Genomic DNA, 72,089 nt, shown 5'->3' with positions numbered 1-72,089 from the left:
GGAGGTCTTTAGGACTCTTCAAGATAACATCAAACAGGCTCAAGATTCTCAAAAGAAATATTATGACCAGAGGAGAAGGCCATCTCCAGTATACTCTATTGGTGATTTCGTTTGGCTTTCAACAAAAAATCTACGTTTGAACATTCCTGCTAAGAAACTTGCCAGGAAGTTCATAGGTCTGTTTCCCATAACTAAATTGGTAAACGAAAATGCAGTCGCTCCTAGTTTGCACATACATTCCACATTCCATGTCTCACTGATAAAACCTGCTAGACTTATGAGGGACACCAGTGTTGTACTTCCCTCTGACCCAATTCAGGATTTACCCGATGAATTCGAAGTTGAAGAACTCATAGATTCCAGACATCATAACAGTGGCATACAGTACCTGGTTCGCTGGAAGGGCTACACCAGTCAGGACGACTCCTGGGAACCCTCGGTTAACATTCATGCACCGAGATTGGTTGCCTTGTTCCATCGGAGGCATCCTGATCGCCCCTGTCCGCAAGCCATGGGACGGCTTGCCTGAGAGTGGGATCCTGTAAGGGTTAAACTTCTGCTCACCTAGTAACTCCACCCCTTTTACCTATATCAGTACCAGCACACCTGCAGACAAGTGCTTGGTAATTTGTTTTGTTCCTGAACTGCACGCTGTGCATATGGATTAACTTTGTTTACCTTCTCTCCTAACTTGGATTATAAGTATAGGACATCCTATTTCTCAAATTACTCTGAGCCTCAGATTCTAAGGAATCCTCTTCTATAATTCCCTTTGCAAAGAGAACTTTCACAATTACCCTCTGAACAGCTTCCAACTACAGATTCAGCTGTTCCACCTTTCCCTTGCATAAACTGAACTCTGCTACAATTCTGCTGTCAGCATATCCTGTGCTGACAGGCAGATTCACACAGTCTATTCAGAGGTAGGAGCTGCGCACACAGCCATCAGCATATCCTGTGCTGACAGGCAGATTCACACAGTCTATTCAGAGGTAGGAGCTGTGCACACAGCCATCACGCTACCTAGTGCTGACAGGCAGATACACACTGGGTATTCAGAGGTAGGAGCTGCGCTGTGTATCATCACTCTCTCCAGTAACCCCTACTGTGCTGGACTGGTACTAACTTGGCATTTACACTTCTACCTATTACTTCTCTGTACTTATCTGACATCCAATCTGCTCAGACCAAAGGTGAAGTCACCAACACTTTTAGCACAACCTCAGATCTCTATACCATCTGACAAATATCAGACCTGAGTATTTACCACCTACTAATTAAATTCACTTTATTACTTGAGCATACCTGAACAATAGCTACGCTCCTAAAGAAGGTGAAACAACAACCACTTTTGTAAAACAATTCTGCAGCTGAGGTCTAGATCCCAGTTCTAATCTTACAATCATTGATAGAGGATGTAGATAACTGTGATATGTCTCAGTCAGGCAGCATTACAGACATGGATGACGCACGGTGTGATGATGATGATGATGATGATGTTGTACCCGCCGTTGCTTCCGTTGTTGAGTTGTCAGATACAAGTGAAGGGGTTGATGATGACGATGCGTCCGTGGATGTCACGTGGGCGCCCGGTAGAAGAGAAGAAGAACAGGTGGAAAGTTCAGATGGGGAGACAGAGAGGAGCAGGAGGAGGAGACGAGTTGGAAGCAGGGGGAGGTCGTCGCAAGGAGCTAGTGGCACAGTCAGACAGCATGCATCGGCACCTGAGGTCAGCCAGACAGCACGCCAATCAACGCATGCTGTTGCCACCACCAGAATGCCGTCATCGCAGAGCACAGCAGTGTGGCATTTTTTTATGTGTCTGCCTCTGACAACAGCAATGCCATTTGCAACCTGTGCCAAAATAAACTGAGTCATGGGAAGTCCAACACCCACCTAGGTACAACTGCTTTGCGAAGGCACATGATCTCACATCACAAACGCCTATGGGATGAACACATGAGGACAAGCAGCACACAAACTCAAAGCCGCCATCCTCCTCCTGGTCCAGCATCTTCAGCCACGTCAACCACTGCTGTGCTCCTTGCCCCCTCTCAACCATCCGCCAATCCGTCTCTCTTCCGGAGCAGTTTCTGCTCATCTGCCCACAGTCAGGTGTCTGTCAAGGACATGTTTGAGCATAAGAAGCCAATGTCACCAAGTCACTCCCTTGCCCGGCATCTGACTGCTGGCTTGTCTGAACTGTTAGCCTGCCAGCTTTTATCATACAAGCTGGTGGAGTCTGAGGCGTTCAAAAAATTTGTAGCTATTGGGACACCGCAGTGGAAGGTACCTGGGCGAAATTTCTTTGCACAAAAGGCAATCCCCAACCTGTACTCGATTATGCGAAAGGAAGTAATGGCATGTCTGGCACACAGTGTTGGGGCAAGGGTCCATCTTACCACTGATAGCTGGTCTGCAAAGCATGGTCAGGGCAGGTATATCACCTACACTGCGCATTGGGTAAAACTGCTGACGGCTGCCAAGCATGGAATGCCTGGCTCTGCAGAGGAGTTGGTGACACCGCCACGACTTGCAGGCAGGCCTGCTGCCACCTCCTCTACTCCTCCTACTCCATCCTCTTCCATAACCTCTTCCTCGGCTGAGTCCTCTTCTACTGCTGCGTCTTGCTCCACATCAACGGCACCCCCCCAGCTCCCCAGGTACTATTCCACATCTCGGATATGGCAGTGTCACGCCGTCTTGAGGTTGACTTGCCTGAAAGCAGAGAGTCACACCGCAGCAGCACTCCTGTCCGCCCTGAACGCACAGGTGGATCAGTGGCTGACTCCGCACCAACTGGAGATCGGCAAAGTGGTTTCTGACAATGGAAGTAATTTGATGGCGGCATTGAAATTTAGCAAGTTGACACATGTGCCGTGCATGGCACATGTGTGTAATCTGATTGTACAATGCTTTGTGCATAAGTACCCAGGCTTACAGGACATCCTGAAGCAGGCCAGGAAGGTGTGTGGCCATTTCAGGCGTTCCTACATGGCCATGGCGCACTTGTCAGATATCCAGCGGTGAAACAACCTGCCAGTGAGGCGCTTGATTTGCGACAGCCCGACACGTTGAAATTCAACACTCCTAATGTTCGTCCGCCGGCTCCAACAAGAAAAAGCTGTTAACGAGTATTTGTATGACCGGGGTGCTAGGACAGCCTCTGGGGAGCTGGGGATTTTTTTGCCACGTTACTGGACGCTCATGCGCAATGCCTGTAGGCTCATGCGTCCTTTTGAGGAGGTGACAAACCTAGTCAGTCGCACCGAAGGCACCATCAGCGACATCATACCATTTGTTTTCTTCCTGGAGCGTGCCCTGCGAAGAGTGCTGGATCAGGCCATAGATGAGCGTGAAGAGGAAGAGTTGTGGTCTCCATCACCACCAGAAACAGCCTTATCAGCATCGCTTGCTGGACCAGCGGCAACGCAGGAAGAGGATTGTGAGGAAGAGGAGTCAGAGGAGGAATGTGGCTTTGAGGAGGAGGAGGAAGACCAAGCACAACAGGCATCCCAGGGTGCTCGTTGTTGTCACCTATCTGGTACCCATAGTGTTGTACGTGGCTGGGGGGAAGAAGATACCTTCAGTGAGATCAGTGAGGATGAGGAACGGGACATGAGTAGCTCGGCATCCAACCTTGTGCTAATGGGGTCTTTCATGCTGTTGTGCCTGTTGAGGGACACTCGTATAAAAAAGCTGAAGGAGAACGAACTGTACTGGGTGTCCACGCTACTAGACCCCCGGTATAAGCATAAAGTGACTGAAATGTTACCGAATTCCCGCAAGTCGGAAAGGATGGAGCAGTTCAAAAATAAATGAAAAAGTATGCTTTACACAACGTATAAGGGTGATGTCACAGCACAACGGGAATCTAACAGGGGAAGAGATGAAAGTAATACTCCTCCTCCCACGACCCCGCTGGCAAGGACAGGACACTTTCCAGTCGTGTTGTTGATGGAGGACATGCAGACCTTTTTAACTCCTATGCATCACCACAGCCCTTCAGGATCCACCCTCAGAGAACAACTCAACCAACAGGTAGCAGACTACCTCGCATTAACTGCAGATCTTGACACTCTGAGGAGCGATGAACCCCTTGACTACTGGGTGTGCAGGCTTAACCTGTGGCCTGAGCTATCCCAATTTGCAATCAAACTTCTGGCCTGCCCCGCTTCAAGTGTCCTGTCAGAAAGGACCTTCAGTGCAGCAGGAGGTATTGTCACTGAGAAGAGAAGTCCCCTAGGTCAAAAAAGTCTTGATTATCTCACCTTTATTAAAATAAATGAGGGATGGATCCCGAAGGGACTGACATTGGGCGATACATTCGAGTAAAAAAGGCCTGATGAGATGAGCTGCCTTGGGCTAAAAATGGTCCACACGCTGCTGTATTTTATCTTCGAATGCCGGATGACTTGCGTGACTTATCCGCCAACAACTGGGGTTCAAGCCGCAATGTTTTAGGGCACTTTCTAACTGTCAAACAAACATCAATTTTTCTGGCCGCTGCTACAATACCTAATTTTTCAGGCATGTGTACATGCCTAATTTTTCTGGCCTCTGGTGCTGCACTGTGGCTTCAAAACCCAAACCAAAAAAAAGGCACATAACAGGGATTAAACTGCTAAGAATAGTACTACTTAACACACCACTCATATCTGGTGGCACAGTAGATTGCACGCGCAGTACCCCAAATTTGAAGTAGGAGGACCGACCAATCATCTTTTTCCATCTCCCGGTTCCTAAAAATTATCTCCGGGTTCCTAAAAACAATGCCATACCTGTACTCGATTGTGCAAAAGGAAGTCATGGTATATGGGGTCTTTCATGCTGTTGTTCCTGTTGAGGGTCGGGGACCCTCATAGAAAAAGGCTGAAGGAGAACGACCTGTACTGGGTGTCCAAGCATCTTTTTCCATCTCCCGGTTCCTAAAATCCATGCCATATACACGTCCCCTGATAGGGGACATAACAGGGATTAAACTGATAAGAATAGTACTAGTTAACACACCACTCCTATCTGGTGGCACAGTAGATTGCACGCGGTGCTCTGACAAAATGCAGAAGGACATTTGGCAGACGGACATTTGGCAGACGGACATTTGGCAGACGGACATTTGCCCGACAGGCAGAAAGCTAAAGAATGTTTCGATTTCGGCCGAGGGCAGATACACAGAGTGCTCTGTTCTAATCAGAGCCTCGGGCACTGCAACTGCCTCTGGGAACCTTACCATGGGCCCCAGGCCGCCCGTCTTATAATTCTCTGTCTGGGAAATTATCTATCTATCAAATCTATCTATTTATCTATCAAATCTATCTATCGTATCTATCATCAAATGTATCTATTGCATCTATTGATCTATGGGGAGTTTGCGGTTGTGCAAATGCACTGTTTGCGGTTGTTTGCGGTGCGTTAAACGGGGAGTTTGGTCTGTCACTGTGAAGCGGGCATAACCCTTACACTACATGAACGATACAACATCATACCTGATGTTTTAAAGCACGTTATTCCAAACAATTTAGGAATGCTAGGTGATTTATGCCCTTTATGGATTAAAAACAGACTCTGCATCAACTATGTAATTTTCCATGGGAGTTTTGCCATGGATCCCCCTCCGGCATGCCACAGTCCAGGTGTTAGTCCCCTTGAAACAACTTTTCCATCACTTTTGTGGCCAGAAAGAGTCCCTGTGGCTTTTAAAATTCGCCTGCCTATTGAAGTCAATGGCGGTTCACCCGGTTCGCCGGTTCGCGAACTTTTGCGGAAGTTCGCGTTCGCTGTTTGCAAACGCAAAATTTTAGGTTCGCGACATCACTATTAGTTATATTGTAGCTAGCTTAGGGTTAATTTTATTGGTAAGCATTTAGTTTTAAATATGATTAATTTATTGAATTATTTTAAATTTATTTTGTTTAATTTAAATTATATTTAAGTTAGGGGGGGTAGACTTAGGGTTAGACTTAGGTTTAGGGGTTAATAAATTTAATATAGTAGCGGCGACGCTGGGGTCGGAAGATTAGGGGTTAATAAATGTAGGTAGGTGTCGGCGATGTTAGGGATGGCAGATTAGGGGTTGATAAAATTTAACTAGTGTTTGCGAGGCGGGAGTGAGGCGGTTTAGGGTTTAATATATTTATTAAAGTGGCGGCGATGTCCGGTCGGCAGATTAGGGGTTAAACATTTTAATTAAGTGTTTCCGATGTGGGGGAGGGGCTCAGTTTATGGGTTAATAGGTAGTTTAATGATGTTAGTTTACTTTTTATCACTTTAGTTAAGAGTTTTATGTTACGACGTTAGCCCATAAAACTCCTAACTACTGACTTTTAAATGCTGTAGGAGTCTGGACAGGAGAGGGTCTACCGCTCACTTTTTCAGGCGATCGTAATACCGGCGTTAGGAAAATCCCATTAAAAAGATAGGATACGCAATTGACGTAAGGGGATTTGCGGTAAGCTAAAATCGCGGAAAAAAAGTGACCGGTAGACCCTTTCCTGCCTGATTCGTAATACCAGTGGGCGTTAAAAGGCTAACGCAAGATTTTTAATCTCGCCGCAAATGTATTAACCCCTAAACCTCTGGCCTCCCACATCACTACCACTTACTAAACCTATTAACCCCTAAACTGCCAGCTCCCCACATCACCATAAACTAAATTAACCTAATAACCCCTAAACCTAACAACCCGCTAACTTTATATTAAATATTAACTCATCCCTATCTTATAATAAATTTAAACTTACCTTTAGATTTAAATTAATCTATATTAAACTAATAATTAACCTACCCTATCATACTAAAATTACATTAAACTATATTAAACTAATAATTAATCTACCCTAACTATTATACTAAAATTACATTAAACTTTATTAAACTAATAATGAACCTACCCTAATTATTATACTAAATTTAAATTAAACTATATTAAACTAATAATTAATCTACCCTAACTTTTATACGAAAATTACATTAAACTACAAATTAAATTAACTATATTATATATTTAAAAACCTAACCCTAATCAAATAATTTAAATCTACTATTAAAAATTACAAAGTTACAAAAAACTAACAACTAAGTTACAAAAATAACAAACACTAAGTTATAAAAAAAAATAAACACTAAATTACACAAAATAAAAAATAAATGATCAAATATTTAAACTAATTACACCTAATCTAAGAGCCCTATGAAAATAAAAAAGCACCCCCCAAAATATTAAAAAAACCCTAGCCTACAATAAACTACCAATGGCCCTTAAAAGGGCTTTTTGTGGGGCATTGCCCCAAAGAAATCAGCTTTTACCTGTAAATAAAAAATACAAATACCCCCCCAACAGTAAAACCCACCATCCACACAACCAAACCCCCCAAATAAAAACCTAATCTAAAAAACCTAAGCTCCTCATTGCCCTAAAAAGGGCATTTGTATGGGCATTGCCGTTAAAAGGGCATTTAGCTCTTTTTCAAAAACCCAAACCCTAATTTAAAATTAAAACCCACCCAATAAACCCTTAAAAAAGCTTAACACTAACCCCCGAAGATTCACTTACAGTTTCTGAAGAGCCGACATCCATCCTCAACGAAGCGGCAGAAGTCTTAATCGAAGTCGGCAGAAGTCTTCATCCAAGCGGGCCGACGTCTTCATCCAACCGGGCAGAAGTCTTCATCTAGACGGCATCTTCTATCTTCATCCATCTGGCGCGGAGCAGCTCCATTTTCAAGACATCCGGCACGGAGCATCCTCTTCTTTCAACGTCTTCTTTACAATGAGGTTTGCCTTTAAATGACGTCATCCAAGATGGCGTCCCTTAGATTCCTATTGGCTGATAGAATTCTATCAGCCAATCGGAATAAAGGTAGAAAAAAATCCTATTGGCTGTTGCAATCAGCCAATAGGATGGAGCTTTCCTCCTATTGGCTGATCCAAACAGCCAATAGGATTGAGCTTGCATTCTATTGGCTGATTGAAAGAGCCAATAGAATGTGAGCTCAATTCTATCAGCCAATCGGAATCTAAGGGACGCCATCATGGATGACATCATTTAAAGGCAAACCTCATTGTAAAGAAGACGTTGAAAGAAGAGGATGCTCCGCGCCGGATGTCTTGAAGATGGAGCCACTCCGTGCCGGATGGATGAAGATAGAAGATGCCGTCTGGATGAAGACTTCTGCCCGGTTGGATGAAGACTTTGGCCCGCTTGGATGAAGACTTCTGCCGGCTTCGATGAGGACTTCTGCTGATTCGTTGAGGATGGATGTCGGCTCTTCAGAAACTGTAAGTGGATCTTCAGGGGTTAGTGTTAGGTTTTTAAAGAGTTTATTGGGTGGGTTTTAATTTGGGCACCGAAAAAAGAGCTAAATGCCCTTTTAAGGGCAATGCCCATCCAAATGCCCTTTGGCAATGGGGAGCTTAGGTTTTTTAGATTAGGTTTTTATTTGGGGGGTTTATTGTGTGGGTGGTGGGTTTTACTGTTGGGGGGTATTTGTATTTTGTTTACAGGTAAAAGAACTGATTTCTTTGGGGCAATGCCCCGCAAAAGGCTCTTTTACAGGCCAATGGTAGTTTATTGTAGGCTAGGTTTTTTTTTTTTTAATTTTGGGTTGGCTTTTTTATTTTCTTAGGGCTCTTAGAGTAGGTGTAATTAGTTTAAATATTTGATAATTTATTTTTTATTTTGTGCAATTTACGGCTAGATTACGAGTTTTGCGTTATGAGGGGTGCGGTGCTCACGAGCAGTTTATGCTCACAGCTCACTTACCTACAGCGCTGGTATTACGGGTTTTTACAAACCCCACGCTAAAAGACAAGAAGTGAGCGTAGAGCAAAATTTTGTTCCACATCTCACTCCAATATCAGCACTGCTTAAGTCAGCGATGAGCTGGGTGTAAGGTGCTTGTGCACGATTTCCCCATAGGAATCAACGGGGAGAGCCGGATGAAAAAAAGTCTTAACACCTGCAAAAAAGCAGCGTTTAACGCAGCACCATTGATTCCTATGGGGAAATAAAATTTATGTCTACACCTAACACCCTAACATGAACCCCAAGTCTAAACACCCCTAATCTTACACTTATTAACCTCTAATTGCTGACTCCTACATTATATTATTAACCCCTATTCTGCCACTCCGGACACCGCCACCAAATACATTATACTTATGAACCCCTAATCTGCTGCCCCCAACATCGCCGACACCTACATTATATTTATTAACCCCTAATCTGCCGCCCCCAATTTCGCTGACACCTACATTATATTTATTAACCCCTAATCTGTCGCCCACAACGTCGCCGCAACTATAATAAACATATTAACCCCTAAACCTAAGTCTAACCCTAACCCCCCTAACTTAAATATAATTTAAATAAATCCAAATAAAATTACTATAATTAACTAAATTATTCCTATTTAAAACTAAATAGTTACCTGTAAAATAAACCCTAAGCTAGCTACAATATAACTAATAGTTACATTGTATCTAGCTTAGGGTTTATATTTATTTTACAGGCAAGTTTGTATTTATTTTAACTAGGTAGTTATTAACTATTTAATAAACTACCTAGCTAAAATAAATACAAAAGTACCTGTAAAATAAAACCTAACCTAAGTTACACTAACACCTAACACTGCACTATAATTAAATTAATTCCCTAAATTAAATACAATTAAATGCAATTAAATAAAATTAGCTAAAGTACAAAAAAAACAAACACTAAATTACAGAAAATAATAAACAAATTACAAGATTTTTAAACTAATTACACCTAATCTAATCCCCCTAACAAAATAAAAAAGCCCCCCAAAAATAAAAAAAAGCCCTACCCTACACTAAATTACAAATAGCCCTTAAAAGGGCCTTTTGCGGGGCATTGCCTCAAAGTAATCAGCTCTTTTACCTGTAAAAAAAATTGCAAATCCCCCCCTACATTAAAACACACCACCCACACAACCAACCCTACTCTAAAACCCACCCAGTATCCCCTTAAAAAAAACACTAACCCCTTGAAGATCACCTTACCGGGAGAAGTCGTTATCCAACCGGGCCGAAGTCCTCAACGAATCCGGCAGAAGTGGTCCTCCAGACGGGCAGAAGTCTTCATCCAGACGGCATCTTCTATCTTCATCCATCCGGCGCGGAGCAGGTCCATCTTCAAGACATCCATCACGGAGCATCCTCTACTTTCCACAGTGACTGAAGAATGAAGGTACCTTTAAGTGACGTCATCCAAAATTACGTCCCTTCAATTCCGATTGGCTGATAGAATTCTATCAGCCAATCGGAATTAAGGTAGGAAAAATCCTATTGGCTGATGCTATCAGCCAATAGAATTGAAGTTCAATCCTATTGGCTGATCCAAACAGCCAATAGGATTGAGCTGGCATTCTATTGGCTGCTCCAATCAGCCAATAGAATGCCAGCTCAATCATATTGGCAGATTGCATCAGCCAATAGGATTTTTTCTACCTTAATTCCGATTGGCTGATAGAATTCTATCAGCCAATTGGAATTGAAGGGATGCCATCTTGGATGACGTCACTTAAAGGTACCTTCATTCTTCAGTCGCCGTGGAAAGAAGAGGATGCTCCACATCGATGTCTTGAAGATGGAGCTGCTACGCGCCGGATGGATGAAGATAAAAGATGCCGTCTGGATGAAGACTTCTGCTCGTCTGGAGGACCACTTCGCCCGGCTTGGATGAATACTTCTTCCAGCTTCGTTGAGGACTTTGTTCCGGTTGGATGAAGACTTCTCCCGGTAAGGTGATCTTCAAGGGGTGTGGGTGGTGGGTTTTAATGTTGGGGGGATTTGTAATTTTTTTTTACAGGTAAAAGAGCTGCTTACTTTGGGGAAATGCCCCGCAAAAGGCCCTTTTAAGGGCTATTCGTAATTTAGTGTAGGGTAGGGCTTTTTTATTTTGGGGGGCTTTTTTTATTTTGTTAGGGGGATTCGATTAGGTGTAATTAGTTTAAAAATCTTGTAATTTGTTTATTATTTTCTGTAATTTAGTGGGGGGGTTTTGTACTTTAGCTAATTTTATTTAATTGTATTTGATGTAGGGAATTAATTTAATTATAGTGTAGTGTTAGGTGTCAGTGTAACTTAGGTTAGGTTTTATTTTACAGGTACTTTTGTATTTATTTTAGCTAGGTAGTTTATTAAATAGTTAATAACTATTTAATAACTATTCTACCTAGTTAAAATAAATACAAACTTACCTGTAAAATAAAAATAAACCCTAAGCTAGATACAATGTAACTATTAGTTATATTGTAGCTAGCTTAGGGTTTATTTTACAGGTAAGTATTTAGTTTTAAATAGGAATAATTTACACCTAGATTTGGAGTTTTGTCGTTAAAGACCTGCGGTGCTAACGAGCCTTTTTTTTCCAGTGCACCCTTAAGACAATGCTGGTATTACGAGTTTTCTGAATGGCTGTGTTAGCCTCAGAAAAGTGAACGTTGAGCCAAATTTAGCTCCACTTCAACCCTCAATACCAGCGTTGCTTACGGTAGCGGTAAGATGGAAAAATGTGCTTGTGCACGATATCCCCATAGGAAACAATGGGGCTGAGCTGGCTGTAAAAAAACCTAACACCTGTAAAAAAGCTCCTAACGCAGCCCATTGTTTCCTATGGGGAAACACTTTCTAAGTCTACACCTAACACCCTAACATGAACCCCGAGTCTAAACACCCCTAACCTTACACTTATTAACCCCTAATCTGCCGCCCCCACTATCGCTGACACCTGCATTTTATTATTAACCCCTAATCTGCAGCTCCGGACACCGCCGCCACCTACATTATCCTTATGAACCCCTAATCTGCTGTCCCTAACATCGCCGACACCTACATTATATTTTTTTTTTAAATATTTTATTTTTTCAATGCCAAGTACATAGACAAACATCTAGAATTACAGAGTCATTCAGCTAAATACAGTATGATGACATGTCTATTCAATACATTAGCATCTCAGTTTTCCAGTATTTTTCCTTGGAGATCCGTTCTCCATCCCTTTTAGGGCTCCTTCTCACACCCCACCTAATTGTTATCATCACTCACTAAGTTGGATTATAACATAAATCAGTTCTTGATATGTAGGATAACATGTTGGTACCATACCTACTGGATACTTAATCTGATTCTATCTCATTCTTCTAATATCCATCCTGCCAGTTCCCCTCCCTCCTCAGAGCTTACCTTATTCCTGGACCCCCCCCCCCCCGGGTGCCACCCAGGTTCCTCTATGTGTCTGTCCCTGTACCGCCACCGGTCATGGTTGCTGATTCTGGTCTTTTAGGTAAATATGTTCCATTTCCCATGCAGTTGTGCATTCAGTATGTATTCTGTGTCTTTGAATGGATAGATTATTTGTTTTTGGTTCGCTGTGTCTAAAGTGGTAATGAAGGGTTCCCATTTGGTTATGAATTTTTTTGTTCTGCGTGTTATGTCTCCCTGAGTGTCCAGTTGCTCATAAATCATTTGTTTTCTCAGGGTGTCTTTGAGTTGTGTTAGGCTTGGTGATGCCTGTGACATCCAGTGCTGCAAGATGAGTTTTCTAGTGAGTAGAATTACATTGTTTATGAATCTTGTGTATCTCGGTATCTTCGTTTGATGGTTTAGAAATATCACTGACTCGTTTGATAAGTGAATTTTTTCCCCTGTGCATGTTTCCACCCACCTCTGCACCATGCCCCAGAATTTCGTTAGTTTCGGGCAGTTCCATATCATGTGAGTAATGTTTGGGTTAGGGTTGGAACATTTCGGGCACAGCCCTGATGTATCACTCTTCCACTTGTGGAATATTTTGGGGGTTATGTATGCATTGTGGACTAGTTTGGTGTGGGATTCTCTTATGTCATTTGAGAGCGATGCCTCCCTCACCTCGACAAAGCTCTGCACTACACATGTATCTGTGATGTCATGTCCCACCAGGTTCCCCCAGGCAGTTTGTAAATGTGCGATATTGGCTTTGTGTACTTTTGATTGGAGCGTGTTGTAGGTATGCGAGATGGAGGTCACCCCTCCCTTTGTCAACCTTAAGAGTTTATAAATGTCACAGTCTATTTCCATCATATTACCGGCTTTCAGTAGACCTTGCGCGTAGTGTTTTACCTGTAGGTAGGCGAAGTGGTGGGAGTTTGGTATGCCATAGTCGTTCTGCAGTTCTATAAATGGTCTGACTGTGGACCCGTTACCTGATAAGACATGTTTTAGGGTTGTTACCCCCCATTTCTCCCATTGTTTAAATGGTTTAGTGGTAAATCCTGCGGGGAAATCTGGGTTACCCCCCAGGGGCAAGTAGACTGTACTGCCATGTGAGACTCCGAGAGTCCCACATAACTTCCACCAAGCCTTTATTGGATTGCTAAAAAGGCCCGCCCCCCTGAGAATGGGCTCTACCTGTGCCCTGTTCATGTGTGGGAGCATTTTAAGCGACCATGGTTTGATAAATGCTGTCTCCAGCGACTTGTTAGTAAATTGTCCCCCATCCACTAGCCAATCCATCACATATTTTGAAAGGGTTGCCCAGTTGTAATATTCTATGTTGGGGAGTCCTAGCCCCCCCTGCTCTGGTTGGCATGTTAGCTTTTGGTAACTGATTCTATGTTTTTTCCCCCTCCAAATGAAATTTAAAATGTCCCTATTTAGTGTCTTGAGATCTTGCTTATGAAGTAGCTCTGGCAGCATTTGTAGGGTGTAGAGAAGTTTGGGGAACAGGGTCATCTTTATCAGCCCTATCCTTCCTGTCAGGGTCAGTGGCAATGGCGTCCAATTCAGGAGCATTTGTTTGAGGTTCTGCAATAATGGTTTGAAATTTATTGTATACCATTGAGTGGGATCTTTTGTTAGTTTAATGCCTAGATATTTAAACATGTTTGTGATTACTTTAAAGTTATCTTCCAATGGTGTGTTAGGGTCCCTATTTAGTAGCCATAATAGCTCTGATTTGTCCTTGTTTATCCGGTATCCTGATATGTCACTAAACTCAGCTATCATCGTCAATAATTTAGGTATGTTCTCTCTGGGGTTTTCTGTGTACAGCACCATGTCGTCAGCGAAGAGCGACAGGTGTATGGTGTCTCTGCCTATGGTCAATCCCTCTGCTTCCTTCCTAATCTTAATCGCCAGTGGTTCAAGCGCCAGGTCAAACAGAAGTGGTGAGAGCGGGCACCCCTGCCTTGTTCCCCTTCTAAGGGGAAATACTTTTGATGGTGACCCATTTATCAAAATCGCCGCTTGGGGGGTACTGTAAATGGTCTCGATAGCTCTCATGTAGGATCCCTTCAGTCCGAATTTTTTAAGGGTGGTAAATAAATGGTCCCATAGTATCTTATCGAAAGCTTTTTCTGCGTCTACTAGAATCAAACATGCCTCCCCCGCACTCTTCTGCCTGTTTCCTCCCTCCTGCTCCCAAAAATGTGATAATACCAGTTGTAGTTTTCTCATGTTTTTTACTGCTGACCTCCCTTTTACAAACCCAGTTTGATCTTCATGAATTAGGAGGGGAAGGACTTCTGCTAATCTATTGGCCAGTATTTTCGTGAATAATTTGTAGTCAGAGTTTAGCAGGGAGATTGGCCTATAAGATGCCGTTAACAATGGGTCTCTGTCAGGTTTGGGAAGGACCGTAATGTTTGCCTCTGCAAATCTGTTGGATAAATTTGTTTTCCCTTCTAGAATTGCATTAAATAGTAGGGCTAGGGTGTCTGCAGTTTCTGTACTGAGCATTTTATAGAATTCTCCAGGAAGGCCATCAGGCCCCGGGGATTTCTCTAGAGGGAGTGAATCGATAGCCTTGGTGATTTCTAATGGTTGGATTGGGGCATTGAGTTTTTGTACGTGGTCTTCGCTTAGCTGTGGCAGTATCAAGTCTCTCCAGAATTGTTCTTTCTTTCCTGGGTCAATGTCTTGTGAGTCATATAAGTTTGAGTAGTATGAGGTGAATGCTTGTTGTATTTCTGAGTCTTGGGTGAGTATGTTGTCTTTGTCCTTAATAGCTAAGATGTTGTTAGGTTTCCTATCTAACCTAGTGAGTCTTGCTAATAGTTTCCCAGTACGGTTTCCATACCTATAAAATTTGGCCTGTGAGCGGTTTTGGGCGGAAATCGTGGTTTGGATGAGGTAGGTGTCTCTAAGGTCTTTGGTCTTTCTATATTTGAGTCTGTTCTGTGTGGTGGGATTACGCAAGTATTTGTTTCTGGCATTAAGTAATTGCCGCAGAAGGAGTTCCCCTCTTGCTCTACATTTTTTCCTAACTTTGGCTGCATATGCTGTCACCACCCCCCTCAGGACTGCTTTTGCCGTTTCCCAGAAAAGTGAAATATTATTCACATGTTCGGCGTTGAGGTCCCTATACACCAGCCATTCTCCTATTAGGTGCCTGCGCAAGTTAAGGTCATGGTACAGATGTGTCGGGAATTTCCATCTATGTCCTCGTTTGTGTGAAATATCAGTGTCTATTTGTAAGGAGACTGGTGCATGATCTGAGATTGTTATAGGATCAATTTTAGTATCTGTTATACGGGAGCAAAAGGATTTGGTGATCAGAAAATAGTCTATACGTGATAGGGTAGTTTTTGCTGGGTGTAGGCAAGTGTAGTCTCGCGCTTCTGGGTTTCTATCTCTCCAGACGTCTGACAGTGACAAGGAACCTTTGAAGTTATGTAAGATACGTGTTTCCCTCTTAGATCCTTTGTATTCTATTCGGTGTTGTGATGTGAAGTTTGGGTTTCGGAACCTATCTGCTGGCGTGTGTGGGGCAATATTGAAGTCTCCCCCTACCACCAATGGAAGGTCTGCAAACTGTATAAGCTTGGTCTGTAACTGTGTGAGAAAAGTTTTCTTTTCAGTATGTGGACCATACACCCCACAGATAACCATTCGAAGTTCCCCTATTGTCATATTTACCATTACAAATCTGCCTTCAGTATCAACTAGAGATTGCGAGATAGTGTAGTCTAGACCTCTGCGGAAGAGGATCGCCACTCCCCTGGCCCTTTTTTTTCGTAAGTTGTGTGTAGCACTTCCCCCACCCAGCCCTGTCTGAGTTTTTGATGTTCTTTCTGCGAGAGGTGAGTTTCTTCAAGTATTGCTATGTCTGTCTTTAAGGTGTTCAAATGTCTGAGTATAGCCTTTCTCTTAATTGGGGATGTAATCCCACCCACATTCCATGTGGTCAGTCTCATTTTATATGTTCGTGTATATTTATTTATGGTGTTTTATCTTCGTGGGTGAATCTTATGCTTGTGTAGTGGTGCAGATTGATTCCAGAGTATACGTAAAGATGTGGTACTCACCGTTACTGTGCTTATTACCGATAATTCTACCCTCCCCTCCAAGGTGGCACCCAGAGGCAGGCCCGGTCAGCTCTTTTCCTAATACAGATAGTTAGTACACAAAATTAAGTGACACATATACGGTAAACAGTGCATACATTTAGAACCAAATGAACAATAACCTCCCCTCTTAACAAACCCAACAGTTCAACAATGGACTAACTTTCCTGTCCAACAATAAAGTGGGTCCCCCCCCCCTCACTTTGCAAGGATACATTTCTTCATTGCAATAATGTTGCTTATCTGTTAATGATCATTTTCTATCGACCAGGCAAAGAACCCAGTCCTAAGCATCAGAGTCATCTTCATTTTCATTTGCCCCTTGCCCTCTCTCCCCCTCTTTTTGCAGGTGAAGCTTGAGCAAGTTAGGCGAGTCAAAAAACAGTGGTCCTCTCGAGGTTTGTAATCTCAATCTTGCCGGAAACAATAAGGCTGCTGTTCTGCCCTGTTCTAACAGTTGCTTACAGTATGGTGAAAATTCTCGCCTCCTGGCAGCCACTGCCGCAGAGTAATCTTGGAAGAGGTATAGTCTTTTTCCGTTGTATTCGAGAGTGGGAGCTTTCCTATAAGCTTGTAGAATTGAGATTTTGTCCTTGAAGTTGAGATATTTCACCATGACTTGGCGTGATGGTTGATTATTTTCCTTGTGTTTGCTCTGGTCTCCCACTCTGTGCGCTCTTTCCACTGTGCAAGGGAGATAGTCTTTGGAGATATTAAGGAGTCCCGGCAAGGTGTTTTCTGCAAACTCCACCAGCTGGGAGCCTGGGATTGACTCAGGGATGCCCACTATCCTTAGGTTGTTCCGTCGCGACCTATTTTCCAGGTCGTCAATCTTTGCCCACAGCCGTTCGTTCTGTTGTTGTAAGGTATGGACTTGGGATTCAGTTTCTCTGTGACGGGTCTCCCCTTCTGCCACCTGCTGCTCCACCCGTGTCAATCTGCCATTAAAAGATTTAACTTCGGCTGTAAGAGAATCCATACCTGTTTGGAGTTGGTCTATCTTGGGTAGGAACAACGCTGAGATTTGTGAGACAATTGGATGGGCATCCATGAGACTATTGGGTCCAGCATCTTCCGCAGGCCCTGGAGCTTGGTGACTCTCCACCTGGTGCTTTCTTTTATCAGCGTTCTTTAGCCTGTTTGTCATTGTGTCCGTTTTCTTGGAGTATGAATCGTAATACTTTTGCATACAGCGTTGAGAGTTCCACAGTTGTTGCTTCAACTGTACACATATATGGTGTAATGTATTTTATAAGGATAATGGACCGCTAGAAACAGGTCTGGGTGTCTCAGGTCTTTTAGAGGATCTTGCAATATTCAGTAAACATAAAGGAAGGGTGAGCGGGGGGGCGTGAGCCCATTCAGATTAGCCCTGCATTGTGATGGGGTGCGTTATCACAGCCTTTTATATCAGATAAATGAATGAGAATGTCAGTGATGTCCTTGAGGGTGACCCTCTCTATGGGATCTGGCGAGAAGTCACTCTCAGCTGCGTATGTGATTTTGTCTAGCGCAGCCTGTATGTTGCGCCTGTGTATACTCAACTTCCACAGAGAAAAAAAGTGACCAGAGAGTTAGGCTTGATCTTGTAATCCCTCAGCTGTGGTATATGTAGAATATCTGTATAGGACTCTCCTGCCTTCTTCTGTGATATGTCTCTGCAGGTCCTGTCTTACACCTCCCCTGTTATATTGCTCAGCAAATTAGCAATCAACTATTATGCTTGACATGTGGCACCTACATTATATTTATTAACCCCTAATCTGCCCCCCCCCAACATCGCCGCCACCTACCTACACTTATTAACCCCTAATCTGTCGACCGGACATCGCCGCCACTATAATAAATGTATTAACCCCTAAACCGCTGCACTCCCGCCTTGCAAACACTATAATAAATTTTATTAACCCCTAATCTGCCCTCCCTAACATCGCCGCCACCTACCTACAATTATTAACCCCTAATCTGCCGCCCCAACGTCGCCGCTACTATAATAAAGTTATTAACCCCTAGACTTAAGTCTAACCCTAACCCTAACACCCTCCTAAGTTAAATATAATTTAAATAAAACAAAATAAATTTACTATAATTAAATAAATTATTCCTATTTAAAACTAAATACTTACCTATAAAATAAACCCTAATATAGCTACAATATAACTAATAGTTACATTGTAGCTATTTTAGGATTTATATTTATTTTACAGGCAACTTTGTATTTATTTTAACTAGGTACAATAGCTATTAAATACTCTATCAATAAATTAATTAAATAAATTACATACAATTATCGAAAATAAAATACAATTAAATAAACTAAACTATAGTACAAAAACCCCCCCACTAAATTACAAAAAATAATTCTATTCGCATTCTATTGGCTGATCCGGATTGAACTTCAATCTGATTGGCTGATTAAATCAACCAATCAGATTTTTCCTACCTTAATTCCGATTGGCTGATAGAATCCTATCAGCCAATCGGAATTCGAGGGACGCCATCTTGGATGATGTCATTTAAAGGACCAGTCAATCGTCGGGTAGTCTTCAGTAGAGGTCTTCAACATGGAGCCGCTCATCGCCGGAAGGATGAAGATAGAAGATGTGCTTGGATGAAGATGTCTGCCGGTCCGGATGTCCTCTTCTGCTCGGATAGGATGAAGACTTCTGCCCGGCTGGAGGACCACTTGTGCCCGCATCGGATGAAGAGTTTGGCCCGGTTGGGTGAAGACGGCTCAAGGTGGGGTGATCTTCAATGGGGTAGTGTTTATTTAAGGGGGGATTGGATGGGTTTTAGAGTAGGGGTGTGTGGGTGGTGGGTTGTAATGTTGGGGGGGTCTTGTATTTTATTTTACAGGTAAAAGAGCTGATTACTTTGGGGCAATGCCCCGCAAAAAGCCCTTTTAAGGGCTGGTAAAAGAGCTGATTGCTTTTGTAATTTAGTATAGGGTAGGGAATTTTATTATTTTGGGGGACTTTTTTATTTTATTTGGGGGCTTAGATTAGGTGTAATTAGATTAAAATTCTTGTAATATTTTTTTATTTTTTGTAATTTAGTGTTTGTTTTTTTTTTTTATTATAGTGTAGTTTATTTAATTGTATTTTATTTTAGATAATTGTAGGTAATTTATTTAATTAATTTATTGATAGTGTAGTGTTAGGTGTAATTGTAACTTAGGTTAGGATTTATTTTACAGGTAATTTTGTAATTATTTTAACTAGGTAGCTATTAAATAGTTATTAACTATTTAATAGCTATTGTACCTAGTTAAAATAAATACAAAGTTGCCTGTAAAATAAATATAAATCCTAAAATAGCTACAATGTAACTATTAGTTATATTGTAGCTATATTAGGGTTTATTTTATAGGTAAGTATTTAGTTTTAAATAGGAATAATTTATTTAATTATAGTAAATTTATTTTGTTTTATTTAAATTATATTTAACTTAGGGGGGTGTTAGGGTTAGACTTAGGTTTAGGGGTTAATAACTTTATTATAGTAGCGGCGACGTTGGGGGCAGCAGATTAGGGGTTAACAATTGTAGGTAGGTAGCAGCGATGTTAGGGAGGGCAGATTAGGGGTTAATAAGTGTAGGTAGGTGGCGGCGACGTTGGGGGGGCAGATTATGGGGTAATAAATATAGGTGTCAGCGATATTAGGGGCAGCAGATTAGGGGTTCATAGGGATAATGTAGGTGGCGGCGATGTCCGGTCGGAAGTTTAGGGGTTAAAATTTTTATTATAGGGTTTGTGATGTGGGGGGCCTCGGTTTAGGGTTTCATAGGTAGTTTATGGGTGTTAGTGTACTTTATAGCACTGTAGTTAAGAGCTTTATATTCCGGCGTTAGCCCATAAAACTCTTAACTACTGACTTTTATTTGCGGTTGGAGTCTTGGCGGTAGAGGCTTTACCGCTCACTTCTTCCAAGACTCGTAATACCGGCGTTGGGCAAATCCCATAGAAAAGATAGGATACGCAATTGATGTAAGGGGATTTTCGGTAACCTCGAGTCGCGGGAAAAAAGTGTGTGGTAGACCCTTTCCTGTCTGACTCTAAATACCAGCGGGCATTAAAAAGCAGTGTTAGGACCCCTTAACGCTGCTTTTTAAGGCTAACGCAGAACTCTAAATCTAGTTAATTATAGTAATTTTATTTAGATTTATTTAAATTATATTTAAGTTAGGGGGGTAGGATTAGGGTTAGACTTAGATTTAGGGGTTAATAACTTTAGTATAGTGGCGGCAATGTTAGGGACGGCAGATTAGGGGTTAATAATATTTAACTAATGTTTGCGAGGCGGGAGTGCGGCGGTTTAGGGCTTAATATATTTATTACAGTGGTGGCGATGTCTGGTTTGGCAGATTAAGGGTTAAAAATGTTCTTTTAGTGTTTGCGATGTGGGAGGGCCTTGGTTTAGGGGTGTTAGTGTACTTTTTAGCACTTTAGTTAAGAGTTTTATGCTACGGCGTTGTAGTGTAAAATTCTTAACTACTGACTTTAAAATGTGGTACCAGTCTTGACAGGAGAGGGTCTACCGCTCACTTTTTTGCAGACTCGTAATACCGGCGCTATGCAAGTTCCATTTAAAAAAGAGGATACGCAATTTACGTAAGTGGATTTGCGGTATTTCCAAGTCTGGCCAAAAAAGTGAGCGCTACACCTGTACCTGCAAGACTCGTAATACCAGTGGGCATTAAATAAAGGAGCATTGGGACCGGTCAACGCTGCTTTTTAAGCCTAATGCAAAACTCGTAATATAGCCGTTAGTGTTTATTTTTTTTGTAACTTAGTGTTTGTTATTTTGTGTAACTTAGTTGTTAGTTTTTGTAACTTTGCAATTTTTAATAGTAGATTTAAATTATTTGAGTAGGGTTAAATCTTTAAATATATAATATATTTAATTAAATTTGTAGTTTAATGTAATTTTAGTATAACAGTTAGGGTAGGTTAATTATTAGTTTAATATAGTTTATTGTAATTTTAGTTAGGGTAGATTAATTAATAGTTTAATATAGTTTAATGACATTTTAGTATAATAGTTAGGGTAGATTAATTAATAGTTTAATTTCAAAGACAGTCTATAAAAAATTCAAACTCACTGGCTCAGAAGAGGATAAAGAAAAATGGAGAACCCATCAAAAGATGACAAAGTAGTTAATCAGAAAGGCTAAAGCTGATGCAGAAGAGAAAATAGCACAATCTGTAAAAAACGGTGACAAAACCTTCTTTAGATATATCAGTGAAAAGAGAAAAACTAACAAAGGGATAGTTAGACTCAAGAATGAGGATAGAGTAGTGGAAGATGATAAACAAATAGCAAACTGTTTAAATGATTACTTTTGTTCAGTCTTTACAACAGATGATAAAGATAGTGAGATTCTATTAAGGGATGTTAATGTAAATAATAATGTGAGTAGTACTTTTCTATTTACAGAGGAAGAGGTTTCAAGGGCTTTATCAAAAATAAAAGTAAATAAGTCTGTGGGTCCAGATAATATTCATCCAAGGGTTCTAAGAGAACTTCGATCCATAATAGCTACTCCATTAGCTGATTTATTTATTTAGTCAGTCACTTCTAACAGGAGTTGTTCCAAAAGACTGGAAAATTTCCAATGTAGTCCCTCTTCATAAAAAGGGTAGTAGGGAAGATTCTGCTAACTATAGGCCAGTCAGTTTGACCTCAATTGCATGGAAATTAATGGAAATTCTTTTAAAGGAAAGACTTGTATCTTTCATTCAGACAAACAACTTAGAAGACAAAGGACAGCATGGTTTCTCTGCTGGAAGATCATGCCTGACTAATCTAATTGATTTATTTGACCATGTAACTAAAATAATAGACAAGGGAGGAGCCGTAGATGTTGCATATCTAGATTTTAGCAAAGCATTTGACCTCGTCCCACACAACAAACTTATTCACACAATGTATTGCCTTGGAATAGATGCTAAGATTGTTAAGTGGGTAGAATGCTGGCTTAAAGATAGACGACAGAGGGTTTCAATTAATGGAGTACATTCAAATGAGGTATCAGTTACTAGTGGTGTTCCCCAAGGGTCAGTTCTTGGGCCTGTTTTGTTTAACATGTTCATAAGTTATATTGGAAGTGGGCTTAAGCGGAAGGTTTGCTTGTTTGCTGATGATAAAAAAAATTGTAACAGGGTAGATATTCCAGAAGGAGTTCATCAAATTAACTGTGATATTAATAAACTAAAGGACTGGTCAAATAAATGGGATCTGAAATTTAATATTACCAAGAGCAAAATTATGCATATAGGATCCAAAAACCCAAAGGCCAATTATAGTCTCAATGGTACATTACTGACTGTAATTAAAGAAGAAAGGGACTTGGGAATTATTATTTCAGATGATTTAAAATTTGGTACACAATGCAGCAGTGCAGCCAGCAAGGCCAGTCAAATGCTTGGTTGCATTGGAAGAGGTTTTAGTAGCAGAAATAGCAAGGTTCTTATGCCACTTTACAGATCATTAGTTAGACCAAATCTGGAATACTGTGTACAGTTCTGGAGACAATATCTTCAGAAAGATATAAATAAACTAGAAGCTGTCCAAAGGAAGGCTACTAAAATGGTACATGGTCTAAAATATAAAACATACAAAGAAAGACTCTATGATCTAAATATGTATAGTTTAGAAGACAGAAGGGGAAGAGGTGACATGATAGAAACCATCAAATATATGAAGGGACTTAATAAAATAGAAGCTGAAAGCATTTTTCACAAAAAAATAAATGCCAAAACAAGGGGTCACAATCTAAAGTTAGAGGGTAGCAGATTCAGGAGAAATTTGAGGAAGCATTTTTTTACAGAAAGGGTGGTGGATTCATGGAATAAACTTTCATTTGAGGTGGTAAACACAAAGACTGTAAAATAATTTAAAAATGCCTGGGACATGCATAAGGCTACCCTAAGGAAAAAGTAACATGTAATATGGGTAGACTTGATGGGCCTTTTTGGTTCTTATCTACCGTCAAATTCTATGTTTCTATGTTTAATATAGTTAAATTTAAATCTAAAGGTAAGTTTAAATTTATTATAAGATAGTGATGTTGTAACTTTAATGTAAAGTTAGTGGGTTGTTAAGTTTAGGGGTTAATAGGTTAATTTAGTTTATGGCGATGTGGGGGGCTTGAGGTTTAGGGGTTAATAGGTTTAGTAAGTGCTAGTGATGTGGGAGGCCAGAGGTTTAGGGGTTAATACATTTATTTAGTTGCAGTGGGCTCCGGGAGCAGCGGGATAGGGGTTAATAACATTATTTTGGTGGTGACGGCGGGGTCCGGGAGCAGCGGGATAGGGGTTAATAACATTATGTAGGTGGCGGTGGGGTCTGGGAGAGGCGGAATAGGGGTTAATAACTTTATGTAGGTGGCGGCGGTGTTGGGTCGGAAGATTAGGGGTTAATAAGTATAACGTAGGTGGCGGCGGTGTCGGGGCAGCAGATTAGGGGTTAATAAGTGTAGGTAGGTGGCGGCGGTGTAGGGGTGGCAGATTAGGGGTTAATAAGTATAATGTAGGTGGCTGCAGTGTAGGGGGCAGCAGATTAGGGGTGTTTAGACTCGGGGTATATGTTAGGGTGTTAGGTGTAAACATAACTTTTATTCTCCCATAGAAATCAATGGGATATCTGGCAGCATCGAACATAAGCTTTCTCTGCTTTCAGACGCCCATTGATTCCTATGGCATCCGCGGCCTCCAGGGCGGCGGATTGAAAAGCAGGTACGCTGGGCCGGAATAGTGGCGAGCGTACCAGTTAGATATTTGTTAACTAGCAAAAGTTGTCAGATAGTGCCGAATTTGCATTCGGAACATCTGTAATGACGTAAGCATCGATCTGTGTCAGATTGAGACCGGCGGATCGTATGTTGCGTCACAGATTTCAACTTTTGCTGGTCTGTAGGGTTTGATATATAAGGGGAATCAGGCTCTCCACAACTACGCTGTGGAATTCCAGCATATTTGAGGTTGACGGCTTCATAAATAGGCCTCAGAGTGTAAGTAGGAAAGAGGCTATCGGTAGAACACGTGTTGGTGGTTGCTAAGGTTCCATTTTGTTATTAGCATAGCAAGTATGTTTGCGCTACAGTTATGGAATGGCTGTTAGTTTAGGTGAGAAAATTCAACCTCAGATCTGAGATTAGAGCACTTATAACAAAAGTTATAAGTGCTCAAAGATATGAGGTCTTAGGTGTACAGTATATATATATATATATATTATATATATATATATATTATATATATATATATATATATATATATATATATATATATATATACATACACACACACATATGTATGTATGTATTTATATGTGTATATTTGTATTCACAGACTCATAAACATTTAATTTTGACTAGACTGTCCCTTTAAGTAAATGAAAACATGTAAAATCATATTTATGCAATATTCTTGTTTAATAAAGTGTTTAACTGTGTATTTACTGTAAATATTTCACATTCCAATGTTCAGGACATGGCAGAATATGTTCTAAGTATTTCTAAATAGATATTCCTATAAATATCTGTATATATCTATTTATTTATAATAATATACTCTATATATAATATATATAAATATATGTATAGATATGCATTGTGCAAAAATATCATATATTCATATTATATGTATATATATATATATATATATATATATATATATATATATATATATATATATATATATATACAGGGAGTGCAGAATTATTAGGCAAGTTGTATTTTTGAGGATTAATTTTATTATTGAACAACAACCATGTTCTCAATGAACCCAAAAAAACTCATTAATATCAAAGCTGAATAGTTTTGGAAGTAGTTTTTAGTTTGTTTTTAGTTATAGCTATTTTAGGGGGGTATCTGTGTGTGCAGGTGACTATTACTGTGCATAATTATTAGGCAACTTAACAAAAAACAAATATATACCCATTTCAATTATTTATTTTTACCAGTGAAACCAATATAACATCTCAACATTCACAAATATACATTTCTGACATTCAAAAACAAAACAAAAACAAATCAGTGACCAATATAGCCACCTTTCTTTGCAAGGACACTCAAAAGCCTGCCATCCATGGATTCTGTCAGTGTTTTGATCTGTTCACCATCAACATTGCGTGCAGCAGCAACCACAGCCTCCCAGACACTGTTCAGAGAGGTGTACTGTTTTCCCTCCTTGTAAATCTCACATTTGATGATGGACCACAGGTTCTCAATGGGGTTCAGATCAGGTGAACAAGGAGGCCATGTCATTAGATTTTCTTCTTTTATACCCTTTCTTGCCAGCCACGCTGTGGAGTACTTGGACGCGTGTGATGGAGCATTGTCCTGCATGAAAATCATGTTTTTCTTGAAGGATGCAGACTTCTTCCTGTACCACTGCTTGAAGAAGGTGTCTTCCAGAAACTGGCAGTAGGACTGGGAGTTGAGCTTGACTCCATCCTCAACCCGAAAAGGCCCCACAAGCTCATCTTTGATGATACCAGCCCAAACCAGTACTCCACCTCCACCTTGCTGGCGTCTAAGTTGGACTGGAGCTCTCTGCCCTTTACCAATCCAGCCACGGGTCCATCCATCTGGCCCATCAAGACTCACTCTCATTTCATCAGTCCATAAAACCTTAGAAAAATCAGTCTTGAGATATTTTTTGGCCCAGTCTTGACGTTTCAGCTTGTGTGTCTTGTTCAGTGGTGGTCGTCTTTCAGCCTTTCTTACCTTGGCCATGTCTCTGAGTATTGCACACCTTGTGCTTTTGGGCACTCCGGTGATGTTGCAGCTCTGAAATATGGCCAAACTGGTGGCAAGTGGCATCTTGGCAGCTGCACGCTTGACTTTTCTCAGTTCATGGGCAGTTATTTTGCGCCTTGGTTTTTCCACACGCTTCTTGCGACCCTGTTGACTATTTTGAATGAAATGCTTGATTGTTCGATGATCACGCTTCAGAAGCTTTGCAATTTTAAGAGTGCTGCATCCCTCTGCAAGATATCTGACTATTTTTGAGTTTTCTGAGCCTGTCAAGTCCTTCTTTTGACCCATTTTGCCAAAGGAAAGGAAGTTGCCTAATAATTATGCACACCTGATATAGGGTGTTGATGTCATTAGACCACACCCCTTCTCATTACAGAGATGCACATCACCTAATATGCTTAATTGGTAGTAGGCTTTCGAGCCTATACAGCTTGGAGTAAGACAACATGCATAAAGAGGATGATGTGGTCAAAATACTAATTTGCCTAATAATTCTGCACTCCCTGTATATATATATATATATATATATATATATATATATATATATAAGTATTTTTTAATAAATATACCATATTGTTCTATGTGAAGAACATTGGAATGTGAAATATTCATCTCTTCATGTCAGGTTAGCGCGCGAGTAGGGTGTTAGTTCTTTCCCACTTTTTTTGCTCCATATGACTTATATAGGGAATCCATCACCGTGAGTGTGATAACGTTCAACTTTTCAACTTGTAATATTATTGCAAACCAAGGGGCGCAAAAAGTTTACTTCTAGCAAAATTAGCGCTCTAGCAAAACGCTAAATAGCAATCCACTCGTAATTTGGCACATTATTAGTTTCTACTGTACTAGTTTCAATAACGACTTTTCAACTTTAATAAACTTGGTACACTGACCACAAAAATGTCCATAAAACAATATTTTTGTTGAGCATAAAAAATAAAGAAAAAATAATTATGTATGCATCCCCTTTTAACAACCACTGACTGTTATAGCAGCTAGCATCACTCTGTAATATAGTATTTTTTACTGCTTTCACCGTGTAGGGGATAAAATGACTGCAATAGACTCCAGTCACTTCTGCTACTTGCTATGCATACTTTCTATTGGAACTGGAAATCTGCCTCAAGTCCTACAGTCAAGGTTAGGCTTCCAGCTCCGGCAGAAGTTTCTCAGGAACCCTTCAAGCATTATTTCTCCACATGTGCCCAGTAGTATAACCCAAAGGGTAGATGGTCATACGCTCTACTATCAGGCAATTACATATATTCACCTAATTTAATAATAATGTGTTGCTTCTGTTTGTATATCATCTGTTTTTTTCTGGATGTTTACAATTTTGTTGGTTGCACTTGGAACGTTTTCATTGTTTCAATCTAAAAATGGTTTGTGATCAATCCATACATAACAATGTGTAAGCAGCAATCCCTGGAAGTACTCATGACTCATAGATTCTGTATTACTCTGTCATTTTTGAAGCAGGAGAATTCAAAACCCAAAATGTTAGTTTCATGACCCAGATAAAAACAACATTCCAATTTACTTCTATTATCAAATCTGTTTAATTCTTTTGGTAGCCTTTGCTGAAGATATAGCAATGCACTGCTGGGAGCTAGCTGAACGCATCAAGGGCTAGATTACGAGTGGAACAGTAAATGTAGAGCATAAGCAATATTGACTTTCAGTTTTTTGTGGCAAATTATACGTTGAAAGTAAATGAGAATGCGAGAGCGCAATCACAAATTAACTTGTCAGGTTATCGCGACTTCAGAGCTTGCGTAAAGGATAGGGAAAGAAAAAAGTTGCATAAAACACAACATAAATACATATAAAAATACAGTTACACTCAAATAAACACTGATTCAAAATATATAAAAAAATTATAATAAAAAAGTTATAAGGACTCAAAGATATATAGTCTGCCGGACCTTTAATGTGAACATGCTAAAGGCATATCAGGAGAGGCAGGAGGAGGTAGCCACCATATGCGCTTCTTTCATGGAAGACTCCAAAAGCCTCCCCATGCCGGAACTACCCGGGCGGAGTAGGACGCCCACAGGGGTAAGAGACATAAAGCTGGACGAGAGGCTAGTGACTGAGCAGAAAGAGCAGGTCAGGCAGGTCTTAGAGGACTGACAAGACATATTCTCCACTGACCCTGGGTACACCACAGTAGTGGTGCACCGAGTGGGGACCCCAGAGCAGGCCGACCTCCAGCAGTCGGCGTACCAGGTTCCCAAATCAGTTAGGGAAAGTATGCACAACAAGCTCAGGGAAATGCTGGACATAGGTGTTATTGAGCTGTCCAACAGTCCCTGGGCATCCCCCGTGGTCTTGCGCCCCAACCGAGATGGAACCACCCGGTTCTGTGTAGACTATCGAAGGCTCAATGACAGAACCAGGAACGATGCCTACCCCATGCCCAGGGTGGATGCATGAATCCATTGATTTAACCAATGAGATAAAAAACTGCTATGCATTTTCTTACTAAATCAATATCTAGGCATATTTATTATTGAGGCTTGTAGGTACAATGGTCGATTGCTTAGACAAGACTGGTATAGCTATGCAAAACCTCCAACATTTGTTGAATCTAAAAATGGAGTGTATAATTTTTTTTTCCAAAAACTTTTTATTAAGAGACCATGATACAAATAGATCAACAGAACATGAAAATTACAATGATAATAATCACATAGTCAATCTTACAGGAAAAGATACAATGTGCGAATAGTGCATCGTGGAATCTTGTTTTAACCTTTTACATAATCAAAGAAAACCTAATAAGCCTATAATAACATTAATAATACCATCTCAGTGCTTATCTTGTAGTATAATCGTGTCTACCTGAAAACACCTTTCATGGGTTGCGCTCAAACATGGACAATGTCTAACTATGCATCATGTTAAGAAAACTCTAAACATTATCAAGCGGTCTGTTTTGGGGCATGTTAGATTTAATATAATTTTCCCAAGTTATTTGAAGTTCTATGAATTGATCCCTCCTACCTGTTAAGAAGGAACCGTATTCCTCCAATTCTATCAAGTCTGTGACCTTACTGCGCCACATGGCCACTGAGGGGACATCGGGGGATCTCCAATTTAATGCGATTAAGACCTTTAAGCTATTTCTCATAATTTTTAACAGGGGTTTAAAGTGGAGCTGGGGCAGTTTGATAGATTTATTTAACAACCAGACTAGGGGGTCCAGCGGGAGGCTGAATTGAAAAATGTGCTCTATCTCTGAGATTATTGAACGCCACAACCAATGAATCTGGGAGCACCACCACCACATATGACTCATTCCACTACCGACGTGTCCACACCTCCAGCAGAGGAAAGAGTTTATGGATTCTCCTGGGAGTCAGGTACCAGCCATGGAGAATCTTATAATTAATTTCTTTAATGGAAGCTGACATGGAGACAGATTTGGTATTGTGAAAGATATTAGTTGCTGTCTGTGGTGTGATAACAACTCCCAGTTCCCTCTCCCACATTTCTATGGAGCGAGAGAGGTTACCTGGAGGCAGTTGGGTAATTATGTTGTAGATATGGGAGAGACAGTGCCTGACCGGTGGGGTGGATGTGTATAGTTTCTCAATGTTGGTAAGCGGTCGTAACATGTTCAAACGCTGTGGGTGTGTTGTGATATAATGGTGCACCTTTCTGTATGAGAACCAGTTACTGGCCCAGCTGTGACCCAAGTCCAGCAATAGCTCCTGTGTATTTATCTGTTCGTTATTGGTTATGGACCAAAGTGGAATATAGAGGTTTTTGTGGAGTGTTCCTGTATCTCCCGCTAGGGATAACAGAGTGAACTCACTATTATGAAGGAGTGATGTTAAAGGGCCTGGACAAGAGGATATATATGGATTTGACCTATTAGTGGAATCCCATATTTTCAGTTTTTCTTGAGTGATCGGGTTTTTGATTAGTTTGTGTGATGTTTGGAAGCCTGGGTTCCAACATAAGGAGGAGAGATTAAGGTCCGGATTGAGATTTTCTTCCAATGAGACCCATCTTTTGTGACCCCTGTGAATCCTCCAATCAAGAACCCTCTGGAGAAATATAGACCTCCGGTATGAGTCAATGTCAGGGACTCCTAGACCTCCTTGAGTTGTGGAACGAGACATTACGAGTTTATTTATTCTAGGGGGACGTCTGTTCCTGATGAACGAGCTAAACAACTGTTGCATCTGTGGTATGTATGTGCTAGGGAGTTGAATAGGAAGGGTCTGCATAATATATAGCAGTCTCGGGAAGATATTCATTTTAATTGTGTTTATCCTCCCTAGCCAGGATAAACGGTTCCTAGTCCAGGACGAGAGGTCCCGTACTAAGGCAGTTTTTGTAGCTGAATAGTTCAGCCTGAACATTGATTCGAAATTGTCTGCTAAGTGAATCCCCAAATATTTTAGGGTATCTTTGTTCCATTTGAATGGGCATATTTTAGAGATCATGTTTACCATTAGAGGGCTGATGGCCACTCCTAGCATCTCAGATTTGTTGTGGTTAATTTTGTAATTGGAGAGGTCTTGGAATGTCTATAGCTCCGCAAGTAGGTGTGGGATTGAATCGACTGGGGCCGTTAAGGAGAACAGGACGTCATCTGCGAAGAGTGACAACTTGTATTCTTCACCCCCCACAACCAGGCCTTGGATGTTTTTGTTGGATCTAATTTTGGTCGCCAAAGTTTCAATAAGGCATGTGAAAAGTAGGGGGGATAGGGGGCAGCCCTGCCTAGTGCCATTTGTGATCTGGAGTGGGGATGATATAATTCCGTTAAGGGCAATCCTGGCACTCGGTTTGTTGTATAATGCAAGGATTCTATGTAATGTCTTCTCCCGAAGACCGAAAGCCCTCAACGTTGCTGCTAGAAAAGGCCATCCGACTCTGTCGAAGGCCTTCTCTGCGTCTGTGGAAATCCAAAGTGTGGGAGTAAGATTCGTCTTAGCATGCCACAGTAGGTGCATATTGCGCACTGTGTTGTCTCTTGCTTCTCGGTATGGTATAAAGCCAACCTGGTCTCGGTGGATGATATGGGGCAGGATTAAATTGAGTCTGTTAGCAATGATTTTGGCAAAAAGTTTGATATCCGTATTCAGAAGGGAAATCGGTCTATAGTTAGAAATGGATACGGCAGGTTTGTTTGGCTTTGGGATCAGTGCAATATTGGCCTGTAGGGCAGATGGGGGGAAGGATTTATCCTGGTCTATGCTTTGGAAGTAAGCCAGGAGGTGTGGTGTTAATACATCCCTGAAGGTTGTGTAATAGGTATTACTAAATCTGTCTGGGCCTGGGGATTTACCTGATTTCAGTGATTTTATGGCTAGTTTAATCTCTTCTGTAGAAATGGGGGCGTCTAGGTTGGTTCTCTGTTCTTCACTAATTTGGGGTAAGTTTAGTTGTGATAGGTAACCCTGAATAGCAGCACTCGTTAGGGGAGGTGAGATTGAGGACAGGTTGTAAAGTGAACTGTAATAATGTTTGAAGCTGTCTGCTATGTCGCTAGATGTGTGCCAGTCTTGTCCCTTTTCGTCTTTGATATGTAAAATGTATCTACTGAGAGCTTTCTTTCTGAGCTGCCTGGCCAGAAGCCTGCCCTGTTTGTTAGCCCCTTCATAATATGTTTTTTTCAGGAACAAGGCATTACGCTTAGCTTCCCTTCCTAGGCAGCAATTGAGCTGTTGCCGTTTGTGTTCTAAACTGTCCTGGAGGGAACGGTCTTTTGGGAACAATTTATGTATTTCTTGGAGTTTGTTTAAGTCTGTGAGTAAGGAGGTCAGATAGTATTGTTGTTGTTTTGTCCTGGCTGCCTTTAAGGCAATCAGTTCACCCCTGAGGACACACTTATGAGCGTTCCAAATATGTTGTTGGCAAATATCCGGGGTGTTGTTGATTCTGAAGTAGTCTTCAATAGACTTAGTTAAGTTAATCTGAACCAGAGGGTCCTTTAGAAGGGACTCATCTAGTCTCCATGATCGTGATTTGTTAGCATCTGTGGGGAGGTTAAATGTACAGCTGACCATAGCGTGGTCGGACCACGTTATGGGATATATTTCAGAGTGATGGGCGTGAATTAAGCTGGTAAAATCTGTCAGTATGTAGTCTATTCTAGAATAACTTTGATGTGGATGGGAGTAAAAAGTGAAATCTTTGTCGTGTGGGTGGTGGAGTCGCCAGATATCATGTATGGCCAGAGAGGTTAGCTTGGACTTAATTAATTTTAAGGTTTTGGCGGGGATAGCTGACTTGCCAGAAGAGCAGTTTAGTGTGGGATATAGGGCAGCGTTGAAGTCTCCTCCTACAACCATGCTACCTCTAGGTAACTCTAAGAGTTTGTTGCTTAGCTGGTGAAAGAAACTAGTGGCATCCGAGCTAGGGGCATAAATGTTAACTAAGGTTATGAGTTTCCTGTTCATAAGCCCTGAAACAATTAAGTATCTACCCATTTTGTCCTTATCTATTGATGTGACCTGAAGAGGAAAATTCTTATTAATCATTATACAGACACCATTACGTTTTGAGCTATCAGATGAGAAATATGCTGTACCAAATTTCTTGAAAGAGGCACGAGGTTCCCGTCCCCTTTTGAAGTGGATCTCTTGCAGCATTACAATGTCACATTTAAGTCTCTTATAATCCCTAAAAGCTATACTTCTCTTTTGTGGTATATTGAGCCCCTTAACATTGTGGGAAAGAATTTTGCATTCAGACCTATCCATCTATATTAATAAGTTTGTGGATATGAAAGATTACATACGAAATGCACAGTTTTAACAGGCATTCCAAGGTAGACTTGAAAGGTATTTCGTAAAAAGCATGAAATGTAACAAAGATGGCATGAATAAACATAAGAAAATGATATAAACAAAAACTCTTAACTAAACCAACATAAAGTGTATGTTTAGAACTGTACACCGTAATCGGGGAGTGACTGGTGTTGCATAAGGCTCTGATATACTTTACATATCTAAAGTTGGAGTGTCAGGTGGGGACCTGCATCAGGAGGGAGGGAGCAGGGGGGGGAGGAGGGGAGGAGGGAGGGAGGGGTGGGAGAGGGAGAATTGCAGACAGAAATGAAAAGTTTTAGGATTAGAGAATTAAGGCTGGGCTGGTTATAATCATGGCATCATTGTGACATAGCATAAACAATAATTGATCAAGATACATTCTATAAGAGGTATATCGTGTTATGTATCGCCCAGTGGTCATGAGGAAAGTCCAGGTACCTGTGGGAAAAAAGGAACTAAGTACAACCAAGTCCACAGTTTTTGAAACAGAAATTGAAATCTTACCCTATTACCCAGGGCCAGAGGTAGTCCAGAAACATTTAAATGGGGGCCAGGAAGGGTGCCCTAGCACAATCAATTGTGTCCATTGATTGGGAGTAGGAATCTGGCGTTTATTGCTGAAAATTATGACTGTGAGGGGTTCTGTAATCCCGAGGAACCTGCAGATGTAGTGTTAGTTTTCCTTCTCTTGGAGTGAACTTTATTCCATTGAGAACACTGCTCCTTGGGGTTGTCCCCCTCTCTATCTGACTGCTTTGATGTGGTCACAAGGACTTCCTCATCTGGAGGCTCGATGGTGATATTCAATTTCTTGGACACGTTGTCTAGGTCCTGGAAAGATTTGTATATGATTTGTGAGCCATTATGGGTGATTATCAGACTGAATGGATATCCCCATCGATATTTGATATTGTGATCCTGTAAAGCCTTTGTAAGAAATCTGACCTCCTTCCTTCTTTGGATAGTTTGTGGGCAGAGATCTTGGAAAATTTGTAAAGTGTGACCTTTGAAGGATATGGAACGCCTGGATCTCGCCGTTTGCCAGATTTCCTCTTTGGTGGTAAATCTGAGAAATCTCATAATAATGTCTCTGGGTGGAGCAGGGGGCTTGGGTGGTGGTCTTAGCGCCCTATGAATCCGTTCAATTTCATCAGTTTGTAATGGGGGTGATCTGGGATTTAAGAAGTGAAATAGATCTGTGGCATAGGATTTTAGCTGTTCTGAGGAGACTTCTTCGGGTATGCCTCTGATCCTGAGGTTATTCCGTCTCCCACGGTTGTCCAGATCCTCAAGTTTTTCCTGCAGGGCCTGTACCATGGAATCTTGTATTGAGAGTTGTTGGGTGTTAGAACTGACCATGGAATTGAGCGTCTCTTGGCCCTCTTCAATGTAGTCAAGCCTGGAGCTCATATCATTTAAGTCCTTCTTTAAATCCCTCATTTCGCCTTTTATAAAGGATTTCAACGATTCAAAGTCATATTTGGAGGGAAGATCTGCTATTTGCTATGGTAAGGTCAGTAGGGATTTATATTGCAAGGGTATTTGTTCTGACTGCATCTCTGAGGGAGGTTGATCTTGCAACAGAGAGAGTTCTGTGTGACTAATATCAGATGACTGGAAAAAGGCAGACACTGACGGTGTAGATGTAATTGGTTTATTATTTTTATCTATTTTAGGACCTTTGCGCTGAGACATCTTGAGCCGTGAAGTGTGATTACCTCAAAGTCACTAGGGTCTCCCACCACTTCTATGGAAGGGGAATAAAACAGACCTTTTCCAGCTTTTATTAACCCCTGTGCTTTGGAGTGTAAGAAGTCACTGTATGGAGCAATGTAGCTCTTAGTCACTGTTTATATCGGGAGCTTCTGGATCTCAGGTGAAAAGGCTGCCTGAGCGGAAAGGCTCAATCCTCTGTGCTAGGTAGAGAAAGTGGCTGCAGTAAGCATACGGCATAGGAGTATCCTGGGTCTTATGGGTTCATCCTCCAATGGGGCTGTAAGCTCATAGGCAGGGCATAAGCAATCAGGCTGTTATGAGAATGACCCCTTAATATTACCTATCAAAGCTTTAAAATAGCTCCTACATAGTTCCTAATAATGTAAGGCCTTTATGTGTAAAGTCTCTTAATCTGTGGCCTGTGGAATACTCCGGGAGTAATCTCACCTAAGCAGGGTCTCCAGACGTGGTGATCTTCTCTCCGGATCCTCCAGACCGCGTGTATGGTGCGTGGATGCGGCTGGGCCTAGTCATCGGCGTACGTTTGTAAGTGCCGGGAAGTGGGCCTCCTTAGCTCTCTCTGTCTGTCTCGCGGTAACAGGGATCGGAGACCAAAGCGTGTGCGCTGGTATTGGTCTTCGGCTGTGTGGAGTCCCGGGTGCTCCGGGTGCTAGATGCAAGGTGAGGCCCGGTCCAAGATGGCGACCGGGCTTCTATGGCAGATGAGGTCTCTTCTCTATGCGGGTATGGAAGGAGGGAGGAACAGGACAAGATGAGGGATCCGGGATGCTCCCTGCCTCAACAGAGTAGTTAGAGGGTCACTTGTGGGTGAATTAGGGTCCCCATGAAGGCAGCTCCTTATCTATGAGCGGCAACAGCTCTGGAGCTTCAGTGAAAAGCGGCCATGTCCCAGCACAGCTTGGCTCCGCCCCCCGGAGTGTATAATTTTTAGCAAAGAAATTCCAATCCGTTAACTTTCTGGTCAATATTTTGATTTAACACTTTATAAAACATGTATGATGAACAAATATCCAGATGCTTGTTTTTACCGATTATAGACAGTTTAAACAAGCAGCTGGAGAGCTGTCAATTACGCATGTTATAAAAAGGATTAGGTAAAAATGTTGATCAGAAACTTAATTAGTTTGAAATTGAATTGTTTGCTAAAATGGGGAATTTATTCAGGAGAGATGAAGAAGAGAGCAGTTTTAGAAGATTAAAGGAATGTGAGAAATGGAGAAATTAACTGCCACTCTCACAAAATAGAAATTAATGCAAACGTAGAGAATCCAGTTATTTCAATGGAACCAGAATGACCTCACATAATATAGCTAAACCAAATAATGGATTATTTCCAAGAATTGGTAGCAATCAGTAAAGCAGATTTGTAGCTGATCCTGATGTTTCTTCTATACCCCCAAGGATAAAAGGATTTTTTAAGCAACCTTGGAAAGGAATCTAGAAAAACAGCCCAAGCCCGTATATAAGGAAAATAAAATTTCCTGCATGGGACCTTTAGCACCTCAAACACAGTTTTCAGTGACTACAGAAATATATATTGTTTGGACTCTTACCTTTATGGTGGTTGAGCAAATAAGGTGAAGGTCTAGAGACCCTGTTGGCAGGTGTTCCTGTGTGCACTATTAATGATTGCTTTATGGTCACTAGTTGTGAACTAATATTGTGGCGTAATAATGCCCACAGCACTTTTCTACTTCTTGTCTATTTAAACCTGCATTCACTTTGGCCTGTGCTTAATTATCAGTTTAGCTTAATCTAAACATTTCTTGTACTATGGTTGTCTATAGTTGTCTTTATTTGTTTCTGACCAATTGTTTGTACAAAATAAGACTTTAACCTAATTAAGGGGATCAATAATAAAAGTATTTGCAAAGTTGGTTACTGTCTTTTGCAGTCATTAACTGGAATTTCAATAGTGTTAAGGGGAAGTTGTGACTATGATATTAATTATTTTTAATGTATATGAGATGTGTTAAGTCCATTATAGTCCAAAAAAGCATAAATTAAAAATATTTTCTATGCAAAGTATTATTTTTATTTAAATGGACACTAAACCCAAATTTTTTCTTTTGTGATTCAGATAGAGCATGCAATTTTAAGTAACTTTCTAATGTACTCCTATTATCAATTTTTCTTTGTTCTCTTGCTATCTTTATTTGAAAAAGAAGGCTAGGCTAAACAGCCAGACAATTTGTTGGTTCGGAACACTTGGTAGCACTTGTTTATTTGTGCTGTCCAATCAAAAAGGACAACCCAGGTTGTGAATCCAAAATTGGCCGGCTTTAAAACTTACATTCTTGCTTTCAAATAAAGATAGCAAGAGAATGAAGAAAAATTGATAATAGGAGTAAATTATAAAGTTGCTTAAAAATGCATGCTCTATCTGAATCATGAAAGAAAAAAATTGGGTTCAGTGTCCCTTTAACTGTTTACTTATATTCTCCATGCATATTAGTTAATAAATGTCTTTATAGCTACAACTCACAAAGGCCTAGATTTAGAGTTCTGCATTAGCCGTCAAAACCAGCGTTAGAGGCTCCTAACGCTGGTTTTTACTGCCCGCTGGTATTTGGAGTCAGTCAGGAAAGGGTCTAACGCTCACTTTGCAGCCGCGACTTTTCCATACCGCAGATCCCCCTACGCCATTTGCGTATCCTATCTTTTCAATGGGATCTTTCTAACGCCAGTATTTAGAGTCTTGGCTGGAGTGAGCGTTAGACCCTCTACCGACAAGACTCCAGCCGCAGAAAAAAGTCAGTAGTTAAGAGCTTTTTGGGCTAACGCCGGTTCATAAAGCTCTTAACTACTGTGCTTTAAAGTACACTAACACCCATAAACTACCTATGTACCCCTAAACCGAGGTCCCCCCACATCGCCGCCACTGTATTACATTTTTTTAACCCCTAATCTGCCATCCGCACACCGCCGCCACCTCTCTTCTCTATGCGGGTATGAAAGGAGGGAGGAACAGGACAAGATGAGGGATCCGGGATGCTCCCTGCCTCAACAGAGTAGTTAGAGGGTCACTTGTGGGTGAATTAGGGTCCCCATGAAGGCAGCTCCTTATCTATGAGCGGCAACAGCTCTGGAGCTTCAGTGAAAAGCGGCCATGTCCCAGCACAGCTTGGCTCCGCCCCCCGGAGTGTATAATTTTTAGCAAAGAAATTCCAATCCGTTAACTTTCTGGTCAATATTTTGATTTAACACTTTATAAAACATGTATGATGAACAAATATCCAGATGCTTGTTTTTACCGATTATAGACAGTTTAAACAAGCAGCTGGAGAGCTGTCAATTACGCATGTTATAAAAAGGATTAGGTAAAAATGTTGATCAGAAACTTAATTAGTTTGAAATTGAATTGTTTGCTAAAATGGGGAATTTATTCAGGAGAGATGAAGAAGAGAGCAGTTTTAGAAGATTAAAGGAATGTGAGAAATGGAGAAATTAACTGCCACTCTCACAAAATAGAAATTAATGCAAACGTAGAGAATCCAGTTATTTCAATGGAACCAGAATGACCTCACATAATATAGCTAAACCAAATAATGGATTATTTCCAAGAATTGGTAGCAATCAGTAAAGCAGATTTGTAGCTGATCCTGATGTTTCTTCTATACCCCCAAGGATAAAAGGATTTTTTAAGCAACCTTGGAAAGGAATCTAGAAAAACAGCCCAAGCCCGTATATAAGGAAAATAAAATTTCCTGCATGGGACCTTTAGCACCTCAAACACAGTTTTCAGTGACTACAGAAATATATATTGTTTGGACTCTTACCTTTATGGTGGTTGAGCAAATAAGGTGAAGGTCTAGAGACCCTGTTGGCAGGTGTTCCTGTGTGCACTATTAATGATTGCTTTATGGTCACTAGTTGTGAACTAATATTGTGGCGTAATAATGCCCACAGCACTTTTCTACTTCTTGTCTATTTAAACCTGCATCCACTTTGGCCTGTGCTTAATTATCAGTTTAGCTTAATCTAAACATTTCTTGTACTGTGGTTGTCTATAGTTGTCTTTATTTGTTTCTGACCAATTGTTTGTACAAAATAAGACTTTAACTTAATTAAGGGGATCAATAATAAAAGTATTTGCAAAGTTGGTTACTGTCTTTTGCAGTCATTAACTGGAATTTCAATAGTGTTAAGGGGAAGTTGTGACTATGATATTAATTATTTTTAATGTATATGAGATGTGTTAAGTCCATTATAGTCCAAAAAAGCATAAATTAAAAATATTTTCTATGCAAAGTATTATTTTTATTTAAATGGACACTAAACCCAAATTTTTTCTTTTGTGATTCAGATAGAGCATGCAATTTTAAGCAACTTTCTAATGTACTCCTATTATCAATTTTTCTTTGTTCTCTTGCTATCTTTATTTGAAAAAGAAGGCTAGGCTAAACAGCCAGACAATTTGTTGGTTCGGAACACTTGGTAGCACTTGTTTATTTGTGCTGTCCAATCAACAAGGACAACCCAGGTTGTGAATCCAAAATTGGCCGGCTTTAAAACTTACATTCTTGCTTTCAAATAAAGATAGCAAGAGAATGAAGAAAAATTGATAATAGGAGTAAATTATAAAGTTGCTTAAAATTGCATGCTCTATCTGAATCATGAAAGAAAAAAATTGGGTTCAGTGTCCCTTTAACTGTTTACTTATATTCTCCATGCATATTAGTTAATAAATGTCTTTATAGCTACAACTCACAAAGGCCTAGATTTAGAGTTCTGCGTTAGCCGTCAAAACCAGCGTTAGAGGCTCCTAACGCTGGTTTTTACTGCCCGCTGGTATTTGGAGTCAGTCAGGAAAGGGTCTAACGCTCACTTTGCAGCCGCGACTTTTCCATACCGCAGATCCCCCTACGCCATTTGCGTATCCTATCTTTTCAATGGGATCTTTCTAACGTCGGTATTTAGAGTCTTGGCTTGACCCTCTACCGACAAGACTCCAGCCGCAGAAAAAAGTCAGTAGTTAAGAGCTTTTTGGGCTAACGCCGGTTCACAAAGCTCTTAACTACTGTGCTTTAAAGTACACTAACACCCATAAACTACCTATGTACCCCTAAACCGAGGTCCCCCCACATCGCCGCCACTGTATTACATTTTTTTAACCCCTAATCTGCCATCCGCACACCGCCGCCACCTACATTATCCCTATGAACCCCTAATCTGCTGCCCCTAACACCGCCGACCCCTATATTATATTTATTAACCCCTAATCTGCCCCCCACAACGTCGCTGCCAGCTACCTACAATAATTAACCCCTAATCTGCCGACCGCACCTCACCGCTACTATAATAAAGTTATTAACCCCTAATCCGCCTCACTCCCGCCTCAATAACCCTATAAGAAATAGTATTAACCCCTAATCTGCCCTCCCTAACATCGCCGACACCTAACTTCAATTATTAACCCCTAATCTGCCGACCGGATCTCGCCACTACTCTAATAAATGGATTAACCCCTAAAGCTAAGTCTAACCCTAACACTAACACCACCCTAAGTTAAATATAATTTAAATCTAACAAAATAAATTAACTCTTATTAAATAAATTATTCCTATTTAAAGCTAAATACTTACCTGTAAAATAAACCCTAATATAGCTACAATATAACGAATAATTATATTTTAGCTATTTTAGGATTAATATTTATTTTACAGGCAACTTTGTAATTATTTTAACCAGGTACAATAGCTATTAAATAGTTAAGAACTATTTAATAGCTAAAATAGTTAAAATAATTACAAAATTACCTGTAAAATAAATCCTAACCTAAATTACATTAAACCTAATACTACACTATCAATAAATTAATTAAATACAATACCTACAAATAACTACAATTAAATAAACTAACTAAAGTACAAAAAATAAAAAAGAACTAAGTTACAAAAAATAAAAAAATATTTACAAACATTAGATAAATATTACAATTTTAAACTAATTACACCTACTCTAAGCCCCCTAATAAAATAACAAAGACCCCCAAAATAAAAAAATGCCCTACCCTATTCTAAATTAAAAAAGTTCAAAGCTCTTTTACCTTACCAGCCCTGAAAAGGGCCATTTGCGGGGCATGCCCCAAATAATTCAGCTCTTTTGCCTGTAAAAAAAAACATACAATACCCCCCCAACATTACAACCCACCACCCACATACCCCTAATCTAACCCAAACCCCCCTTAAATAAACCTAACACTAAGCCCCTGAAGATCATCCTACCTTATCTTCACCATGCCAGGTTCACCGATCCCTCCTCCAAGCCCAAGCGGGGGCTGGCGATCCATAATCCGGCTGAAGTCTTCTATCAAGCGGCGGCTGAAGAGGTCCAGAAGAGGCTCCAAAGTCTTCATCCTATCCGGGAAGAAGAGGAGATCCGGACCGGCAACCATCTTGATCCAAGAGGCATCTTCTATCTTCATCCGATGACGAACGGCTCCATCTTGAAGACCTCCAGCGCGGATCCATCCTCTTCTTTCGACGTCCAACTGAAGAATGAAGGTTCCTTTAAGGGACGTCATCCAAGATGGCGTCCCTCGAATTCCGATTGGCTGATAGGATTCTATCAGCCAATCGGAATTAAGGTAGGAAAATTCTGATTGGCTGATGGAATCAGCCAATCAGATTCAAGTTCAATCCGATTGGCTGATTGGATCAGCCAATCAGATTGAGCTCGCATTCTATTGGCTGATCGGAACAGCCAATAGAATGCGAGCTCAATCTGATTGGCTGATCCAATCAGCCAATCGGATTGAACTTGAATCTGATTGGCTGATTCTATCAGCCAATCAGAATTTTCCTACCTTAATTCCGATTGGCTGATAGAATCCTATAAGCCAATCGGAATTCGAGGGACGCCATCTTGGATGACGTCCCTTAAAGGAACCTTCATTCTTCAGTTGGACGTCGAAAGAAGAGGATGGATCCGCGCTGGAGGTCTTCAAGATGGAGCCGTTCGTCATCGGATGAAGATAGAAGAGGCCGCTTGGATCAAGATGGTTGCCGGTCCGGATCTCCTCTTCTTCCTGGATAGGATGAAGACTTTGGAGCCTCTTCTGGACCTCTTCAGCCGCAGCTTGATAGAAGACTTCAGCCGGATTATGGATCGCCAGCCCCCGCTTGGGCTTGGATGAAGACTTTGGAGGCTTGGATCAAGACTTCGGAGGACGGATCGGTGAACCTGGCATTGTGAAGATAAGGTAGGATGATCTTCAGGGGCTTAGTGTTAGGTTTATTTAAGGGGGGTTTGGGTTAGATTAGGGGTATGTGGGTGGTGGGTTGTAATGTTGGGGGGGGTATTGTATGGTTTTTTTTTACAGGCAAAAGAGCTGAATTATTTGGGGCATGCCCCGCAAATGGCCCTTTTCAGGGCTGGTAAGGTAAAAGAGCTTTGAACTTTTTTAATTTAGAATAGGGTAGGGCATTTTATTATTTTGGGGGTCTTTGTTATTTTATTAGGGGGCTTAGAGTAGGTGTAATTAGTTTAAAATTGTTGTAATATTTATTTAATGTTTGTAAATATTTTTTTATTTTTTGTAACTTAGTTCTTTTTTATTTTTTGTACTTTAGTTAGTTTATTTAATTGTAGTTATTTGTAGGTATTGTATTTAATTAATTTATTGATAGTGTAGTGTTAGGTTTAATTGTAACTTAGGTTAGGATTTATTTTACAGGTAATTTTGTAATTATTTTAACTATTTTAGCTATTAAATAGTTCTTAACTATTTAATAGCTATTGTACCTGGTTAAAATAAATACAAAGTTGCCTGTAAAATAAATATTAATCCTAAAATAGCTACAATATAATTATTCGTTATATTGTAGCTATTTTAGGGTTTATTTTATAGGTAAGTATTTAGTTTTAAATAGGAATAATTTATTTAATTATAGTAAATTTATTTTGTTTTATTTAAATTATATTTAATTTAGGGGGGTGTTAGTGTTAGGGTTAGACTTAGCTTTAGAAGTTAATCCATTTATTAGAGTAGCGGCGAGATCCGGTCGGCAGATTAGGGGTTAATAATTGAAGTTAGGTGTCGGCAATGTTAGGGAGGGCAGATTAGGGGTTAATACTATTTCTTATAGGGTTATTGAGGCGGGAGTGAGGCGGATTAGGGGTTAATAACTTTATTATAGTAGCGGTGAGGTGCGGTCGGCAGATTAGGGGTTAATAAGTGTAGGTAGGTGGAGGCGACATTGGGGGCGGCAGATTAGGGGTTAATAAATATAATATAGGGGTCGGCGGTGTTAGGGGCAGCAGATTAGGGGTACATAGGGATAACGTAGGTTGCGGCGGTGTACGGAGCGGCAGATTAGGGGTTAATAATAAAATGCAGGGGTCAGCGATAGCGGCGGCGGCAGAATAGGGGTAAATAAGTGTAAGGTTAGGGGTGTTTAGACTCGGGGTACATGTTAGGATGTTAGGTGCAGACTTAAGAAGTGTTTCCCCATAGGAAACAATGGGGCTGCGTTAGGAGCTGAACGCTGCTTTTTTGCAGGTGTTAGGTTTTTTTTCAGCTCAAACTGCCCCATTGTTTCCTATGGGGGAATCGTGCACGAGCACGTTTTTGAAGCTGGCTGCGTCCGTAAACAACGCTGGTATTGAGAGTTGCAGTTGCGGTAAATATGCTATACGCTCCTTTTTTGGAGCCTAACGCAGCCCTTCTGTGAACTCTAAATACCAGCGGTATTTAAAAGGTGCGGCCAGAAAAAAAGCATGCGTCGCTAATGCACCCCTTTGGCCGCAAAACTCTAAATCTAGGTGAAAGATTCCTTTTAAATTATTATTGTGCCTTGATAAAGTGCAGTTGAGGAAGAAAATAGGTAGGACTGTTTACCTTTGTGCTTTTAAACGCATCAATAAACATGAACTTTTAATGTTTTTCAACCTCTTTAGCTAAGACGTTTCTTGTTTTCATAGGTATTACCAGTTTATGATCAACATATTTTTCAGTCTGGAGTACAGAAAGGAAAACTGAAATATTGACATAACATGCATGATCTGAGTTCTGACAAGAGAGGCTGCTAAAGCCAACCACTTATCGGAGACTGTATAATGTGTTCCTAAATCTTACATATGTTACTTTTCAGACTCTTGCAATACAACGTGGATTCAATATCCCTGACCTATTCTCAAGTCAATTTTCCCTTGACAAACACATTAGTAGAATAAAGCTCCATTGATCTACATCTGCTATAACTTTTCAAAAGTTTAAAGGTTATATATTCTCTTTTAATAGTGAGAGCATATAACTATAAAAGCACAGGGGAATATTCTGTATCTAACCTATGCACAATTAAAAAAAATCCAAATGTAACCATTATGAATATTGGTTGATCTTTATGCTCTGATCGATTTTAATTCCAATTACATAAGCTCCTACATTTTGAAGGACTCTCCATATTGAGACTAAAGACTCACTATGATGTGCCAATCCTTGCTTTAGTTAATAATAGCAAGTTAATTAAATATATGTAAATATATATTTGTATATAATTTTAGTGTGTGCATGTGCATTTTACCAGAGACCAATTTAGACCCTTGCAATTGGAGTACAGCATGTTCTTTGGACAGCAGTTTCTCTCCTACAGTGACTATCTACCATGACATTCAGTTACCATATAGTGTCACATAAAATTAAGACGGAGGAGAAAAATAATTCAATTGTTTGCCTTATTTGAGCATAACCTCTCTGAATCTTTAAATATGTTAATGATGTATATTGTGAAATATTGTCTGTATTATTCTTATAGAAAACATTATTTTAATTTTCAGAAACCTGTATCACATAAATCATGTTACAAGGATTTCACTTAAATATAAGAATGACTTCAGTTTGATCTCATTGCTTTGAAACATTGGCAAGAGTATCTAAGAGCAGAAATAGATTAAAATCTCTCTCCACGATTAATTGCACTATGTGTTGTTTGCCTTTATAGAATAGGCTACCTCCTTAAAGTGATGGTAAATGTTGCCTTTTGTATAAACATATCTGGAATTTTAGTGATATTTACTTCCTCAGGTGTAATGAAGATGCGCTTTAACTTACTTTTTAATATAGCTCTGAAATTCAAATACCCAGCTTTCTGCCCGCCAACTTCAAAACTATTTTTTTTTGGTGAGCTAATGATTTTTAATGTTCTCCAATCAGCAATCTAGCCATAAGGCACACACACTGTGGAGAACAGTTCAAATTGTTAGCTCACCAAAAAAAAATTAGTTTTAAAGTGGGTGACCGGAGTGGGAAGTATTGGAATTTCAGAGCTTTACTAAAAAGTAAGTTAAAGCGCATCTTTATTACAACTAATGAATTAAACCCCATCTATAATACTGCTAACATTATGAATCTGTTTATAAAAAGGGAAATGTTTACCATCACTTTAACCTCACACCTTCAATTTCAATTTGCCCTATATTCTAAATATTTAAATTTAAAAAAGTTTTTTACTCTTGTGGGGGTTTTTTAATACATTTTTTAATAATTAAAAAGTTTCACCTTCTTACGCATAGTTCAGACAGCCTGGAAATATTTCTATATGACTAGTGTATATCAGCATTAAAACAGTATACTTAAAAATGTAACATAAATGTGTAACAAAGCATGTAAAACTGCAATTTAGCCAGGTCTTGTTTGCTGTCACCAATCAGAAGATGTAAATTAATTTGGACCCTGTGTCAGTGCAAAACTCTCAGAGGATGTGTCAAAAGCAGGAACATTGAAAAAAATATACACTGCATTGTTCTTTTTTCTTACTTTGACTAAATATGTTATAGGAGATTTAGGGCCAGATTACAAGTGGAGAGTAATTTAACACTCCCGCTCGAGCGTTAACTGTGCTAGAAGTAAGATTTTTGCATGCGCTGGGTTACACTCGTATAAAAAGTTGAAAGTTAAACGTTATCGCTCGTGCAGTAACCCGACATGCGTAAAAAGCCAAACTTAGAATATCACGTGCGCGATAAGCTATTCACCCATAGAAGTTAATGAAGCAAAAAATGTGTAAAAAAAACATAATCGTATATTCTCAAACATGATCGTATATTCTCAAATGCGATAACCCGACTTGTAAACATGAATATTTCACATTCCAATGTTCTTCATATAGCAGAATATGTTCTATTTATTTATAAATACATATTTCTATATATATGATGGTATTATGGCACAATACATATTTATATATATATATATATATATATATATATATATATAAAATTATATATAGGTATAGATATATACATAAATATATAAGAATATATATTTATAAATAAATAGAACATATTCTGCTATGTGCAGAACATTAGAATGTGAAATATTTACTGCAAATACACCCTATAAGACTTTATTAAATATGAATATTGCATAAATACTTTACATGTTTTCATCTACTTGACTGCAAAGGGCTCCAATGCACTTATACACATATACAGTATATATATATATATATATATATATATATACTATATACTATATATATATATGTGTGTGTGTACATATGTATTTATGTGCTTATATATGTCTGTAAATACATATATAGACATGAATACATATGTACACACACATATATTTATATACACACACATATACGTATATATATATATATATATATATATATACACATATATATAGATATAGATAGATAGAGATAGAGAGGGAGAGAGAGAGAGAGAGAGAGAGAGAGAGAGAGAGAGAGAGAGAGAGAGAGAGAGAGAGAGAGAGAAAATAACTCATTGTGTAGTTCATTAACAAATCTAGACAGGCCAGAAGGCTTGTTTTTCCCACAGAAAACCTCTGCATTACATTGTTTCCAATGCAGCAAAAAGGATTCTGGGTAAGATATGCAAATTAGGTTCACATTGACACACCTTTTTACTTCAAGTCTGCTTTTCAGCAGATTCCCTTTACGCCAAAGCTTATAAGCTTAGCTAGGGTTAGTGCAGTGATTCATAACCATCCCAGGACAGACTGTTTCGTAGTTATTGCTACTCATCAGCTGGGAAAAGGTTTGATTCAGGTTTCTGTGGGAAAAACAAGCCTTCTGGCCTGTCTAGATTTGTTAATGAACTACATAATGAGTTATTTTCTCTATATTTTGTGCGTAGTGGAGGATTTTAAACTCACCTTTTACCTCCCCCTAATTTTAAATGTTGGTGTATTTTGCTCGGAATTAACTTCAACCAGCCTGTGATTCAAACCTTCTCCAAGCTGATGAGTAGCAATAACTACGAAACAGTCTGTCCTAGGATAGTTATGAATCACTGCACTAACCCTAGCTAAGCTTATAAGCTGTGTGAACAGCAATGCTTTGGCGTTAAGGGAATCTGCTGAAAAGCAGACTTGAAGTAAAAAGGTGTGTCATTGTGAAACTAATTTGCATATCTTTCTCAAAATCCTTTGCTGCATTGGAAACAATGTAATTCAGAGGTTTTCTGTGGGAAAAACAAGCCTTCTGGCCTGTCTAGATTTGTTAATGAACTACACAAGTTATTTTCTCTATATATTGTGCGTAGTGGAGTATTTTAAACTCACATTTTACCTCCCCCTAATTTTAAATGTTGTTTATATATATATATATATATATATATATATATATATATATATATATATATATGCACACACACACATACACATATATATATATATATATATATATATATATATATATATATATATATATATATACTGTATATACTGTATATATATTATAAAAAAAAAATTGTGGTGGTACTCACCGGTACTGAGTACCCCCACTTCTGACAACTCATAAGAGGTAATTTTTTTTTGTAATAATCATGTAAATACTCTAGTTTTCACCAGAGGGGGCTGCAAAATACATCAAACATTTGCCTAGATTTAGAGTTCTGAGTTAGCCGTCAAAACCAGCGTTAGGGGGTCCTAACGCTGGTTTTGGCCGCCCGCTGGTATTTAGAGTCAGTCAGGAAAGGGTCTAACGCTCACTTTCCAGCCGTGACTTTTCCATACCGCAGATCCCCTTACGCCATTTGCGTATCCTATCTTTTCAATGGGATCTTTCTAACGCCGGTATTTAGAGTCTTGGCTGAAGTGAGCATTAGAAATCTAACAACAAGACTCCAGCCGCAGAAAAAAGCCATAAAGTTCATAAAGCTCTTAACTACTGTGCTCTAAAGTACACTAACACCCATAAACTACCTATGTACCCCTAAACCTAGGCCCCCCCACATTGCCGCCACTCTATTAAATTTTTTTAACCCCTAATCTGCCGACCGCACACCGCCGCAACCTACATTATCCCTATGTACCCCTAATCTGCTGCCCCTAACATCGCCGACCCTAAATAATATTTATTACCCCCTAATCTGCCCCCCCCCCAACGTCGCCGATACCTACCTACAATTATTAACCCCTAATCTGCCGACCGGACCTCACCGCTACTATAATAAATGTATTAACCCCTAAAGCTAAGTCTAACCCTAACCCTAACACCCCCTAAATTAAATATAATTTTATTCTAACAAAATAAAATAATTCTTATTAAATAAATTATTCCTATTTAAATCTAAATACTTACCTGTAAAATAAACCCTAATATAGCTACAATATAATTATTAGTTATATTGTAGCTATATTAGGGTTTATTTTACAGGTAAGTATTTAGATTTAAATAGGAATAATTTATTTAATAAGAATTATTTTATTTCGTTAGATTACAATTATATTTAATTTAGGGGGCTGTTAGTGTTAGGGTTAGACTTAGCTTTAGGGGTTAATACATTTATTAGAGTAGCGGCGAGGTCCGGTCGGCAGATTAGGGGTTAATACTTGAAGTTAGGTGTCGGCGATGTTAGGGAGGGCAGATTAGGGGTTAATACTATTTATTATAGGGTTTTTGAGTCGGGAGTGAGGCGGATTAGTGGTTAATACATTTATTATAGTAGCGGTGAGGTCCGGTCGGCAGATTAGGGATTAATAAGTGTAGGTAGGTATCGACGACATTGGGGACGGCAGATTAGGGGTTAATAAATATAATATAGGGGTTGGTGGTGTTAGGGGCAGCAGATTAGGGGTACATAGGGATAATGTAGGTTGCGGCGGTGTACGGAGCGGCAGATTAGGGGTTAAAAAAAATATGCAGGGGTCAGCGATTGCGGGGGCTGCAGATTAGGGGTTAATAAGTGTAAGGTTAGGGGTGTTTAGACTCGGGGTACATGTTAGGGTGTTAGGTGCAGACTTAGGAAGTGTTTCCCCATAGGAAACAATGGGGCTGCGTTAGGAGCTTTTTTTTCAGCTCAAACTGCCCTATTGTTTCCTATGGGGGAATCGTGCACAAGCACGTTTTTTAAGCTGGCCGCGTCCGTAAGCAGCGCTGGTATTGAGAGTTGCAGTGGCGGTAAATATGCCTGTACGCTCCCTTTTTGGAGCCTAACGCAGCCCTTCTGAGAACTCTCAATACCAGCGTTGTTTAAAAGGTGCAGGGGAAAAAAAGCATGCGTAGCTAACGCACCCCTTTGGCCGCAGAACTCTAAATCTAGGCGATTGTAAATAATCTTGTCCCTTGGCTTTTTTTAAAGTTACTGAGCATAATATACCAATAAAAAAAATCAATGAGTACTGGCACCTTTTCCAAAAAAAGCACTGTATATATATCTGTATGTGTGTACATATGTATTTATGTGCTTATATATGTCTGTAAATACATATATAGACATAAATACATATGTACACATACACATTATATATATATATATATATATATATACACACACATATACAAATGCTTTTTTTCTAATACCTGAGACCTCTTATCTTTGAGCCCTTATAACTTTTTTGTGCAATATATTTTTTAATTAATTTTATTAGTGTGTTATTATGAGTGTAACTGCACTTTATAATGCATTTTTGATGTGTTTTGTGAAACTTTTTAGTTTTGCGAAACAGTTAAAGGAATACGATACCCATTTATTTCTTTCATGATTCAGATAGAGGATGCAATTTTAAGCAACTTTCTAATTTACTCCTATTATCATTTATTCTTCGTTCTCTTGGTACCTTTATTTGAAGAAGCAGTATTGTAAACTTAGAAGCAGGCCCATTTTTGGTTCAGCGCCCTGGGTTGCGCTTGCTGATTTTTGGCTACTTGGCTACATTTAACCGACGCAGGTTAACTTGAATTGTGCTCAAGGGTGTGTCTGTGGAGTTCTCTGGAAAATAAATAAACAATAAAATGTTTCTGAAATGTTTTATTTTTTATACATTTTGTTTTACAATAAAAAATTAAAATATGTCCCTTGATTTCACTTGCTCAGAGTTCCAGTGACATAATGATATATGTGAGTACTGCCATCCTGAACAGGTGCAAATGAGGAAATATCAGAGCCTGCAACTTATGGCCATATGCTCTGTTGGTTGTGTGGACAGTAAATGTTATCACAACGTTAGTAACATAGTAATAGAGTAGATTAGATTGAAATATGACAAAAAGGTCTATCAGGTTCAACCTTTACAGATCCTCTTTGATCCATTTTATTAACATTAGTAATATTAATACATTTAATAATGCCCAGTCATATAAAGAGCTATTCTAATGAAACAAAAAAATACATGCTTAAACTGGTTACAGCATGTTGTTTAAACACTAGCAACATCGCAAGTCAATGGGGACGAATTATCAAGCTCTGAATGGAGGCTCGCCGGAAACAGCAGGCTCGTCGGAAACAGACAGGTGCTCCATAACTGGTCCGCCTGCTCTGAGGCTGTGGATATCAATCCGCCCGATCTTATACGATCGGGCTGATTGACACCCTTGCTAGTGACGGATTGGCCGCCAATCTGCAGGGGGCGGCATTGCACAAGCAGTTCACATGTCTGTCATGTCTGTCTGCACTTTAATAAATCGGCCCCAATGTGTTTAATCCCTGCAAAGGGGTTACACACATAGTTAAAGTACCACTAGGAAGCCACAGAGAACTGCTTGTCTCCACCAGAAATTGCTGATCCAATCAGCAGCTTTATTTGTGTGACTTCATTGAGCAAGAGCCTCTGCTGATTGGACCAGTGGCAGTATGGGACCAGCAGTTCTCTACTGCTCCAGAACAGAGATTTAATTATGTGTTTAACCTCTTTCTGGGGGTTAGACACATAGGCCTAGATTTAGAGTTTTGTCGGTAACGACCCGCGTAGCTAACGCCGGCTTTTTTCTGGCCGCACCACAAAAATAACTCTGGTATTGAGAGTCCACAAAAAGGCTGCGTTAGGCTCCAAAAAAGGAGCGTAGAGCATTTTTAACGCAGCTTCAACTCTCGATACCAGAGTTGCTTACGCAAGCGGCCAGCCTCAAAAACGTGCTCGTGCACGATTCCCCCATAGGAAACAATGGGGCTGTTTGAGCTGAAAAAAAAACCTAACACCTGCAAAAAAGCCGCGTTCAGCTCCTAACACAGCCCCATTGTTTTCTATGGGGAAACACTTCCTACGTCTGCACCTAACACCCTAACATGTACCCCGAGTCTAAACACCCCTAGCCTTACACTTATTAACCCCTATTCTGCCGCCCCCGCTATCGCTGACCCCTGCATATTATTTTTAACCCCTAATCTGCCGCTCCGTAAACCGCCGCTACTTACATTATCCTTATGTACCCCTAATCTGCTGCCCCTAACACCGCCGACCCCTATATTATATTTATTAACCCCTAATCTGCCCCCCTCAACGTCGCCTCCACCTGCCTACACTTATTAACCCCTAATCTGCCGAGCGGACCTGAGCGCTACTATAATAAAGTTATTAACCCCTAATCCGCATCACTAACCCTATAATAAATAGTATTAACCCCTAATCTGCCCTCCCTAACATCGCCGACACCTAACTTCAAACATTAACCCCTAATCTGCCGACCGGAGCTCACCGCTACTATAATAAATGTATTAACCCCTAAAGCTAAGTCTAACCCTAACACTAACACCCCCCTAAATTAAATATAATTTTAATCTAACGAAATTAATTAACTCTTATTAAATAAATTATTCCTATTTAAAGCTAAATACTTACCTGTAAAATAAACCCTAATATAGCTACAATATAAATTATAATTACATTGTAGCTATTTTAGGATTAATATTTATTTTACAGGCAACTTTGTAATTATTTTAATCAGGTACAATAGCTATTAAATAGTTAAGAACTATTTAATAGTTACCTAGTTAAAATAATAACAAAATTACCTGTAAAATAAATCCTAACCTAAGTTACAATTAAACCTAACACTATACTATCATTAAATTAATTAAATAAAATACCTACAATTACCTACAATTAAACCTAACACTACACTATCAATAAATAAATTAAATACAATTCCTACAAATAACTACAATGAAATAAACTATCTAAAGTACAAAAAATAAAAAAGAACTAAGTTACAAAAAATAAAAAATATTTACAAACATAAGAAAAATATTACAACAATTTTAAACTAATTACACCTACTCTAAGCCCCCTAATAAAATAACAAAGACCCCCAAAATAACAAAATGCCCTACCCTATTCTAAATTACTACATTTCAAAGCTCTTTTACCTTACCAGCCCTGAACAGGGCCCTATGCGGGGCATGCCCCAAGAAATTCAGCTCTTTTGCCTGTAAAAAAAAACATACAATACCCCCCCCCCAACATTACAACCCACCACCCACATACCCCTAATCTAACCCAAACCCCCCTTAAATAAACCTAACACTAAGCCCCTGAAGATCTTCCTACCTTGTCTTCACCCTACAGGTTCACCGATCCATCCTGAAGAGCTCCTCCAATGTCCTGATCCAAGCCCAAGCGGGGGGCTGAAGAGGTCCATGATCCGGCTGAAGTCTTCATCCAAGCGGGAGCTGAAGAGGTCCATGATCCGGATGAAGTCTTCATCCAAGCGGGAGCTGAAGAGGTCCATGATCCGGATGAAGTCTTCTATCAACGGCATCTTCAATCTTCTTTCTTCCGGATCCATCTTGCAGACCTCCGACGCGGAACATCCTCTTCTCCCGACGCCTACTAGCCGAATGACGGTTCCTTTAAGGAACGTCATCCAAGATGGCGTCCCTCGAATTCCGATTGGCTGATAGGATTCTATCAGCCAATCGGAATTAAGGTAGGAATATTCTGATTGGCTGATGGAATCAGCCAATCAGAATCAAGTTCAATCCGATTGGCTGATTCAATCAGCCAATCAGATTGAGCTTGCATTCTATTGGCTGTTCTGATCAGCCAATAGAATGCAAGCTCAATCTGATTGGCTGATTGGATCAGCCAATCGGATTGATCTTGATTCTGATTGGCTGATTCCATCAGCCAATCAGAATATTCCTACCTTAATTCCAATTGGCTGATAGAATCCTATCAGCCAATCGGAATTCGAGGGACGCCATCTTGGATTACGTCCCTTAAAGGAACCGTCATTCGGCTAGTAGGCGTCGGGAGAAGAGGATGTTCCGCGTCGGAGGTCTGCAAGATTGATCCGGAAGAAAGAAGATTGAAGATGCCGTTGATAGAAGACTTCATCCGGATCATGGACCTCTTCAGCTCCCGCTTGGATGAAGACTTCATCCGGATCATGGACCTCTTCAGCTCCCGCTTGGATGAAGACTTCATCCGGATCATGGACCTCTTCAGCTCCCGCTTGGATGAAGACTTCAGCCGGATCATGGACCTCTTCAGCCCCCTGCTTGGGCTTGGATCAGGACATCGGAGGAGCTCTTCAGGACGGATCGGTGAACCTGGTAGGGTGAAGACAAGGTAGGAAGATCTTCAGGGGCTTAGTGTTAGGTTTATTTAAGGGGGGTTTGGGTTAGATTAGGGGTATGTGGGTGGTGGGTTGTAATGTTGGGGGGGGGGTATTGTATGTTTTTTTTACAGGCAAAAGAGCTGAATTTCTTGGGACATGCCCGCAAAGGGCCCTGTTCAGGGCTGGTAAGGTAAAAGAGCTTTGAAATGTAGTAATTTAGAATAGGGTAGGGCATTTTGTTATTTTGGGGGTCTTTGTTATTTTATTAGGGGGCTTAGAGTAGGTGTAATTAGTTTAAAATTGTTGTAATATTTTTCTTATGTTTGTAAATATTTTTTTATTTTTTGTAACTTAGTTCTTTTTTATTTTTTGTACTTTAGATAGTTTATTTCATTGTAGTTATTTGTAGGTATTGTATTTAATTTATTTATTGATAGTGTAGTGTTAGGTTTAATTGTAGATAATTGTAGGTATTTTATTTAATTAATTTATTGATAGTGTAGTGGTAGGTTTAATTGTAGATAATTATAGGTATTTTATTTAATTAATTTATTGATAGTGTAGTGGTAGGTTTAATTGTAACTTAGGTTAGGATTTATTTTACAGGTAAATTTGTAATTATTTTAACTATTTTAGCTATTAAATAGTTCTTAACTATTAAATAGCTATTGTACCTGGTTAAAATAATTACAAAGTTGCCTGTAAAATAAATATTAATCCTAAAATAGCTACAATGTAATTATTCGTTATATTGTAGCTATATTAGGGTTTATTTTACAGGTAAATATTTAGCTTTAAATAGGAATAATTTATTTAATAAGAGTTAATTAATTTCGTTAGATTAAAATTATATTTAAGTTAGGGGGGTGTTAGTGTTAGGGTTAGACTTAGCTTTAGGGGTTAATACATTTATTAGAATAGTGGTGAGCTCCGGTCGGCAGATTAGGGGTTAATAATTGAAGTTAGGTGTTGGCGATGTTAGGGAGGGCAGATTAGGGTTTAATACTATTTATTATAGGGTTAGTGAGGCGGATTAGGGGTTAATAACTTTATAATAGTAGCGGTGCGGTCCGCTCGGCAGATTAGGGGTTAATAAGTGTAGGCAGGTGGAGGCGACGTTGTGGGGGGCAGATTAGGGGTTAATAAATATAATATAGGGGTCGGCGGTGTTAGGGGCAGCAGATTAGGGGTACATAAGTATAACGTAGGTGGCGGTCGGCAGATTAGGGGTTAAAAAAATTTAATAGAGTGGCGGCGATGTGGGGGGACCTCGGTTTAGGGGTACATAGGTAGTTTATGGGTGTTAGTGTACTTTAGAGTACAGTAGTTAAGAGCTTTATGAACCGGCGTTAGCCCAGAAAGCTCTTAACTACTGGCTTTTTTCCTGCGGCTGGAGTTTTGTCGTTAGATGTCTAACGCTCACTTCAGACACGACTCTAAATACCGGAGTTAGAAAGATCCCATTGAAAAGATAGGATACGCAATTGACGTAAGGGGATCTGCGGTATGGAAAAGTCGCGGCTGAAAAGTGAGCGTTAGACCCTATTTTGAGTGACTCCAAATACCTGAGTTAGCCTAAAACCAGCGTTAGGAGCCTCTAACGCTGGTTTTCATGGCTAACGCCAAACTCCAAATCTAGGCCATAGACTTGCAGTTTTGCTATTGTTAAAATGATTTAGAGCTTATATTTTTTTTTACTATAATGGCCCTTTAATACAGGTAAAGCAATCATAACCTTGGATTTTGATTTTAGCCAAATATATCTAACTTTTTTTTAAAAATAACTTTATTTATGTAATTCAGAAGCAATACCAATTTACAGTGACATTGACTTGAGTGGTAATTATTTATAAGACTTAAACAGGTTAGGTCTTAGTTTATATAAGCTTTCTAATCACCCTTTTTAATCATTATTTAAAAAGTAAAATAAATAGCATAATTAGAATAAACAACTTAAGCTCCACTTTATTGACAATAACTACCTCCTCAGGCAATGAGTTCCAAAATGTGATTGCTATTAGAGTAAAAAAAAAAAGTTCTTCTTGCTGGAGATTAAATCTCTTTTCCTCTAGTCTTAAAATGCGACACAGACAATTTTCTTGGTATAGACATTGCAATTGCAAACTATATGATCCATTGAAATATTTATATAACATACCTATATCTCCTCTCAATTAGTGATAACTTTTATTAGGAGCAGTCTTGTAAAAACAAATGTATTGCAAAATTCTTCCAGTACAATTTGAAATGCACACTTTAATTTCCTTAATGTCCCTTTAATGACTGGAAAGAAAAATAGTTGTTTAGGCAACTTGCTGTACTGTCTAATCCCAGAACAACAAAGTGCTCTCCAAAATACCGAAATCATGAAAATCATTCTGTCCATGGCCCTGATCATCAAAAGAGCTGCAAAGCGGCGATATATTCAAAAGGGATATCGAGAAAGCCAGCAAAATATTCCAAGTGACTGAAACCAGTATTTAAAGGCAGCATCGCTGAGAGACGTTTTACTATACACATATACTAGGAATCCTTTACATCATACAATGGGTGGAGATGCTGGCAATATAATCCAAGCAGCATCGCCACCTACCTTGTAGATGTAAAGTAAAGGATCCCTTTTACATATACAAATAATTCTTAGACAAATTCACCAAGCGCCTGCTGAAAATGACCCTTAGCTCAGATAGATTGACCCCTAGTGGTCAAAATATGGAAATAGAATGATTTACATATATATCAGAGCGCCAACCGTAGAAGGCAGGGTCTAAGTACACCAAAAATTACTTCACAAATGTATTTCAGTGTATTTGTTACAACACCATTAAAATAATAATAAACGGTAAATTTTCCAACAATGTGTGTGTGTCTTGTTATACAATGAGACCAGTATTAATGGAGCCCGATATTGTACTTAAACAGCATTGAACAAACAATTTATTAAAAAAGACAAACAATTGGTTAAAAAATCACAATCCTTAGGATCTTCAGAATCTTAAAAACAAATCTCTGTTTGGAGGTTAAAAACAATCTTAATGTCCCTCATGGATCCATGTTAACAGTCTAATAATGATTCCAACCATTCATTGGAGCTGATACATTCAATATTGGAGCTTTTTAACACAAATAACTGCCTGTAGGCAGATTTAAAGCTTCTAATGGTCTGTAAAAAACTCCTTAAATCAAAGCACTAGGTGGGATAGTCAGTATACCACAAACAATACCTTTTACAGGTTAAGTAGATGGGGAACAGAGTGTGGTAATTTCTCAATAGCACCTTACACTCATAATCAATCCGGATTAACTGAATGAAATCACCCTAAAACCGGATCCTAGATCCTTGTGCAGCGATATGGAACACAAATCAACAAATGTTAAAAACTTGTGATATTCTGGTGTCTCCTAAAAATCAATCCTCAAGTGTCTCCTAAAATAAATAATACTCAAGTGTCTCCTAAAAAACAATACACAATACGCAACCTGCTTTGGAAATTCTTCCAAAAACTTGATAAAAGAATATTTCTCAAAAAACGTTTAAAAAGAACAAAGACATGTGATATAGTGAAAAAATATATAGAAAAAATGTGAAAAAAAAAAATATAAAATAATATATATTGCAGTAAAAAACAGTCTGGTGATCGATCCTCAATTCAGTGCTAATCCATAAAAATAAAAAATATAATAAAATATATAAAACCAATAGACCTGTAAAGTGTCAGACTGATCCAATTCAGGATGAGTCGGTGCGGTGTGAAAGTAAAAGAGTTTCGATTTGAAAAATGTTAAGTTCTAAGTATCCTCACGGTCCTATGTGTGCAAGATTTTCCAGACAACCCTGGGTCCCTTTGCCCTCAAGCGTGCGGTCCCTCAGCCTTTTCAAGCCTTTGTCCCTCTGCTTGCTAGCTCACGGTCCCTCTGCCGAAAAAATATATGATAGTGTAGATTGCTACAAATAAGTGAATAATATGAAATAAACCTTACCAGCCAACGCGTTTCGGTCGAATAATGACCTTTCTCAAGACTGGGTCTTGAGAAAGGTCATTATTCGACCGAAACGCGTTGGCTGGTAAGGTTTATTTCATATTATTCACTTATTTGTAGCAATCTACACTATCATATATTTTTTCTGCAGAGGGACCGTGAGCTAGCAAGCAGAGGGACAAAGGCTTGAAAAGGCTGAGGGACTGCACGCTTGAGGGCAAAGGGACCCAGGGTTGTCTGGAAAATCTTGCACACATAGGACCGTGAGGATACTTAGAACTTAACATTTTTCAAATCGAAACTCTTTTACTTTCACACCGCACCGACTCATCCTGAATTGGATCAGTCTGACACTTTACAGGTCTATTGGTTTTATATATTTTATTATATTTTTTATTTTTATGGATTAGCACTGAATTGAGGATCGATCACCAGACTGTTTTTTACTGCAATATATATTATTTTATATTTTTTTTTTCACATTTTTTCTATATATTTTTTCACTATATCACATGTCTTTGTTCTTTTTAAACGCTTTTTGAGAAATATTCTTTTATCAAGTTTTTGGAAGAATTTCCAAAGCAGGTTGCGTATTGTGTATTGTTTTTTAGGAGACACTTGAGTATTATTTATTTTAGGAGACACTTGAGGATTGATTTTTAGGAGACACCAGAATATCACAAGTTTTTAACATTTGTTGATTTGTGTTCCATATCGCTGCACAAGGATCTAGGATCCGGTTTTAGGGTGATTTCATTCAGTTAATCCGGATTGATTATGAGTGTAAGGTGCTATTGAGAAATTACCACACTCTGTTCCCCATCTACTTAACCTGTAAAAGGTATTGTTTGTGGTATACTGACTATCCCACCTAGTGCTTTGATTTAAGGAGTTTTTTACAGACCATTAGAAGCTTTAAATCTGCCTACAGGCAGTTATTTGTGTTAAAAAGCTCCAATATTGAATGTATCAGCTCCAATGAATGGTTGGAATCATTATTAGACTGTTAACATGGATCCATGAGGGACATTAAGATTGTTTTTAACCTCCAAACAGAGATTTGTTTTTAAGATTCTGAAGATCCTAAGGATTGTGATTTTTTAACCAATTGTTTGTCTTTTTTAATAAATTGTTTGTTCAATGCTGTTTAAGTGCAGTATCGGGCTCCATTAATACTGGTCTCATTGTATAACAAGACACACACACATTGTTGGAAAATTTACCGTTTATTATTATTTTAATGGTGTTGTAACAAATACACTGAAATACATTTGTGAAATAATTTTTGGTGTACTTAGACCCTGCCTTCTACGGTTGGCGCTCTGATATATTACATATACAAATAGAAAGAGAAGCAGTCTGACAGGAACAAAAGCTCAGTGGCTTGTTCTATGGCCCGGTTACCACATGGGAGTAGCTTCTTTTAGCCCAATTGTGCTTTTCACAAAGGAAAACTTTCCTGAAGTATATCAATCTAAACCCGCCTAACATGGTCAGTCCAGCCAAGAAATACCAGTCAATTCTCCTCTGAACAAAGCAAATGACAACTCCAGACGATTGTTTCGGCCTCCTTTGGGCTTCATTAGTGAGGTGCAGAACATTGGGCAAAGAGTCCACGTCTGCTTCCCCCATCACCCTTAGGCTTTCCCCAGGGCCATAAATACAACAGAAAGATAATCAGTCTGCCAGGAATGAACAACAGCTCAGTGGCTTGTTCTTTGGCCTAACTACCACCAAAAAAAGGACACGAAAAAAATGGATCCTGTTTTCTTCATCAGTTGAACACCCAAACATTCCGGGCGAAGAAAAAAAAATCCAAAAAGACCAGAAACTCCATGAAGGACCATTTGTAACCTACAAGGTTCTCACCAACATCAGAAGTGGTAATTTAGATTATTATAGCCTTGGCGACTAAATAATCTAGATTTTATTAAAGACAGGAGGCGAATATTTTATGCATAATCTTTACTGACTTCCACAACAGCAGCAAAGAACAAATAACATAGAAACAAAAACAACCAATCAGCAACAAGCAGATAATATAACCCCACAGCAACAGTAAATATCTTCCTCTTTTCACTACCGAACAGAAAAAAAAAGTTCTTAACATAAACAGGAGACAGACACCAAGAATCCATCGTAGAATTGTCTAACGTCTGTGACAAAATGGAAGGTACAAGGCAATTAAAAAACAAACAAAGAGAAGCGGTAACACTGCTATCAAAAGGAAAACCTGAGGAAAAAACAAAGGTTAACATAAACACATAAAATTCACATTAAAGACTTTTTTTTTTTTTTTTTAAGGGATGGGAAGAGTAGGGAAAATATTTGCCTCCTGTCTTTAATAAAATCTAGATTATTTAGTCGCCAAGGCTATAATAATCCAAATTTTATAACAAGACAGGAGGCTTCATATTTTATGCATTTTTAACGCCCAGAAAGGACAGACTGGAATGCGTGAGAAACTGGTTTGAAATAGAACTGCAAAAAAGTAGAGGCAGAAGACCAGTCTGCCACTGGCAATAAATCCTGAAGACTGCAACCGGATAGAAAAGCAATGGAAGCCGCAGCCCCTCTGACGGAGTGGGCCCCAAAAGAGGAGGAAACTCCCGTCTCTGACATAAGCCATCGAACCCGTCTCGCCAAGGTAGGAGAAGAGACAGGACGATGAGGAGGAACAAAAGAAATCGGAAGAGGACCCGACATGGATCCTCGAAGACTCTCAGTTTTGGAAAAATATGCTTTAAGGCAAAGAGCCACACAGATTTGGGGATCTGTCAGAAAATAAGGATAAAACAAAGATTTCAAGGATGACCTAGTCCTATGGGAAATGAAAAAGGAAATTCCCTCAGGGGGAAAAGAGATGGAATGTACATTCAGGGCCCTGACGTCAGAGACCCGATGAAAAGAAATTAAACAAAACAACATGGTCAATTTCGCAGATAACTGCTTAAGGGAAAGAAAAGAGTTATTGGGCCAATATCTGAGAAAAGATAAAATCAGATTGACGTCCCAAAGGCTTGAATAATGAGATTGGGGAGGATTCTTAAGATGAATGGCCTTAAGAAGATGACAGACTAAAGGGTGTTTGCCCGCAGGGACACTCTCAAAGGGAAAATGACCCGCCTAAATGGCCGAACGAAAAAGAGTAATCGTGCGGTAAGCCTTAACATGCGAAAAAAGTTCTGTGAGAAAATTTATAATCATGGGAGGAAGGGTAGAAAAGGGATCAACATCCCGTTCCATGCACCAACGAACCTAGACTGCCAGGAGGAGGACCAGGATCCCCTGAAATCTGCCAAACCAGAAGGTTCAGGTGGCCTTGGATCAAGAGGGGATGCGGGAGATCCTGGGCATCCACAAGGAGATTGGGAAGGTTGGGGAGAAGGCAAAGGGAGGCCGAACACATCTCCAGAAGAGGAACAAACCAAGGTTGGGATGGCCACCAAGGAGTGATCAATGTCAGGAGACATTGAAATCATTGCATATTTACTCAAAATAGTCCTCTCCAGTAGAGCGAGAGGAGGGAAACCTTAAGCCCTGAGGGGTGGCCAAACTTTCAGAAAAGTGTCCACTCCTTCGCTGTCTGGGTCTGGGAGCCAGCTGAAAAATCTCGGTAATAGGTGGTTGGTTCACGATGCAAAAAGATCCACTGAAAGGGGTCCAAAGATGCGATTGATTCTCTAGAAAAACTAGACAGTTCAGCATCCAGTCGCTGGAATCTCTCCAATGGCGAGAAAACCAGTCCACTGTTAGGTTAGAAACGCCCGGGATAAATTGGGTGTGGACAGAAATCCTGCATTCCAAAAAAAATGATAAAAATGGGACGTTAAGTCTAACAACGCTTTTGAGCGAGTTCCACCTAGTCAATTGATATAATGGGCAGCCAAAAAATTGTCCATATGTAACAAAATGCAGCAATCGGTAATATTTTTCGAAAACTGTGAACGGCAAAGGAGACGGCTAATAATTCCAAGCAATTTATGTGACGGTTGGATTCCTTCACAGTCCAAGGGCTGCTGGTAGAGGATGTCCCACAAGAGGCACCCCAGCCTAAAAGGCTTGCATCGGAAAAAAGAATGAAATCTGGGAAGATCCGAAAATCACTCTGCCATTCCAGACCTTCATGTGCTGCAGCCACCAGGACATCTACGATCGAACTTCGTTCGTCAGAAATATCTGTTGTTGGTAGGAACATGGTAGTGAAGGGGAGCCAGAAATATGGCCTGGATTGAAGAGGATAGGAGTCCAATAATCCTCGCTAATTGGTGGATGGAGATGGAAATGGCTCTCAGAGCTGATTGAATCTCTGCTTTGATACGATCTATCTTCTCTTGAGGGAGGAGAAGATGACGAGGGTAGTGTCTATGGAGAATCACAGAAACTTTACAAGCTGTAGAGGGGAAAGGCTTGACTTCTCTTTGTTGATTACAAAACCCAGAGAGGAGAGGAGAGAGGACATATCTTGAAGTTGACAGAGCAACAGATCCTTGTCTTGTGACATCAGAAGGATATCGTCCAAGTATACCACAAGACGGAATCCTCGAGCCCTGAGGCAAGCTAACACTGGTTTGAGAAGCTTTGTAAAGCACCAAGGGGTTGAGCTGAGTCCGAAAGGGAGACAGGTCAACTGCCATAGGTGGTCTGCCCATCTGAACTGAAGAGAGGGGCCACCGGTACAGTTAATTAAGCGTCCTTCAGGTCCAAACGAACCATCCAATCATTCAGACGGAGGAGGTCTCTCAGCATATGGATGCCCTCCATTTTGAAGTGGCAGTATACTACAAAAAAGTTGAGGTCCTTCAAGTTGATGACAGGACGAAAACCTCCTGACTTTTTTGAGACCAGGAAAAGATTGCTCAAGAAACCTGGAGGGGAGTTCTGTGAAACAAGTTCTATAGCTCCTTTTGAGAGGAAAGACAATGCTTCCTCTTTGATAAGGTTCTGAGGTTGATTGAGGTCCATGAACTGGCGTTGGCCAAAATTTTGGTGGCTGGACAGACGACCTCTGTATCTGCCGGCCCTGGCAAAAACCCGCCTGGTTTGGAAAACCTTCCTGAGAGAGACCTGAATTTTGTCAATCGATGTGAAAGTCAAAACATAATGTCTCATAATAGTGAGAAAGGGGTCCCCAAATAATAGGCCTTTGGCTTGAGAGCCTGCCTCTTCAGTTGCTAGAACAGACAATTTGGGGTCAATGCGTAGTAACACAGCCCTACGTCTCTCACTGGAAACAGCCGCATTGGTGTTACCCAGTAAAAAAAAGCTTTTAAAGCCCACTCTCTGACCATAGAAGGATCCAAAGAGGAACCAGAAAGATGAGTGTCGTCGGCAAGAAGGAGAATCTGAGTCAAAGGGACAGAAATGTCCAGGAGTTTATCCTGTGCCCCACTAAGGGATCTTTCCAGCCCCTTCCTTGGATCCTTACCTTTCCTAGTCAGAAAGGTTACCAGCTTAGGGTCAAATTCGGGGTGGTAGATTCTCTGCCCGGGAGCAAAGTTCTAAGACATTCAGCTCTGAGGAGAGCCCTGTCCTCCCAATCTAAAGGTTGACGAAGACATCTCTGAAGGAACCTAGACAGATGAGGAGGAAGAGACAACTCAGAAGAGCTGGGATGTCTGATATGTTTGGGATTAAAAATGGGATTCCAAGCGGGATCCAGAAGGTCCCCATCTGCATCTTCATCTATATGTGTCCTCCCAGAGGGGCTTTGAGGAAGGGCTATAGGGAGTTCCCCATCAGAGGGACTGCCCGAATGCCAATCAAGTTCCGGGCAGAAATACCTCTGATACAGATCCCTCAAATCAAAAATTTCAGAGTCTGTGTCCAGACTTCCCTGATTAAAATTATTAGGGTTAAGGATTCTTTTACCCCGATTTACCTCCGGGGATGAGGTTCTAACATCCCCCATTTGGTTTTGCCCGGGGGAAGGGCTTTCATTTTGCGTGCTGGGTCTTTCCCTTTTTTAGAGGGAGGAATAGATTGGGACCGCCACCGTCTTTTACAGTTTTGAGGGCACTCTTCCTCTGAATCAGAGGAAAGTGAGGAATTCACAGGAGATTTTTGTCTAACTGGAATTTCAGGGGGAGGAGCAGAAGTGGAGGGTTGATCCCTTTTTGCCAAGGCCTGTTGCACCGTAAGATTAATTAACTCCAAAACTTCCTCTTTGGTAAAAGAGGTCTTATCTGTGGACTCCATATTGAACCTGCAATTGCAGAAAGGAATAAACTGTTACTGAATTAAAGGGACACTGAACCCAAATTTCTTCTTTCGTGATTCAGATAGAGCATGCAATTTTAAACATCTTTCTAATATACTCCTTTTATCATTTTTTCTTCGTTCTCTTGCTATCTTTATTTTAAAAAGAAACTCCAGGACCTTGGACAGCACTTGTTTATTGGTGGATACATTTATCCACCAATCAGCAAGAACAACCCAGGTTGTCACCAAAATGGGCCGGCATCTAAACTTACATTCTTGCTTTTCAAATTTAGATACCAAGAGAATGAAGAACATTTGCTAATAGGAATAAATTAGAAAGTTGCTTAAAATTGCATGCTCTATCTGAATCACAAAAGAAAAAATTTGGGTTTAGTGTCCCTTTAATATAAATATATTAGATAGCATGATAAAACATCATGCATAAAATGAAAATGAAAAAATAATTTATTAAATAAATTATATATATGAACATTTTTTTAGAACTAATAAGGCTATATAGATAAGCCTTACTAAAAAAATGTTGGCTATTGTAATAAAACAATGTTCCTTTATTCCCAAAAAACTAATTGTATTTAACCAAAAAAAAATATTTGATTATACCTTATACATTTCCCACTTTGTGAGATTGAATGTATGTTAATATATAATTCTACAATTTAAGCTTAACACTTTACCTCACAAGTACTTATAATAATTTATTTATGTTGTGCCTTATGCAACGTGCGCATCATGCTGCTACAATACAACAGCCTGATGCGCATCTGCAGGGGGAAGAAACCACAAGCCTAGGCCTGAGAGGCCGACCGCGATCGTCAGCAGGAGGACCGTAATGGCTATAGAAGATGCTTGCTGACGATGGCGGGAGAAAACGCCTCCGGTTTAGGGAAAGCCAAGCCACCAGATAAGACAGAGGCAAGAGAGCAAGGGGAATGAAGTCCCCAATATCCTTGTGCAGCGGTAGCGTTCAAGGATAAGACCGCCACCGTCGCACGCACTGAACCACCAATGTAATAAAGTATAAATATATAAAATTACATATACTTAGTAAAATTACATCAAAATATATAACAGAAAAAGGGGAGGAAATTTCCCAACTAGAATACATTGAACAAAATAAAAAATATATATTTGACAACATGAATAAATGAAAATTACACTTGGAAAATAAATGTTTTCTCTGAAAAAAGAACAATTATTTTAAGAGTATATATAAATACACTAGAAGTTGAAAACTATTTATATAAAATATATATACATTTATCTATTTATCTAAAACATGAGAAGAGAAACATCACCTGCTGACTGGAAGGCAGTAAAGAAAAGAGGAAGTTATTTACTGTTGCTGTGGGATTATATTATCTGTTCGTTGCTGATTGGTTGTTTTTGTTTCTATGTTATTTGTTCTTTGCTGCTGTGTTGGAAGTAAGTAAGGATTATGCATAAAATATGAAGCCTCCTGTCTTGCTTTAAAATCCAGGTCAGTGGTGACACCAGTGGTCCTCCCTGAAGATGACCTCTTAGCGGTGGCAATGGATCCTCTCCGGCGGCAATTGCTCCTTGCCCTCCTTTTCTTTCCTGATCCTTTCTTCTTGCCGTCTGGCAGCGCACTCAATTTAAGATGTCAGTTTCCCCCTTTATGACATTCTCATTGTGTGATTTTTAAAAAAAAATTCAAATTAGCCAATAGAAAGTTATCTCTGTTTTAAATTTCCTATTGGCTGATATAAAAAAAAATACAGACAATTTTCTATTGCCGATTTGAAATTTTTTGAAAAATGAGCCAAAAAGAGTAGGTTTGAAACCGCTAAAGGCCACTGAGGAGCCATTGGCGTGAAGGAGCCATCTCAGCTGGAGAGGATCTATTGCTGCTACCTAGGAGTCATTACCACTGCCATGGAGGAGCCATTGCCGGGGGAGGACCACTGCTAATACTGCTGACCTGAAGGACCTCTGCTGATTCTGACGAAAACCTTGTGGATTAAAAATGGCCCTTCGCCCAAACACTCCTCTACATTGTATGTACAGAATGTTTCCACTATGTATGCACAATTGTTTTTTTACATTATTCTGTTTGCAAATAGCCTCTGTGCTGACTTGTGGTTTTCATAGTTGCTTGTCTTATTAATCTGTTAAACCCCCTGTTTCTGTTTGGCCCTGAACATATTTACTGGACCCATAGTAGACTGTATCTCTCATGGTTTTTACCATATCTTATCTGCTCCCTATCAGAAGCTCACTTTGCTCAGTTATTATTGCTCCTAAGATGGACACAAGTTAATGTAGGTCTGCATCCTTCTATTCACCTCATAAGCAGAACTTCTGTATAATAGAAATTGGGACTACTCAAATTAATATGCTTAGGTTATATCTTTTGATTGCAGCCTGCATAGACATCTTAATTATCAAAGTTCCCTGCTGACTCGTTCAACTATGTTTTATATATGCTAACTTGATTGTTTTCTGGGATGATGATACTGTTTATATACTGTGTTATATCATATCTATAGGCTTCTTATTGTTTGCACTCCTCGTGAGATTAACATAATTCCAATATTTCACTGTATAGTTTTCCCAAATTTACAAGCTCTCATACTGTATATATTCCCATTGTGCTTGGGTGTAATTTGTGTGTGTGACTTCTTGCAGCCAGCGGCCGAGGCGGCGGGATGTTATATTTACCAAACAGCCTCACAGAATAGTTTTAAATATAGCTTTGCAATATAATACCGCCTGTAGCACATAAGCAACGCTCCAGCTCTTTATTGTGTACTAAAATTGTAGTTTTGTTTCTTTTATTATATCTACAATTGATGCATGATCTTGCCAAACTTTGATGATTGTAAGATTACTTATACAAGAGTATATATCTAGGAGTTCCTTAATCATACTGTTAACTAAAGCCTTTTCTAGGCTCTGATTCCAGTTACCTCAGGTTGTCCCACCTTCTAGCGCAGGCTGGACCTGCATTCATATCTAGTTGCACAACCTTTCACCTTCATAATTATTACGAGTACTCTATAGCTCTTCCTATTGGTTTCAGGGTGAATTTCTAGGTTTTAGTATTTGGAATATAGCTTCCATGTATGCCCAACTAGTCTTCCCCACAGATGTAAAGTCCTGTCTTATTGCAATATACTATACCCCTCGCCAAGGTGCAGCGCTTTATCACACTGTCTCTTTCAATTCAGGGTCCTCATCATAACTATTGTATGTATGGCTATTATTGTGTACACCTTATTTGATTTAAGTCTACTTATTACATTCAAATTCCCACCTCCCCCCCCACCATCTCCATCACCCCCCTATAATGTACCTCCCAATATGGGAGTTTTCACTACGCGGTTCATCTTGTACATACCGCACCTTAGATATTCTACCATATTTACACATCATACCACATTATTTAATCGAAAATGATAATTGTTGATGTTGCTTGAAGTACAACTTGTTAATCTACTTTATCTATCAGACCATATAAAGTTCCTACTGTATGTGTAATAATGAAAATGAGGTTCCATTCTACAGTCCAGTATTCCTTCCAATGTGAATTTTGCTTTTCTCCATGGAAACCGTTTTATTGTGATGTATTGTATCTGTGTTTATTTTTGGTTTGCACCATGCATAAGTTGTATTGCTTTTTCCACAACCTCAATAAATAATTAAAAAAAAAAAAAAAAAAAAAAAAAGCAGGAATGTAAAGCTTAGGAGCTAGCCCATTTTAGGTTCAGGACCCCAGATAGCACTTGCTTATTGGTTGCTAATTATTGGCTGATATCGGAATCAATCAACTGACAAGGACATAGAATAGTGTAAATTTAAAGCCTTTCATTCCTTTAGAGTAATTGTTTTAGCAGCATGAATGAAGCAACTGAATTTTTATGCTCCATGCATAAGTTTGTTTATTTTTTGGTTAAAGGGTCATTTATAGTTTACAGAATAATGTAACAAGTCTTTTGAACATTAATACTATGAGTGAATATTACAATCTAAACTAAAATAAAACATTATTAATAGTGAAAAAAAAAAATGGCCCTTCGGTAGCCAGGGGGCAGCGCCAACAGCCAAGGCAGCCAGACGCACATCTCTCGAGCTCCTAGATCAGGGTCAAATAAAGTATATATTTTCAACAAATTAACAAGATAATTTTGTATGGCCATTAGGCCATTAGCAACAACTATTCCCAAACCAAAGGGCACTCTATCTGAGTTGAACATTGTGGCCAGCTCAACTTCTAGCGACCTTAAACTGATGGAGTCCATGCTCTACGAGTGACGAGATAGATAATTCCTGCACAGGACGGAGACTGAAACTACGAGCCTAATAAGCAATATAGGCAAACGGAATCAAGATACTCCGTGTCTTGCAGCTTGCTGGAGAGGCACAAGACGCCATGTTAGATCACTACAGTTTTCTAAGGCAACTCACAGGGAGATTTGCCCCCTCTTACGCCAACCTTTTTTTAGGTTGGTGGGAGCTGACCCGCATATATGGAGATGATAACCCCTTCCGTCAATGTATCTCCTTTTATAGGAGATACATTGACGACTTGATCTTTATCTTCAGAGGTGACGAGCATACAGCCTCACTTTTTGTGGCTTGGCTGAATGAGAATGATCTAAATTTGGCCTTTACTTTTGAATATCAAAAGGAGTCCATAAATTATCTGGATGTTACTCTTCAAGCAGGTGCTGATGGAAAAGTGCATACTGATGTATATAGAAAACCTATAGCAGGGAACTCCCTGCTCCATGCAAAATCTAGCCATCCCAGTTTTGTCCCACATGCAGTGGCCAAAGGCCAATATATACGTCTTAAACGGAATTGTAGTGATCCTAGCCAATATCATATTAGAGCTAGGGATCTAGACTTACGCCTCAGACAAAGAGGTTATTCTGACAAAATCATCAGTAGAGCCAATCTGGAGGTGAATAACCTCAGACGGGACCTACTGTTGGACAAATCACGGGATGGAGGTCGGAAGAATAATACATTCAGAGGTGTTAACTTTGTCACTGGACATAGTAGACAGTACAAACAAATTTGTGATATTATCAAGAAACATTTTGAAATACTCAAAGCTGATGACAAACTCATCCCTTGCGTGGAAGAGGGGATTTGTACCTCTTTCAGGCGTGGAATGAGCATAGGTAACATGATATCTCCATCTGATTTGCCCCCTGTATCAACTACACAAAGCTCATGGCTTACTCATACAGGGATGTATAGATGCGGGAGAAACAAGTGTAAACCCTGTGAATATGCAACTATCTCTAAAACTTTTAAATCTGAGATAACACAAGAAAGCTTTGATATTAAACATCTCTTGAACTGTAACTATTCATATGTGGTCTATCTTATCACCTGTGCACTATGCAAACGGCAATATGTTGGACAAACCACCAGAGATGTTGGGTCGCGTATCCGTGAACATTTATCCACTATTTCAGTGGGGAAATCTACTACCCCTCTGGTGCAACATTTTGCACATCATCATAATAGCAGTATAGAATCACTGAGGTGGCAAGTAATAGATAAGATCATTCTTCCAAAAAGGGGGGGGGGTGATAAAGGTAAATTATTAAGCCGTAATGAGATGTATTGGATTTTTAGGTTGGAGACAAGAGTTCGACAAGGCTTCAACTCTGAATACGATCTCATTAATCATTGGCAGGTTTAGTATCTATCTATAGCAATATTTGACTTAATTTCCTTATTCTACTAATTGTTCATGACTACCTCTGTAAAGATCCCCGGATGTCTTGGTCACTATTAGTCCCTTTTTATTCCCTGATGAAATCCAGTTCTACAATCCTTTTTGCTATGTATCGGATATTCCAAAATTAGTTGCTCTATGTTATTCATTTCTAAATGGTTCTGAGGACTAAATGCTTAGGCTATGAAGTAAATGTCTGAATAACTAGCTAAGATCGGTTCCCCTCAAACCATTGATAGTATAAATAGATTTTTATATACTAAATTTAATTATATTTCTATCTACCCCAGCCTGTATACATTTGCATTATGTATAAGCGGTCACAGATATATATTAGGCTTAAGGTTTTCTTGACCTGGTGTCTGTGCACCATTTAGATTAAACAAGATGATTCCTCTATTTATTTATCATGTTTCATGCAATTTTTATCACTGGTCTTTGGTAGATCAGTGGTAGTCACCTTTACCTAGGGACATGCGGTCGATAGTTCGATTCCTCTGATAGTCAACTATAATTCTAAAAATTTAACAATTCCGTTTATTCTCCTTTATACTTTCTTCTAAATCATTTAGACACAATAGGAGCATTAGCGGAGATATAATCATTAGGGTTAATTATCTTCTTTAACTTAAGGTTTGTGCATTATCTAGACCAAATAATAACATTCTAAAGCAATGTTTAATTATTCCCCTTTAGATGAGTGGTAGTCTTCGCTGCCTAGGAACATGAGATCTAGAGTTCAATCCCCCCTATAGCCACTAGATTATGTTTTTGTTACTCTTTTCTAGATTGCTGATATATATTAGGATTTTGCATGTGCGCATTTTTTGTCAAGTTATTAAACCAGTGTGGTATACAGAATTTAATCACTCAAGATGATTTAGGGAGTGTGTAGTATTTGTACAGCACAGTGCTAAATAGGGTATAATTAAGTCAGTCATTCACATTTTAGAGGAAATATATTCCGCCCATAATGGGTGGTTTTAAAATGAAGGGCCTTGTAATTAATTAAGTTCAAATAAGCTGTTACCAATTTTGTTTTATCCAATGGTTGAGCTACTATTGTGAATAAGAACAGTCTGTGTGTGTGTTTTGGTTAAGCTATGAATACGGCTTCTGGCTGAAACGCGTATGCTTAACACAGCTGTATTTTGAACATCCTGTTGTGTGTATTTTACGATGGTGTGATGAACTTTTAAATACCCTTTTGGGTGAAATAAATGTTATGTTTTAACTTTACTATTGGATTGGCTTGGCCCTCTTCATTTTCTATTCCTGATATATGTCCAGCAATTCGAGCCATCCACCCCTGCCTGAGTAGAGCCTGTTTTACCGGAGAAGATTGATTTGGATTGGAGCCTGGGACAAGCCTTCCCGAAAGCTGATACTGATTGGATAGAGGGACAGGCCTCCTCAAACAGACCCATCGATTGGCGAGTTGCAGCGGGTTCAAGGTACGCCCACGTCTTGGCGTTTTTGGGAACCGTTTACAGCCACCGGTGCGTCCTTGCACATACAGACAGCGGAGTGAGCGGCCTGGAGAGGTCAAAGGCTGGTTAGAGGACTCGGTGTGATCCGGTCGGTCTTTCTGCAGACGTCTGGTTTAAGAGCTTTCGGCCCGTGTCCCATAGAGTGGTCAGTCCCTGGAAACAGTAAGCATATACACGCCCAAGTCTTGGCGGTTTGCAAGGGGGATATCAGGACCGGACCGGGTAAGCCAAGCTGAACATTTTATAATGAGTGGCGGTTACTACAATTAATGCCACAGGACTTTTTTGCACTAATAATTAATAATTATTATTCCGGTTAAAGGCTCCTCAAATTGCCATTTGGCATTTACTTTTGCACAATTAACTTTGCTTGGGCCAATAACTACAATTACTATTTAGCCCACTACAAGTACATTTTTTCTGTCTCAATCTTTTCTCTGTTTATTTGCTGTATATACGAGGTGCAAGCTGGCAGCACCTCTCAGAGACAGAGAGAATATGCAGGGGGACACTAACATTGATAATCTGCCACCACCACAACAGTTTTATTCATTATTGCCCTTCTCTGAAAGGGATCCTTCTATGACTGAATTGGATAGAATTTTCTCCACTGAAAAAACTGACTTTTCATTAAGCAATCTTTTTGTTGAAATAGAGAGATTACTAATTAAGGAGACTAAACTACAGTGGGATATATGGACACTGGAACGCTATCTAAAACTTAAAATTATACCCCGGGGATTACGTTTGAACAAATTCCCTACTTTTGAAACTACAGATGTTGAATTTATAAGTTCGTGGAATGACATCTTGAGTGAATGTTCAGTGAGATTAATGCTATTGTTGGTAACCTTCAAATTGAAACAATTGGATGATTTGAGGAAAAGTATACATGAGGTGCAAACTGAGCTTTTAGCACGACAATCTGATTCCAATTATTTACAATTTGACACTGTTTTAAAATCTGTTTTGATTACTGTAAAAAATGATATAGTGGCTAAGAAAAACACTAAATATCTAAGGGATGTTACAGACTATAATTCCAACACGGTCTATGTATGGAATCGCAGACAAAGGTTCACTTCTAGAAGAGAACAATATGGTAGCTTTTACTTCAGGGGAACAGGCATAGGCAGAAATAGACGCAGGAGAGGGTCACGCCACAATAGTCAGAATAGACAGGTACACTTTTCTGATAGTGACATGTATTCAGGTGAGGAGAGTTCAGATGATGTACAACAGTCTAGACCAGGAATTCTAAAGAATACTAACATGTATACAGGTACTTATGATTCCCT

This window comes from Bombina bombina, chromosome 6 (genome assembly GCF_027579735.1).
Source record: "Bombina bombina isolate aBomBom1 chromosome 6, aBomBom1.pri, whole genome shotgun sequence".
NCBI lineage: Eukaryota > Metazoa > Chordata > Amphibia > Anura > Bombinatoridae > Bombina > Bombina bombina.
The sequence above is the reverse complement of the archived record's forward strand: the minus strand, read 5'-3'. Positions refer to the sequence as shown.